Genomic DNA, 72089 nt, shown 5'->3' with positions numbered 1-72089 from the left:
CAAGGATTACACTATGGGCTTACTTAACGGGTGGAGTGACACCTAAATACAATCAGGTCAATTAGCACAAGGCTGACCTCAACCTTTACAACCAATCCTTCCGGGCTGGATTACCGCTCCCTCAGGCCACGCCTGGAATACAACAATATTTCAATACAAGATGCTTACAAATATAATGCTTCTTAATCAAGCAGGTTTGCATCACTAATAATCAGAACACACCAATAATGTAAGAACAATAAGCTTAATGGTGTATATATGCAATCAACACTCAGAATAGTGATTATCTCAAATCAAGCACAAGAGTGTATCTACGAGCAAATCTTTGAAACTAAGTAATGATAAAATCTTAATCTCAGTTTAGGGTTTCAAAGATTCAAACCAATAGAGATTTAGAATATCTCAAAAATAGTTTTCTCAATATCAAAGCATAAGGAGATATTTAGATCTGAGCTTGTAAAAATATTTTTGCACACAAAAATACAAGCCCTAATGAGTCTTGCAATAATAAACCAAAGACCAACAAAGCTATAAGATTTTTCCCAACCAAGATTTATTAAATAAAATCAAAGGGAAAAATCAAGCTAAATCTTCAATCCAAAAATCAAGTGAACAATGAATAAAACACTCACAATGCTAGATATCTCAAAGGAATGGGAGTATATGAGTGTATGGACTTTTTGTGAGAAAATAGGATTTGGAAATTTTCAGAAAGTTTTTTGCTGATCAAATGGCTAATCTCTTGCTAATCCAAGTAGATGAACCTTTATATATGGAATATGTTAAAATTATAACCGTTGGGGATATGTAGGGCATTATTAAATTTGTTTTAAAACCATTTAAGAAAAATAACCCTATTTAACTTAAAATAACCACAGTAAAAATTAAAACAACCTGAGAATTTCGGGCGCCTGACCCATGGTTTAGTTGCTCGAACAGACACAATAGAAAAAGTAGATTTTTGAAGTTTGGGTGCCTGAGTGTGGGTTCGGTTTACTAACTAAAGGTGATTTCTATTTTATCTAAGTTTCGGTCGCCTGGTCCAGAGTTTGGTCTACCAAACTCATGTGTTCGGTAGTCCGAGGCATTTTTGAACTTGAACTTCGGACTACCGAGTTGATGGGAAAAGTCAGAATTGTTGTTCGGTTGACCGAGGACTCTATGTTCCTTTTGGTTTGGTCGCCTAAAACCAAGTCAACACTTTGACTGGTCAATGGTTTGGTTGCCCGAAGTGTTTTGAACACAACTATTCGGTCACCCGAAACCTCACTGATTTTACCCTATAAGTCCAGTTTTACTTCAATTAATTCCTTTGATAATATATGTATTTTTGGGGACAACTTATGTGTATATGCAAGGACCTAAGGTCTTTCTAAGGTCTTTTGAACTTATTGCATTTACATGCATGATATGCAGTGATTATTATAGACCTTTTTATTATATTATAGACCCAAATGAGCATAAAATAAATACAACAAGAATAAATCTTCTGGGTCTTTAGACTTTAAGTCTTCTCATTGTCATCAAGTGATCGTACAAATATGAACCTGCACACAAACTTGATAGACATTAAATACTTGAGTATTTGTCATAATCAAAATCGAGTATGACCAATAAGGTCAACATTCTCCCCCTTTTTGATGATGACAAATACACCATGCAAAAGTGGGTACAGCCTTGAAAGGCTCCTCCTAACAATACGCACTATTGAGAATTTTTAAAGATTTAAAAGTTCAAATATTTCTAAAAAATATTCCCAATTTTGCCTTTTTTCCCCCCTTTTGGTACCAGCAAAAAGAGCTATAATAAACATAAAACACATAGGCATAGACATTGAGCTTGAATCATTTAAATACAAGACATGTTTGAGAAAGTTTTTAGAAATTTCGGTAGTATGCCATTTAAAAATAGAGCATTTTCCCAAAAAATACTTGTATAGAAATGACCTAATTGAAGTTTAGATTAACAGTTTATCCACAGCTACCAACTCAAATAGTCCAGTATGATCAAGTCATAAAACATAAATATAACTATCAACATACAAGAGATATAATAATCATGCATTTGCAAAACACATACAAACTCATAGAGTATAATGCAATGATAGATTTAAAGTTTAGAGTCATATGTATTATGATAAGAAGCTCCCCCTAAGTTTGTGCATTCTATTAAAAATCTAGGAGGCATCTTTACTATGCATTAGACCTAACTCACATCTAATTTGTATGAACCTATCTTCCAAAAGGGGTTTGGTGAAAATATCAGTCCACTGCTCATTGGTGCACACAAACTCAAGTATCACATCTCCTTTATGCACATGATCATGAAGGAAATGATGTCTAATTTCAATATGTTTAGTTTGTGAATGTGAGATAGGATTTTTAGAAATATTAATTGCACTAGTATTATGACATTTAATTAGAACCGTATCATAGTGCAATCCAAAATCCGTAAGTTGTTGTTTCATATAAAGTGTTTGAGCACAATAACTCCCAGCCGCAATATATTCTACTTCGGCTGTGGATAAGGCAACTGTGTTCTGTTTCTTGGAAAACCAAGAAACTAAAGATTGTCCTAAATAGTGACAAATACCGATAGTACTCTTCTTATCAACCTTACTACCGGCAAAGTCAACATCAGTATAACTAACAATCTCAAATGTCATATGCTTAGGGTACCATAAGCCTAATTCTATAGTCCCAGCTAGGTACCTAAGAATTCTTTTAACTGCTAATAGATGAGACTCCTTAGGAGTAGTTTGAAACCTAGCACACATGCACACACTAAACATGATATCAAGTCGACTAGCTGTGAGGTATAGGAGACTACCAATCATGCCACGATATAATTTTACATCTACAAGGATTTCTTGCTCATCTTTATCAAGTTTGATAGAAGAACTCATAGGAGTGCCAAGAATTTTACAATCTTCCATATTAAATCTCTTTAGCAAGTCCCTAACATATTTAGATTGTCAAATGAAAGTCTCATATTTAGCCTGTATAATTTGTAGTCCTAAGAAAAAACTCAGTTCACCCATCATGCTCATTTCGAATTCACTTTGCATGCATTTGGTAAACTCATTACACAAATCATCATTAGTTGGTCTAAAAATAATATCATCAAGATAAATTTGAACAAGGAGCATATCATCATTTTTAGATTTGATGAAAAGTGTAGTATCAATTTTGCCACGAGTAAACCCATTTTCTAATAGAAAACTACTAAGCCTCTCATACCAAACTCTAAGAGTTTGTTTCAATCTGTACAAGGCTTTGGACAAATGGTTTACATGATCAGGATATTTATGATTTTCAAAATCAGGTGGTTGTTCTACATACACTTCTTCATTAATGTAGCCATTAAGAAATGCGCTTTTAACATCCATTTGATACAATTTAAAGTTCTTAAAGCAAAATAAGCAAGTAACATACGAATGACTTCCATTCTAGCTACAAGAGCATAAGTTTCATCAAAATCTATCCTCTCTTCCTAATTATATCCCCGGGCAACTAGTCTAGCTTTTTTTATGGTTACTACCTCATTCTCATCCTTCTTATTTCTATATACCTACTTAGTTCCAATAATTGTATGATCATTAGGTCTAGGAACTAGGGTCCAGACTTTGCTTCTTTCAAATTGGTTAAGCTCTTTCTGCATAGACATCACCCAATACTCATCTTCTATGGCTTCCTTAATATTTTTGGGTTCTTCCTAAGATAAGAAAGCAAAATGGCTAATTAGGCTTCTTAAGGAAGACTGTGTGGCTACACCACATGAAGGTTCACCTATAATTTGATGTAAAGGATGGTTCCTAGTGTATTTCCAATACCTAGGTAGTTCTTGAACCTCACTTTCAACTTTATCGTTTTCAATTGATTTATCATTTGCTTCTGAATTGATGTCCACATTATTTTCAATAGATAGCTTATCTACACCTTTTCTAATATCAATATCATCTTCATCATTTCTTTTGAAAAATAGATTAGATTCATCCAACACAGCATGAATGGACTCAATTACAGTTAGTGTTTGTGTATTGAAAACTTTATATGCTTTACTATTAAGTGAATAGCATAGGAAAATACTTTCATCAGATTTAGAGTTAAATTTCCGTAGATGTTCATTATCTTTAAGTACAAAACATTTACAACCAAAAACATGAAAATAGGAAATATTAGGTCTATGGTTGTTCCACAATTCACATGGAGTCTTATTAAGTGAAGACATGATTATAATCTATTCATGACATAACATGCAGTACTTACAGCCTCAGCCCAAAAATATTTGGGTAATTTATGTTCATTGAGCATCGTCCTACCCATTTCCTGTAGTGACCTATTCTTTCTTTCTACAACACCATTTTGTTGTGGGGTCCTAGGAGTGATTGAGCGTGGGGTATTACTTGGAGAGGCATTGCTCTAGCCTATTGAAGGAGTGACTGAGCATGAGGTATCGCTTGGAGAGGCGTTACTCTAGCCTATTGAAGGAGTATTTGAGCATGGGGTATTGCTTGTAAACGATTTGTTCCGCTCGGAAAGGAACGGTATGGTGGAATCTTTAGGTGGTATTAGCCTAAGGCAAGGACATAGGCTGGGGATAAGCCGAACCTCGTAAAAAAACATGGTGTCACTCTCTTTCCTTACTCTCTTTAAATTCTAGCATATATTAATCGCGTGGTTGAATTTAATTTTTGATCATATACATTGCGTGGATTGGATATTAAATAAACTAAAAATTAATTTAATTTTGAGATTTGTGAAAACCAAAAGGAAGTACATTGGTTGATTAATAAAAATTGCAGAAACAGTAAGGGAGTACGTTGATTGGTTAACACCCAAGACTCATTAACTAAAATATTATTTAAAGTCCAAGTTCTTAGAAGGAGTGTTGGATTTCATATTGTGCATCATATTGAAAAATCAATTTCATTTAATATAGGGCTTGAAACAAACTCATATATTTACAAGGCTATAAAAGTTGAAACTTGTCAAAAAAAAAAATTGCTTACCATATCTTAATTGGGTATTGTATGGTTGATTACTTTAATTGAAGATTGGTTGGTTGAATGTTTAAGTTGTGTTTACTTGTGGTGTGTTAAGTGTTGGTTTGTGGATTGATTAAGTGATTAAAAAGCTTTTCTGTGTGTTTGTTAAAGTAACAAGTGGTTAAGAATTCATAAAAGGTATTAAAAGAAATTTTAATAACCCAATTTACCTCCCTTTTGGGACTACACCTCAACTTTCAAGGTATGATTTCTATTTTTTCATATAGAGCTATTATTTTATTTGATTCAGGGGCGACTCATTCTTTCATAGCCTAAAAGTTTATCAAGTTAAGTGGGATAGAAACTTAGTCATTAGATATCAGTTTGTCAGTAACTACGCCAACCGGGACCATAGTGTTATGTAGAAAGGTACTTAGAGACTGTCCGATTAGTATACTGGGGAGGTCTTTGCCAACTAACTTGGTAGTTTTAGACATGCATGACTTTGAGGTAATTATGGGGATGGATTGACTAACTGCCCACTATGCCAATATTGACTACTATCAGAAAGATGTAGTATTCATGTAACGACCTGAAGAATAATGGTATTTAAATAATAAAGAGGGAGAGAAATGGAAACAGTAATAAAAGGAGGCAGTCAACGACATTGCATTTTGAATATAATAATCCAAGGGATTTTCTCATGACCTCGTCGATTAACATAGGGGATTCGTCAACGAGGGTATAAAAGGGTCTCATCGATGAGGGTAAGTTTCGTTGATGAGAAGATGCCGAGAGAGGATTTTTGGAAGTCTAAAATTCATCAACGAGGGTGAAGGTTCATCGACGAACTTTCTACAGGACTCGTTGACGAGGTGAGGTGACTCGTCGATGAATCCCGCAGTATAAATAGCCCTAAACTGATTTTAATTGCAGAAATTTGGCCGCAGTCTCTCTCTCTCCTTTCCCCTACGGCTCCTTCCTCTTCTTTTTTTTTGGCTCTGTCAGTTGTCAGATCGACGATCTAAGGCCACCAAGACGCTCTTGACGGAGTTCTCGACAAGTCTGCCGGAGCGGATCGTTGGTGGGACGAAGTTGAAATTCATCCCAAATCTAGGGTAATGTCTTTTATTTCGGAATTTGACTTTCCAGCAACTATAGAAAATGCTGTATACGTAGAAATAGTGACGTTTTGTTCTAGGATATATGGTTTTCAGAGTATTGAGTGGAGAATCCTGCGGGTGTAGGATCCGTCTCAATAGGGGGATTTTTGCAAAAATCAAGTAAGAGAAATATGCTATGTTAGGTAGTTCTAAAATGATTTCCAGTATGAAATGTATATTTTTACTAGGTTATTATTCACGGCAGGACTTTATATAGTTTATTAATTATGAATATTATGTATTAAATTACTATGTGGCTTGAGAATATAAATATAGTGCAGAAGCATGTTTTATAGTATTTTTAGGGTATGTTTTACAAAATATACAGCCAGTGGATATGTTTTATAGTAATTACAGAATACCATGATTATACAGTTTTCAGTACCATAACTTACAGATGACAGTTCAGTTCAGAAATATAGTTGACACAGTTACAGTTTATTTCAGTGTCATGGTTAATACAGTTATTACAGTATCATGGTAAATCAGATAGTTGTATATAGAAATATATTATATAGTATCAGACCCTGTTGGACCATACAGCAAAGCACGGTACCGTAACTACAGATATTTAGTTCAGAGTGCAACCACCTATTCAGATAATACGTGATAGTAGGTTGATCGTGCCCAGACGTGAATAGGCTCCCCATCAGATATGGGTTAAGGAGTGGCCGATCTGATTGAGGGAGAATAGTGGTTTACCCTGGTCGGCTAGCTAGGGTAGATCCCGCCTACGGGCCACACAACCCTGTCATGAGGGGTTAAATCATGACACACAGTTATCCACAGGAAAATTTTCAGTTATTATAATGTATATACAGATTTACAGAGATAGAGAATATACTTATGTACATTAGAAGTATTTTGAATAGTAATCTAAAATACAGATATGTTAAGTAATATGGAAATGGTGGTGGTTTCTATATTATATAGAAACAAATTTTCATAATATTGTAACTCATTTGCCACACACTAGCAATAGCATATTTCGTCTTACTGAGCATTGGCTCATCCCATTACTTTAACATTTTTCAGGTGATCCAGGTAAGCGAGCAGACCTAGCTCGCAAATAGAGGGACCTCAGTACTGCCCAGTCAGTAGAGAGTGAGTTGTTTTTGGAGTATTTCTGTATAGCCCTAGCCTAGTTGAGGGTATTTTGGGGAACAGTCGTACATGTATATTTTGGGAACATTTTAACACTCTGGTATTGTATATTATGGATATGGTTATATGAATTCAGCTGCTTGCTGCTTAGGTTGATAGTTTGGTATCAGAGCATTGTAAATTTCATAGTATAGAAAAAAAAAAAAAAAACCTCAGTTAATTTAGCAGGTTGTTACAATTCAGACCCCTAGGAGAGTAGGAGTACAAGTGTGGGGACATGTGTGTGCACCCCACTACAAATGTTATAAACCATACAGGCGAGGAGGTTGCTATTGGAGGGATGTCAGGGATACTTGTTCTGTGTAAAGGAAGCATCAGAAGGGGAGTTAAGGTTAGAGGATATCCCGATAGTGAGGAATTTTCCTGATGTGTTTTTGGAGAATTTGCTGGGACTGCCTCCTGATCGTGAGGTAGAATTTCCTATTGACTTAGCTTCAGGAATAGTGCCGATTTCTAAAGTGCCATACAGAATGGCACCGGCACAATTAAAATATTTGAAGGAACAACTATAGGGATTATTAGATAAGGAGTTTATCAGCCTCAGAGTGTCACCCTGGGGAGTGCCGGTATTGTTTGTGAAAAAGAAAGATTGGTCGATGAGAATGTGCATCCATTATAGGGAAATTAATAAAGTGACCATTAAAAATAAATACCCACTTCCCCGCATTGATGACTTGTTTGACCAACTTTAGGGGACACATATTTTCTCCAAAATTGATCTACGATCAGGGTACCATCAGGTAAGGGTCAGAGCGGAGGATATTCCAAAGACAGCATTCAAAACTCGGTATGACCATTATGAGTTTCTAGTTATGTCGTTTGGACTGACAAATGCTCCTACTATGTTTATGGACCTAATGAATAGGGTCTTCCATCAGTCTTTAGGCCAGTTCATGGTGGTATTTATTGATGACATACTGATGTATTCAAAAAGCCCAAAAAAGTACGAGGAACATTTGAAGATAGTGCTTCAAGTGCTAAGAGAAAGAAAGTTGCATGCAAAATTCAGAAAGTGTGATTTCTGGTTGAAGCAAGTCACTTTCCTTGGACACGTGGTATCCAGGGGTGGCATTTCAGTGGATCCGAGCATAATTGAGGCAGTAGTATACTAAGAAAGACTGAAAAATGTGCAAGAAATCAAAAGTTTCTTGGGATTGGCAGGATACTACTGCAGATTTGTAGAAGGCTTCTTCAAATTATTGGGTCCTTTGACAAAAATTGACTAGGAAAGGTGTGAAGTTTGAGTGGACCAATGAGTGCGAATAGAGCTTCCAGGAATTAAAACAACAACTCATCATTGCACCGGTTTTGACGACTCCTTCAGGAGAAGAAGGTTTTGTAATTTACAGTGATGCATCATACAAAGGGTTTGGGTGTGTTCTGATGTAGCAGGGGAGAGTTGTAGCGTATGCATCATGGTAGCTCAAAGAATATGAAAAGAATTACCCTACCTATGATTTGGAGTTAGCAGCGGTGGTTTACACGTTGAAAATTTGGAGACATTATTTATATGGGGTTAAGTGTGAGATTTTCACAGATCATAAGAGCTTGAAGTATTTCTTTACAAATAAGGAATTAAATATGAGGCAGAGGAGGTGGCTAGAATTGATTAAAGATTATAACTGCACCATTAATTACCACCTAGGAAAAGCTAATGTGGTAGCTAATGCTTTGAACCGGAAATCAATGGGTTCATCTGTAATAACCCGAAGAATAATGGTATTTAAATAATAAAGAGATATGGAAATGGAAATAGTAATAGAAGGAGGCAGTAGGACGTTGCACTTTCAGCTCGTCAAAGAGGGTGTGCTTCATCGACGAGTAGATACCAAGAGGATACTTGGGCGACTCTGAATTTCATTGACGAGGGGAGAAGTTCATTGATGAATTACCTTCTTGACCTCGTCGACGAGGTGACGTGGCTCATCGACGAAGGCCAGTGTATAAATAGTTTTAAACTCGGATTTTTAGCATAATTCTCAACAAAATCTTCCTTTTCTCTCTCCTCTACGGTTTCTCTCCCTTTTCTCTTCGATTCTGGCTCTGTTAGTTGCCGGATCGACGATTTGAGGCCACCACGACGCTCCTGGAAAAGTTCTCTACAAGTCTGCCAAAGTGGATTGTTGGTGGGACGAAGTTGAATTTCATCCCAAATTTAGGGTAAGGTCTTTTATGTAATATTTGGCTTTCCAGCAGTTGTAGGAAATGTAGTAGTAGAAGAAATAGTGATATTTTGTTCTCGTAAATATTGTTTTCAGGGTGTTGAGTGGAGAACCTTGCGGGTGTAGGACCCATGACAGTAGGGGATTTTAGCAGGAATTAGGTAAGGGAAATATGTTATGTTAAACAATTTTTATTATGATTCAGTACAAATCATATGTTTTTAGCAGATTATTATTCAGACCATATATACAGTTTTCAAAGCCTGATAATATTGATATTTAGTTGTGTGGCATGAGTTTAATATTAGATCAGCACAGGGTTTATATAATTTTCAGAATACCATGATTTACAATATACGTATAGAAACTTGTATTTTATAGTATTTTCAGAATACTATGATATACTAACCTTAGAACCATAACATTCAGCTACTACATTTAATCAGATATTTCAGTTATTCAGTTATGCAGATATCTCAAATATTCAGTTATTACAGTTTGTTCATATCAATTTATATAATGTTATGGTTATTTCAGTTGTTACAAAATTATGGTAAAAACAGTATTTTAAAAATATCAGTTATTTATATATAGTATCTATAACATCCTCAAAATTCTCACCATTTTTTTTTATATATATAATCATATCTACGCAACGGATATACAAGTCATACAACCATATATATACTAAACAATATCATAATTCAGTACATTCAGACCATAGTCATATACAATAACTCTCTCCAGTATCATCTACCCCAAAAATACAAAACCCTGTCACAAACTTACCTTACAACCAGGGTAACCAAGTCAACTCTCTATCCGCGAGCCTGATCTGCTCGCCTAGCTGGCTCACCTGAAAAGTGGTACAGTAATGGGGTTAGACGACGCTCAGTAAGTGGAAATATGTTATTACTAGTGTGTGGTGACCGAGTCATAAAACTATAATAATAGTATTTAAAACTACATGATCTAGAAAATCTGTAAAAACACATGTATTGTAGCTTAAAACATTTGTATCATCTGAACTTTCTATCATTCATATTGCTATATCATACTATATACAATAAAAGTTGTAAAACTGTATACATATACATATACATAACTGTGCTCTTTTCCTAAGACTTTGTATGTCATGAGTTGACCCCTCATTACAAGGTTGTGCAGCCCATAGGCGAGACTTTACTTTGGTCGGCCCTCCAGGTAAGTCATCATACTCTACATTACCTCAGCCCGACCAAACTGCATTCACTCTTAAGCTCGGGACTAGTTGCTACCTCGTCAAACTGGCCCCCTCAACCTAGTGAATTGGGGAGCTGCATCATCTCTGAGCACAATTTGATGGTACCCACACACTATCTAAGATATGTGGTTACATTTTATTCTGTATATAGAAACGGTACCGTGCTTTGTATCTGTCTATAATCTTTCCACAGGGATCTGATACTATATACATATATACTATACTTTTTTTACTATTTTCATTATGTTTCTAAAATAACCATAACACAATTAATCTGAACTGTAAATAATGTAATATCTGCAGCATCTTAATGTTATAACTGTATAATCTGTCTGTACTTTCTATCTGTGTAATATGTTTGTATATTTTGAGTGTTATGGCATTTAAGAAAACATAACATTCTGTAAATACTATGTATACTAATCTGACTAAATATCTGTGTACATATATATATATATATATATATATCTCTGTGAAGCTATCTGAATAAAAAATGTATATATACTTATATTTGTTTGTATAATATTGATGAATATCCGGCTATATCTGTATATTCTGTATAACATCATATTCTAGAAAAACTGTATAAAATTCGACATTAAATAATATTTACTCAGGCCACACATACCTTAGAATCTCATATTCTGTAAAAGCTACATAATAACTGGCATACATGCACATATGTAAAATTTCTGTTAATATAATCGAATCTCCTAGTATAACATATTTCCCTTACCTAGTTTATGAAAAGCCCTCATTAAACTCTGGCCCTACACTTGCAGGATTCTCCACCCAACACCCTGAAAACGACATCCCCCAGAACAAAATATCAGTATTTTCCTACATACAACATTTCTTATAACTGTAGGGAAAACATATTTTGAATAAAACACCTTACCTTGAATTTAGGATGAATTTCAAACCACTTTCACCAATGATCAGCTCTAGCAGTCTTGCAGAGAACTTCACCAGGAGTGTCTTGGTGGCCTCGGATTTTTGATCCGGTGAGAATCGAGGCCAAAATCAAAGAGGGAAGGAGAGAGAGGTGTTTAGAGAGAGAGAGACAGAGAAGAAGATTTACGCCATTTTTTTGCAAATTAACCCGAGTTTTTACTATTTATAGGCTTCGTTGACGAGTTCTTAAGTGATTTCGTCAATGAACCTTACTTCCTCGTCGACGAATTTCAGATTGCCCAAAACCCCTCTCGATATCTTCTCATCAACAAGACATGGTTTTGTCGACAAGGCCTTGTGTAAATCTTCTGGGTTATTACATCCAAAGTGCAACGTCGTCGACGAAACCTGCTGCCTCCTTTTGTTTCTGTTTCCATATTTCTCCCTCTTTATTATTTAAATACCATTATTCTGCGGGTCATTACAGTATCACACCATGATGGACCATATTTAGCTAGCAAAGCACGGTACCGTAGCTATATTCAGTTCAAAGTGCAACCACTACTCAGATAATATGTGGTATTCAGAAGTCGATTGTGCTTATGTTGTGGACAGGCTCCCCATCAGATATGGGTTAAGGGGGCCGATCTGATTGTTAGAGTTCAGTTGACTTACCCTAATTGGCCAACCAGGTTAGGTCCTGCCTTCGGACCGTACAACCTTGTCATGAGGGGTTAAATCATGACTTTCAGTTATCCATCCAGGGAATCTTTTTAGTTATTATTTATGTGTATGATCAAATTTTCAAAAAATAGTCATACCTATAGATATTAGCAGTATCATGAATAAATATTCAGGAAAATCAGTTTATGTTAAGCAACATAGGTATGCTTTATATTGCAACAAGTTCACAGGTTTGACTCAGCTTTGTTATTTATGGTATTTTCTAAGTCATATTGTATTAGCATGCAACTCACTTGCCACACACTAGCAATAGCATATTTCGTCTTACTAAGCGTCATCTCATCCCATTAAATTGACATTTTTCAGGTGATCCAACTAGGCGAGCAGATCAAGCTCACAGATAGAGGGGGTTACAGTGCAGGCCTGTCAGTAGGGTGAGTCTTTTTAAAGAAGGGAGTACTTTGGTATAGTCCTAGTTTAGTTGTATATGTATATTTTGAGAGCATTTTAGCACTCTAGTATTGTGTATTTGTGATTATGATTATATGAACTCAGCTTCTCGCTGCTTAGGTTGAAGGTTAGATTTAAACTACAAGGTATCAGAGTAGTGTAAATTACAGTATAGTATATATGTAATTTTTTTAAAAAAATTTCTAGCAGGTCGTTACATCTTCAGTATTAGCAATGGTGATTCAGCATCCGATTAGAATGGATTTGGAAAGGCTTAGTGTGGAGCTAGTAGAGGAAAATCACCAGACACTCATTGCTAATTTGGTACTTTAGCCCACTTTACAGGAAAGAATTAAAGCTACCCAGATAAAATATGTGGAATTATTAAAGATTATGGATACAATACAGAATGGTCAGGGAGTAGATTTTAATATTTCAGAGGATGGAACTTTGAGGTTCCGTACCAGACTGTGTGTACCTATTGACACTGAGGTCAAGAGAATTATCTTGGAGAAAGTGCATAGATCCCTTTATACAGTGCACCCTAGAAAACTAAGATGTACAGGGATCTTTGGGAGTCTTTTTGGTGGAGTAATATGAAGAGAGAAGTTACTAACTTTGTAGAGCAGTGTTTAACATGCTAGTAAGTGAAAGCTGAGCATCAGAGACCGGTGGGATCATTGCAGCCACTTTACATTCCCAAATGGAAGTGGAAACATATATTGATGGATTTCATCGCAGGGTTACTGCCGGCGTTGCATGGACAGGACACCATTTGGGTAGTTGTTGATCGATTGACTAAGACTGCCCACTTCCTTCCCATCAGAGTTAACTACTCCATGAGTAGACTGGAAAAGTTGTACATACAAGAGATAGTTAGATTGCATGGCATGCTAGTGTCCATAGTATCATATCGAGACCCACGGTTCACATCTCATTTCTGGAGGAGTTTGCAAGGAGCCATGGGTTCTTAATTGACGTTCAGAACAACATTTCATCCTCAGACCGATGGATAGACAAAGAGAACCATACAAATACTGGAGGATATGATGCAAGCTTATGTGTTGGACTTCGGAGGTAGTTGGATAAAGTTTTTGTCATTAGTTGAATTTGCATATAATAACAGCTACCAGACCAGCATTAAGATGACACCATATGAAGTATTGTATGGCAGGAGGTGCCGATCTCTATTATATTGGGATGAAATTGGGGAAAGACATATTTTGGGACTGGAGTTGATACAACAGACTGATGATAAAGTCAAACTCATCAGAGATAGAATCAGAGCGGCTTAGAGTCGGCATAAAAGTTATGCAGATACTCACCGGCTAGAGTTTCTTTGGGGTGGTGAAAATTCGCCTCTTCCCTTCTCTTTTCTGAAGAAAGCCCTTCTCTTTCGAGTTTGGTGTGGGGGATCATGTATTTTTGAAAGTTGCACTGATGAAAGGAATTATGAGATTTGGGAAGAAGGGTAAGTTGAGCCTTAGGTTTATTGGACCATTTGAAATATTAGATAAAGTGGCTACAGATGCCTACAGGTTAGCTTTACCAACGATTCTGTCCAAAATCTATGACGTATTCCATGTGTCCATGTTGAGGAAATATGCCACAGATCTCTCCCATGTGATCAGTTATGAGACACTAGAAGTAGTGTCAGTGTAGATTCTAGATCGAAAGGAACAGGAACTACGTACAAAAAGGATTCCATAAGTAAAAGTGTTATGGTGTAATTATGCAGTTGAGGAGGTTTCATGAGAATTGAAGGATAAGATGCACCAGAAATATCCACACCTGTTCAATGGAGCCCAGAGTTGAGCTAGTAAGAATAAAAGTAAATGACAATGTATGTATATTGACTTGTACAATATAGAGTAGTTAGTGTTTTGGTTTTGGTTATGAATGATTTTAGGAGAGTTTTCTTTTTATGTGAATGATTGTAATCTCCCAAGATCCTCCCTTATAACCACGGTATTCCTCCACCATAAGTGAGGATAATTAATAAAATTGCATTGAGTTTTTCCTCGGATATTGATACATGTGATAGATAGCAAATTTTGAGGGCGAAATTTTTGTAAGGAGGAAAGAATGTAGAGACCTAAAAAATTTAAATAATAAGAAAAATAAAGAAAAGAGGACTTTTGGTTTGGTGTAGACCAAACCATCGATAGTTTCATACAGCTCAAAAAAATCGTCAACGGTTTTGTGTTACCGCAGCCAGGTAAATGGGTAAAGCAGTTAAAAATTGTTTGGTTAAAGACCAAACCATCGATAGCTTGGTGGGAAGCCAGAAAATCGTCGATGGTTTTGTATGATAGTGTATAGTTAAATAAATCTTGCGGCTCATTTCATTTAAACAAAACGTAAAACTCTCTCTCTCTCTCTAAAGAAACCCACGGACACCCTCTCCCTTCTCTCTTCGATTTCGCTCCGATTACAGCCTGATTCAACAATCAAACACCACCACGGGGTCTTAGGAGCAACCCTTCACAAGTTCATTGGAGCAGATGGTTGGTTTGGTGTCTCTAGGCACCACTCTAAATCTGAGGTAAGGGAGATAAATTATCAGTTGTTTTATAATTTAACTGGTTATTTGGAGTATATGGGCCTTGGAAAATGTGAATGTGATCATTATTCTAGGATTGAGTTGATTGAATGGGGGAAAAATGATTTTAGGGTTTTTGAGCTCTGAACACCACGGGCATGGATTTAGGATCTTCGCAGGAATTCTCTCAGTAAGCATATAAAAGGAATAAATTATAACAGATATTTTTGGGAAATAAATTGGCTGATTAAAGTATGTGAAATTGAGAACATGGATATTTTCCCTGTGATTAGTATATTATAATTATCAGACAAAATTGTGTGGTATAAGGAATATGAAATAATTGCTTTATACTGAGAATGTGATGAAATGAGATATATGCACATATATAGAAATGATGTTATGAGATATACGAATATGTTTTGTATTAATATGATAATATGAGATAAATTGACATGTTTTATACATATATGAAGATATGAGAAACCTAGATAGGTTTTACTGAGAAATGATAATATATGTGATATACGAATATGTTTTTCGGAGAAATGATGAAATACGATATACATATATATTTTTACAGAGATACGATAAAATATGAGATACAAATATGTTTTACTGAAATGATGATATACGTGATATGCACAGGGATATTTTATATAGAAATGTTGAATTGAGATATATATAGATATGAGATGAAATGAATACAAATATGATGGAAATGATACAGAAATGATGAGAATAATACCGATATGATGAGATATACAGACGTAATGAAATGTGAATACAGAAATGTGGAAATGAGAACCCTCATGGACCATAATATATAGAGCACAGTACCATTGCTAGATATTGTGTTATTGCAACCACACGTCTTGAATAAAGTGTGGCGAGACAGTCGATTGGTCCTGAGAAGGGTTGTTCTACCCTCTGGTGTCCGAACTAGGATTGGGTAGACCAATCATACTACAGACGCGTTCCCCATTTTGATCTAACCGGGTAGGCCAATCGCGGTTAAGTCCAGCCTTCAAGCTGCACAACCTAGTCATGTGGGATGAATACATGACAATGTGATGTTTATATCCTCAGGATGGTTACTCATTACATACATGATAATTATATGATAGATATGATAAACAACCATGAGCTACAGACGCGGCGTGTATTATATACTGGTGGATGCTTATAAGCTAAAAAATGTTTATGAAAAGTAAAAATTGAAATGAACAACCATGGGTTACAGACGCGTTGTGCTATATGTTGGTGGATACCCATGGGCTAGAATATGATTATGAATATGAGAAATGAAAGAGTACGTATATGATATAAGAAATGAATGAGTATGCATATGATATGAAAAATTAAAGAGTATGAATATGATATGAGATATGGAAGCTTATGTATATGATTATGAAAATGATATGAAAGTTTATGAAACTATGTTTATATATGTATATGATTATGAGTACAAATCTGTATGTTTTTCCTAGTGGATATAATTATTTAAATGAATGTGTTATGATATAACCCAACTCTTATTACCACATACTGTGAATAATTTATTCTGTCTTACTGATAAGTATCTCACCCAAAATGTAAATATTTCAGGAAACCAAGATAGACAAGTAGAGAGAGCTCCAAGGGAGAGGAGATCATAGTACCCTAGTAGCCAGGGTAAGCGTTTTTGAGCTGAGAATGTGTTTTGTATGATTCCCAGAGTATTTTGTGGATTGTTGGGATGTATATGTATATGTGTAGAGGTTATAGCACTCTAGTATTGTATTTTGGAACCCAGACACTTTATGTATTCCGTTGCACGGTTTGTGTGTATTGATGGTTAGATACCCGGTATCCCATTTCGGGTTGGGCTATATTGATATATGGTATCGGGGATATGTGATAAATGATGGAATGTTATTATTTATATTTGTATAGGAAAAAATGGTAGAAAAATCGGGTTGTCACAACTAAGCACTGTGCGGGAACTATCAAAGAGGCACGACCCAGGCGCGGATTCCTTGACTCCAGGCGATGCCAAGAATGCAGGAGATGTGGTAACAGGTAACATTTATGTGCTTTCAAATAGAGCTATTGTCTTGTTTGACTCACAAGTGACACACTCTTTCATATCTTGGGGGTTCATCAAATTATGTGGGAGGTAGAGACATAGTTGTTAGATGTCGAGTTAGATGTGGTCACACTGACAGTGTTAGTGGTAGTGTGTAGCAAAGTGATTAGAGACTACCCAGTGGAGATCCAAGGGAGAATGCTTCCTGCTAGTTTGATTGTTTTTGACATGCATGGTTTTGATGTCATTCTGGGGATGGATTAGTTAACATCTAGTTACGCGAGTATTGATTACCATAAGAAAGAGGTAGTGTTTAGACCTCTTGGGGAGCAGGAGTTTAAATTTTTTGGGTTGTGTGTGCGCTCTGCACCACATATTCTTTCAGCCATTCAGACAAAGAGGTTACTTCAGGAGGGATGCTAGGGGTACCTAGCGTTTATGAAAGAAGCATCAAGGGAAGAACTTAAGTTGGAGGATATCCTCGTGGTAAGGGATTTTATGGACGTTTTTTCTGAGGACTTACCTAGATTGCCTCCTAATCACGAGGTGGAGTTTTCCATTGATTTGCTTCCAGGGATGGCGCCCATTTCTAAAGCTCCATACAGAATGGCTCCAGCGTAACTAAAAGAGTTACAGGAGCAACTATAAGAACTACTTGACAAGAGATTTATTAGAGCGAGCGTATCACCCTAGGGAGTACAAGTGTTGTTTGTAAAGAAAAAGGATGGGTCAATGAGGATGTGCATCGACTATAGGGAAATCAACAAAGTGATAGTGAAGAACAAGTACTTGTTACCCCATATTGACGATCTATTCGACCAGTACAGGGCACACAAGTCTTCTCCAAGATTGATCTGCTATCCGGGTATCATCAGGTGAGGGTTAAATCAGAGGATGTACCAAAGACGGCTTTCCGCACTAGGTATGGCTATTACGAATTTCTGGTTATGCCTTTCGGATTGACCAATGCTCCTGCGGTATTTATGGACCTGATGAACAGGGTGTTCCATGAGTACTTAGATCGGTTCGTGGTTATGTTCATCGATGACATCTTGGTTTATTCGAGGAGACTTGAGGAGCATATAACTCATTTGAGGTAGGTACTTTAGGTACTTACGAAAAATAAGTTGTTTTCTAAATTCAAGAAATGCGAATTCTTGTTGGAACAAGTTGCATTTCTTGGACATGTAGTATCCAGGGAAGGTGTTTTAGTTGACCCGAGAAAAATAGAGGTAGTAGTTGTTTGGGTGAGATCGAAGAATATTCATGAGGTTAGAAGTTTCTTGGGTCTGACAGGATATTACCCCCAATTTGTAGAGGGATTTTCTAAACTATCAGGTCCTCTAACACGACTTACGAGAAAGAAAATGAAGTTCGAGTGGACTGATGAGTGCGAGCAGAGTTTTCAGGAACTGAAGCAGCGGCTAGTCACTGCCTTAGTTTTGACCATTCCATTAGGACATGGTGGATTCGTGATCTACAATGACGCATCTCAGAAAGGACTCAGGCGTTTTTTAATGTAGAAAGGAAAGGTTGTCGCGTACGCTTGTCGCCAACTCAAGGAGTACGAGAAGAACTATCCCACGCATAACATGGAATTGGCAGCTATAATTTATGCGTTAAAGATTTGGAGGCACTACCTATATGGTGAAATGTGTGCGATCTTTACTAATCATAAGAGTCTAAGTACTTTTTCACCTAGGAGGAGTTGAACATGAGGCAACAGAGATGACTTGAGTTAATAAAGGACTACGACTGTACCATCCATTACCACCCAGGAAAGACTAATGTGGTAGCCGATGCTTTGAGTAAGAAGTCAGTGGATGCGTTAGTCTCAGCAATGGTAGTTCAGCATCGGATCAGGATGGACATGGAAAGGTTAGGTGTGGAGTTAGTGGAAGGAAATCACTAGGCATTCATTGCTAGCCTGGTAGTTCATCCGACCTTACAAGCAAGGATCAAGGCAGCTCAGACGAAAAATGCAAATCTGGTAGAGATTGTGAATGGTGTATAGAGTGGTTTGAGGACACATTTCAATATCTCAGATGATGGGGTGTTGAGGTTATTCATTAGGATTTGTGTACCGAATGATGCTGAGATCAAACGAGTCATTTTGGATCAGGCACATCGCTCTCTCCTTACAATGCATCCAAGGAGCACAAAAATGTATAAAGATTTGGGGGAATCTTTTTGGTGGAATAACATGAAGAGGGAGATTGCCAGATTTGTAAAACAATGCCTGATATGTCAGTACGTGAAGGCCGAGCATCAGAGACCAGTAGGACCATTGCAACCACTTCTCATACCTGAGTGGAAGTGTGAGCACATTTCGATGGACTTTGTCACGGGATTGCCATCGACACTTCATGGACAGAATGCTATCTGGGTAGTTGTTGACCGACTGACGAAGAATGCCCATTTCGTTCTAATTAAAGTCAGTTACTCCACGAATAGGCTAACAGAGCTCTATGTTCAGGAGATAGTCAAATTGCACGGAGTACTGGTGTCTATAGTTTCAGATAGGGATCCGTGGTTCACTTCCCGATTTTGGAAGAGTCTACAAAAAGCATTGGGATCTCAACTCACTTTCAGTGCTGCATTTCACCCACAGACCGATGGACTGTTCGAGATGACCATTCAGATTCTAGAGGATATGCTACGGGCATGTGCACTGGATTTCGAGGGTAGTTGGATTCAATATCTACCGTTAGTTGAGTTCGCATACAATAATAATCACCAAGCCAGTATCGGAATGGCTTCGTATGATGCATTGTATGGTCAAAAGTGCCGATCTCCATTGTATTGGGATGAGGCTTGTGAGCGGCAAATTTTGGGGCCGAAATTTGTTCAGCATACCTCTAAGAAGGTCAAGCTCATTAGGGAAAGGATTGAAGCAGCACAGAGTCGGCAGAAGAGCTATGTGGATACACGCTAGCGAAAGCTGGAGTTCAAGATAGGAGATGTAATATTTTTTAGGATTACTCTGATGAAAGGAGTGATGAGATTCAGAAAGAGGGGTAAGTTAAGCCCTAGATACATCGGGCCATTCGAGATTCTAGAGAGGGTTGGTTCGGTGGCGTACAGGATAGAATTACCCCCAGCACTGTCTAGGATCCACGATGTATTCCACGTGTCCATTCTGAGGAAGTACGTCCCAGATTTTTTGCACGTGATCAGTTATGAGTCTTTGAAGCTTAGGGATACTTTGACATACAATGAAATACTGGTTCGGATTCTAGACCATAAGGAACATGAGTTACGTACTAAGAGAATTCCTTTTGTGAAGGTACTTTGGCGTAATTATGCAGTTAAGGAAGTTTCATAGGAACTAGAGACAGAAATATGTCAGAAGTATTCAAAACTATTCAGAGAGGCTCAACGTTAAACAGGTAAGTATGGTAGTAGCTAAGTGTTTGATTTTGTATATATAGAGTGTTTAGAGTAGGTTGCTTGGTTTATCTGTCATTTTTGGTTTTAATATATGGATGGTCTTTGAGAGAGTTTTGTATGGGTATTGTAATTTTCTAAGACATTGCGTGTAACCACGGTTTTCCTCTGCCATAAGTGAGGATAATTAATAAACTTGGGACGGGGCTGCTATGTGGGTGGCCACTAGCTCTTCCTAGAGTCGGATCAGTAGGTCAATGACAATCCAGTGGATGTGATGAAAGTCAGTTAGCAAATTGTGAGGGCGAAATTTTTGTAAAGAGGGGAGAATGTAGTAACTTGAACCACGGAAATAAAAAAATAAATAAAAGAAAAGATAAAGGGAAAGAAAAGAGGGAAATTGGTTTGGCACAAGACCAAACCGTCGACAGTTTCAGGGAGTCTTAGAAAAACCATTGATGGTTACAACTATAGAGAGCAGTTTAAGTGCCAAACTGTCGGCGGTTTTGTAAAGTCCAGAAAAATCATCCACGATTTTCCTGCGGACTGAGTTACTTAAGGGCTAAGTAACATAATTTTTCTTAATAACTCTCATTTGCTCTCTCTCTCTAATTAGGGTTTTGGAAGATTCTCTCTCTTTATGTGAATATTTTGAGAAACCACCACACCTTAACGTGGGTGTTAATACTATATTTATAATTACAAAGAATAATTACAGAATAATTACAATTAAATGATATCATATGTAAAATGGAAACCAATATCCTAGAATAAATGAAATATTTATAATCACGTGAATCAATGCATCTATATTTGGGAAGCCTCGATGGAATAAGTTGTGCAATCCTCAACACTCCCCCTCAAGTTGGAGTAAATAGTGATCATACTCAACTTGCTCAGTAAATGGTTGAATTGTGTGGGTATGAGTGCTTTTGTGAATAAATCCATAGGCTACTGACTTGTGGGTATGTGAATAGTTTGAATAACTTAGTTTTGGATCTTCTCCCATACAAGATGGCAATCGATCTCTATATGGTTTGTTTGCTCGTGGAATACTGGATTAGATGTGATATGAATAGCTGTTTTATTATCACAATACAGTTTGTTAGTTGTGGGTGAGTTATCTGGAGATTTGTCAAACGTTGCTTTAACTAAGTAATTTCACAACAGGTTGATGTCGTAGAGTGGTATTCTGCTTCAATTGAGAACCATAAAATTGTTGTTTGCTTCTTGGTTTTCCAAGAGATTGGTGATTTTCCTAGTAAAATACAGTACCTAGTAACAGATATCTCTGCATCGAGCCCAATCAACATCACAAAATGCATGCAATTGAATACCACTAGAAGCTAACGAAAGGATTCCTTACCCAGATGACTGTTTGAGATAGTGCAAAACCCGACGTGCAGCATCCAAGTGGGAAGTTTGTGGCTTACCCATGAATTGACTCAATGTGTGCAATGCATATGTGTTAGAATTGGTGTATTCCCAAAAGGGGGGGGGGGTGAATTGGAACTTTAAAATTTATTCACAGGTTTAGCTAATCTAATAGCAGTATATTCGCAACCTAGGGTCTGTCTATATAGTTCCAAATGTGCAGATAAATATAATGACTCACTTCTAAAAATGAGTAGCACTAGGGCTATCCCAAGTATAGGAGTTACGTCGTGTAATAATTAGACCAAATAGGCCAGATCGTCTCCACGGGGAATGTAGATTAGTTTTAAACTAGTGCAAAACAAAAAAAAAGAAAATAAGAAAACTAATTTTACTAAACATGGTTCAGATTCAAAATTTTTGGGGGTTTTGAAATTTCGTGATGAAATTGAAACAAATTAAAACCTAAAACAAGAACATAATGTGCATAAATAGGAGAATAACTAACATACAATTAAACAAATAAATTAACTAAGCTAACCTAGACAAAAGTCCTTCGATAATAAACTAGCCTAAGATACTACTTGCACAAATATTTAAATCTAACACTAATTTTAAATAAATGCTTCAAGCAAACTCAACACAAATCATCACTTAGACTAGATTTAATGACTTTAATTAAAAAAAAATAAAACTAACTAACTTTAATAATAAAACAACCCAAATAAAATTTAACAATAACTCAAACAAGTATTCAAATTCAAGAGAGAGAGAGAGAGCGAGTAAAAGAGGGAGTAAAGCAGAAATTAGTCTAATAAGAAAGAGTTTTCAACAATGGAATAAATTTACACTCTAATCAACTTAAACCAGAATTTAATCGCAACATTAACTTTAAATAAAAGTATATTAAAGACTTAACAATGAGAATAATCTTTAACAAATATTAAATTCAAAGAGAGAGAGGATGAGAGAGGAAAATGAAGGAGAGAGAGAGATCCATGAAGGGCTGGCCGTGAGGAGGTCTCCTTGTTGTCCAGCGGCGCGTAGACTCCCCAAAAGACTACAGCTGCTGCCCCCCTCCAAAAGAATTAAATTTCTTCAACCCTACCCTATCTCCTTTTCTTTTCCATTTTTTCTTTCCTTTCTTGCCACTTTATTTGAATTTTCAAAGCATAAAAAAAAAAAAAGAAACACAAACTCATCCACACACCCAGCACCCAGCGCACATCCGCATGACTGGGTCACATCAACACTTTAATTATTATTATTTTTTTTTGGTTCTCTGTTCACAGCCAAATTTGACCTTTTTGGAGCCTATTTCTTATAAAACTCAAAACACGGAAGTTGTAGATAATTCTTTCTCCATTGTCTAAAAATTTGAATCGTATCGATCGGAGCTTGGACAGAAAAGTTATGTGTGAATTACGAACAGGTACCGGTTTTGGTTCCCGGGGATTTTCCTGTGATAAAAAATTACCAAAAATTCATAAATTATGCAATAAAACTCAAAAATTATAAATTCGGCACTTTATTAAAATATTGGATGTAATTGGACATTTAATTAAAAATATAAGCCGTAATGTCCAGATTAAGATGCCTAATTACGCACTTTTGACGCGTAATCATATAACGTTAGAAAATTAAATCATGCACATCATTCACACCATAACATACACGTGCGGTAAAATATAAAGTGCGAAAATATAAACAAACACACGATATGTTATTGGAGTTTGGCCAACCGTGCCTACGTTCTCACCTCTAGCTCGCAAGTCTAAGGATTCCACTAATGCTCACTTAACGGGTGAAGCGGTATCGATTACAACTAGGTCAATTCAAGGGGCTGACCTTAATCAACACGCCTTACTAGGATGACGCACCTAACTTTCCTAACCGGGTCTTAGCCAATTCGGGACTATTAAATAGGGCTAGTCTCCCTCTTCAGACCCGTGCCTGGAGTACAACGAATGATATAAACTTTGCGAACAAGTAAAGTACTTCTTATACTAAGCAAATTTGTACCAATATGCTCAACCACTAAACAATGCACATCAACATGATAGGAACTATAAGCTCAGTGATGTGAATGTGTGCAATCAACACTCACTACAATGTGTGTTCTCAAATAAGCACAAGAGTGTATACTAGAACTATCTTTGAAATTATATATCAATATATTTCAATCATAAGTCTAGGGTTTCAAAGATGTCTACCAAGAGTATTCTAAATATCTCAAAACAATATTTTCTCAATATTCAAGCACAAGGAGATATTCAAAAAATAAGTTTGTGAAATATTTTTACACACAAAAATATAAGCCTAAATGAGTCTTGCAATAACAATGCAAAGACCCACTTAGCTAAAAGATTTTCCCTGCATAAAGATTTATCGAATTAAATCAGTGGAAAAATCTTTACTTAACTCTCAATATGAAAATCAAATATCAACAAATGTAATGAGAGTTATAGTTTTGTAGGATCTCTCAAAATATACTCACTCAAAAAGATTTGGCAAGGGAATGATAAAAGAATGAGTATATGAGATGTGTATAAAGAAATGACACTAAAAAATTTAGAGAAAATTCTTCTTAATCAAACTCCCTAATCTTGTCTTAATTTTTGCAAATGAGGGCCTATATATAGAGATAGGAAAAATTATAGTTGTTGGGGACATATAGGAAATTATTATAATAAAAGTTTTAATGCAATTTAACCAAATTAACCCCGTTTAAATATTTTAACCATGGTAAAAATAATGGGGCAACCCGAGAGCACCAATCGACTGAAGTAGGTTCAGTTGACCGAGCCGTGTTGAGTTCGGTTGACCGGGCATAAAATGAACTACAAGTTCGGTCGACTAGACATGAAAGTTCTAGGGCGATTTTTCTATTTAGCTCGGTTCGGTTGACCGGGAACCTTTTGAACTACCAAGTTCGATTGACCGAACCGTTGAATTCTCACACGTGGGAACTTGGTCGACCAGGACGTTGTTATACATTTTGGGCACAATCGACTAGATGGTCAATGTGTTGACTCCTAGGGAGTTTTGTTGATCGAGTGAAAATGAACTAGGCAAGTTCGGTCGACTGGGTAGTGGTCAAACTATTGACCCGGTCTCGGTTCGGTTGACCGAGGGGAATTGTATTAGAGAGTACAATCGACTGAACATGCATCTTTTGTGCATTTCGGTCCTATTTAATCATGCAATCACTTTATCCATTTAACCATATATACATGTGCATGTGTGAGTGTCCAAGGATCATTTCTAGGCCTTTTTGAGGACACCAAAAAAATTTGGCGTCGATCGACCGAAGGGTGTTCCCTAAGGCCTCACTAAGGTCATGAGTTTGTGTAGGGATCTAGAGTCGTTCTAAGGTCTTTGAACTTGCAGTTCCTACATGCATGATATGCATTAAATATTACAGACCTTTCCTACTTAAATATTACAGACCCAAATTAAATAATAATGAAATACAATAAAAATGATCTTTAGGGTCTTCAAGCTTTACTTCATGTGCCATTAGTATATCTACTAATATAAATCAGCACATGAACTAGATAACCATTAATACCTGAGTATTTGTCATTATCAAAAAAGGGATATGACCATAGGGTCAACAATATGCCAAATCCGGTCTAGTGATAGTCAAATATATCAGTTTCCCAACCAGTCTTCGATATGAAGATGGATCCGAGATAAGTTCTCCATCCGTCTCACTAAGTGCCAAATTTGGTTCCATTGGTAGACTACATGGTTTAGCCCCAAGGAAACTAGTCCCTTGAAGTATCTCTAAGGAAATGAAATGAGGTTGAAATGAAAGGAACACAAAGAACTTTTTTCAAAATAAGGGAAGGAGAAAAAACAATGGATCCAATATGTGTTACCACAACATGAGAACCATCAAGGAGTCGTACTGTGCGACCAGAAACAAGAATAGAATAGGTTAAGTTAGTGGGAGAGCGCACCATGTGATCAGTGGCTCCACTGTCAAGAATCCAAAGACTTTCAGAAGAATGATGGGAGAATATAGCCAATAAAGACTCAGTAGTACCTATGTGGTTTGCCATAGGCGATGACTGTAAGTGGAGCAGGGCTAAAAGCTGTTGGCATTGACCCGGAGTAAAAGGAAGACTGCTAGTGGACAGATTGTTGTTAGCGGAAGAGAGCTGGTGTGCACGTGGCTTGGAACCCGAGCTAGCTTTACGGGGTCCAGATGGGAATCTATGGATGAAATAGTAGTGATCCACCGTATGACCTTCTTTGTGACAGTGAGTACACTTTGGTTTGTGCTTGTGGAACGACTTACCATTTTTGGTGTGGGGAGAATACCTTTTGTAACTAATGCAACCCCATTAACAGGTTGTAGCTTGGATGTTCCATTGACAATCTTCTTGAAAGACTAAACTGTAGTTACGGTTAATCGTGGGAAAAAGATCCATCAAGAGAATCTGGCTGTGAATCGCACCATAGGAGTCATTAAGTCCCATAAGAAACTTCATGGTGTGCTAGTATTGTTTGTATGAAACTACATCTCCCTTAAAGAGATTAGATTGAAGAGACGACAGTTCATCCTATAACAATTTCAACCTTGTAAAATAGGTAGCCACAGATGTATTTCCTTGAACAAGATTGTGTATTTCTTGTTCAAGATGGTACATCCTAGGACCATTAACTTGAGAAAACCACTCCTTCAAATCTATCCAGATATTTTGAGCAAGATCACAAAAGAGAACACTAGCAGAAATTTCTTTTGAAAGGGAGTTAAGAAGCCATGCTTTTACCATGTTATTGCAACGATTCCATTGTCGATACTCGACAGAAAATGTCTTGGAGGGCTTGGATATGGTACCATCAATGAAGCCAACTTTGTTCTTTGTGCTAAGTGCAATGACCATGGATTGACTCCATGTACTGTAATTGGTTTTAGTGAAGAGATTGGAAACCAAAACAATATCAGGACTTTTGGAGTTACTGAGATAAAAAACATGACTTGGATCATCAAAATTGTCGGTGCTTGTAGTATTGGCAGCCATGGAGACAAAATAGAAAAGGTTTGATTTTGTTTTGCTTTGTTTTGTTTTTGTTTTGTTTTTTATTTTTTTATTTTTTTGTTTTGGTTTGTTTTTTGTTTTTTTTTTTTTGTTTTTTGTTTTTTTTGCTTCTTGTTGTTTTTTTTAAATCTCAACCGAGGAGGTGCTTCAGTACAATGGGAAAATTGGTGCACCCATGAGTGATCTTAGCATTTGTATAAGTAAAATATATAAAAATTTGTGAAATGTAAAATTGGTGGGAACAGTTCTGCGTGTTGCTAGATTGGAGACGCAAACTATTGAAAAATTTGTGCAAGGTAGGATGTGCACCTCTCAGAAGCGCTTTCCGTAGACGGCGCCAACTGTTGTTGAATAAAAGTGTCGATAGCCTCCGATAAAGTCTCCGATCTCGATCACTTGAAAAGGATGAAGAGAAGACTGGCTTGGAAGACCAGAGGTGTACTCTGAGGGATCTCTCCGATGCCTAAGTCAGAGATTGATTTTGAGAGGTATGAAGCAACAGTAAAGTATGGTTTAGAATGAGATACCTTAGTCTTTCCACAGTACTCGTTATATATGGCGAGGTTTGACCATAGTAGATCTGTCATTTATAGCGCTTGACGTGGATCACTCTGATAATTATAGTGTGGCGGGGATCGCTCTGATCATTATAGTGCGGACGTGGATCACTCCGGTCAATATATGGCCGACGTCAATGGCTCTGGCCGAGCGGTTGACTTGGTAGGTGATTTCCTCCATTAATGCTGGACACATGCCTTCTCTTTAGGGTATGTGATATATTTGGGGTATATATGTATATATCTTAGTTTTCTAACCCTGTTTTATTAAGTTCTCCTAGCACAATCTAAATGATAAGAATGTTATCTTAAATTCAAAAATTTAAAATTTACTATATCCTTAAAAATAAAAATATTATGAAAAATTAAAATTGAAAGTCCATTCATGACTCTGTATTATCCAAATTTCCCAAACGCACCTAGCTTCCCGCGGTTCGTGTTTTTATAATTTAAAATGTGAAAAAAAAAATTCTCACAACCTCACGTGTAAATTTAGTTATTAATAATTTGAGAGTGAGAAAGAAAAACCTCTAAAATTTTCCACGTTGTTGTTTTGGTTGGGTCAAAAGTTCAAAACCCTTTGCATACTTTCAGACGCTCTGCGGCCAAAGCACGCAAGAGACAAGAATTCCAGCACGCATGCGGAGCGAATCCAAAGGACAATACCCCAGGACTAAGTTTGAACCCGTGGAAACCCTGGGGCTGGTTTTGCCAGTTGCGGCCAATTCATAACTTCTCTAGGGTTTATGCTTGTTCTGCTAATTCCACGCTTGTATTTCTAAAATACTAGCCCTTGAGGTGGGGGCTTATGGTCGCAAACAATTCCATCCAAGGGTTAAAGCTCGATGTCCTAAATCCTGCGGACGGGGAGAGTATAGATTAGAGTGCAAGTGAATATGCAAATGGAGGCTCGAGTTGGGGTTGTTGAGGGAGGCCAGAGGGCTCTGAGTTCGTGCCATGGAGGCGTCGACGGGGGCGCGAGGAAGTTCCTGCAACAGCAGCAGTCTCGGCAACATCATCATCAGCCGGAGATGAGTACTGTGTATCAGCTTTTAGCCGGTGGCGTAGCAGGGGCTTTTAGCAAGACCTGTACGGCGCCTCTTGCTCGCCTCACCATCCTTTTTCAGGTCGGTGTTTCGCTTGTTCCTTTTTTTTTTTTCGGTGGTGAGACGGAGCATTGTTACTTTTCTCTTCCATTGTGCGTGCGTTTGTGTGTGTGTGTGTGTTTTTCCCCCTGTTTTGGTGCCTTGTGTTCTGCTTTCGTGGATTTTCTTAATTTGGGTCTTAGCAAATTGTGTTGTTTGGCGTCCCTGGAATTGGAAAATGTAATTTATTAGTGCGGAGCAAGAAGGGAAACATTTGGATGGAGTGTGGCTGTCAGTGGGTTCTGAGTTTGAGGTTAAATTGGGGATTAGATTGGCTTTTGTTGTGCTTGCAAACTTATGCATTCTTCAACCCAAAATGGAAGAAGCAGGAATGCATCTGTGTTCATTGAAGGGGTAGGAGCTGTTTTAAGTTCTATGCTTAGACATGGTGCATTGATGTGATGTTAATAACTGGTTGATGATGATTTTAGCCTTCCTATATAATGGAGTTTGGGAAGAAAAAGTGGAAAGTTGTTCTCTCTAGATAAGATAATTAATGCACTGACTTGCCTTAGATAAAAAGCATTTTTAATTGCTCATATGAATGGAAGATAACCACTAGGCAGATTCTTTAGGGAATGCATGTTGCTTAAATATTGCAGTGTACAGTGTGTACATACTTCATTTGCACAGAATCCTTTTTATGACCTTACTTATATTGGGAATTTTAACCTTGACTTGACGTTAGTCAAAAAAGCATAATAAATTTGTGCAATTTTAAAATCAAAACATCACTTTGTTTTATTCTTTCTATTTCTAAAGGTTTGACTGGTGTTAACGTTTGCCATTTGAACCAAAACTCAATTAGTTGAATCTATGGAACCATGGAAGTTTATGGAGTGTACAGTCCCGATTCCTGAACCATATATTAGTTAATGGAGCTGGTAAGTAAGATTTTGAGTCATATTAGTTCCAGAATTTCAGGTTAGACCCTTGGTTTCTTGCTTTGGCCTGTTGGCCTGGTTAGGCACTGAAGGCTGGTTGAACTGGGTGTTTGCTGAAATTGAATTTTCTCAAATTAGTCAAAAGTAATGTGCAGAAACCAAAAACAATTAAATCACCTGAAAAACACAAATATGCCCAATTTATAGTGATTTGGTCCCTTGACCTACATCAACTCCCCAAGCAACTCCTTGGTTTTCACTATACCAACCAAAACTTACAATTGTGCATTTGGCACACCGCACACAGTCCAACCCCACAATGGCTAAACAAGCCACAAGTCAGCTATCATAGGCACAACAAAAACTTGGGCAAAATTCAATGGATCCAATGATCCTATAACAAACATCAAGTTATCAACAAGATATACGATAAGAATTACACACTGTATCTCAAGTTTTTTGCACAACTGTGTCTCAAGTTTTTTGCCATTTCATCAATTTTTGTCTCACTTTTTGATTTAGAGTCACTTTCACCATTATTCCATGCGACAACCGTTGCTTTCTTCTCGTTCTTTGGTTTCCTCTTCTAATACAAAGGATAGTCTATTCTATAGTGTTTTTGTTTCTTACATGCATGTCATGTTAACCCTTTCCTATCGTACCAATTGTTGGTCTGGTTACTAAATCATTAAAAACTTTAACAGGCTTTGATACCAATTGTTGGCCTAGTAGGAATCCAAGAGGGGGCGAATTGGGTGTTTTATAAAAATTGAATTTTGTCAAATTAATCAGAAGTAAATTGTGGAAGCAAAAATAATTAAGTCATCAAGACACACAAATACTATATATAGTGGTTTGATCTTCTTAACCTATGTCCACTCAAGCAACTCCTTGGGTATTTCACTATATCAACCAAAACCTGCAGTTGCGCACTTGGCACATGGGCACACAATCCATTCTTATATTTGCTAAACAAGACACCAGTCAGCTATCAAGGCTACAACCAAAACTCAGAGAACAGTCCATGGATGCAATGATCCTCTAACAAGTATCACATGATATTAAAGTGACACTTCACAACCATATCTCAAGCTTTCTATGCAGCCAACTCAGAGGTATGAAATGGGATGACTAATGAAAAATTAAGTCTTTCATGCTTGTTGAGACTTAGGTAGAAGAAAGAGATAAAGATAAAAGTTATCTCAAGCTTGATATTCTTCTTCTGCATATCACCGGCGAGTCTTCTAAAAATTCACTCTCTTTTTTGCACTTTTTGAAAATAGGCAGGCTTTTTAACAATCACACACTATTTTTTTTAATCTTTTCTTGTAAGCTCTTGTGTAATATGATTAATACATTGCCTTTCCAGCATTATGGAATATATAGTCTTCTTCCAACATCTCTTTGTGGTACTTACAAAACAAAAGTTGGCAAGGAGATATGTCCTATATATCTTACATTCAATCAACAATTAATTTTGAAATTTTAGTTTCCAAACTATCACTTTGAGGGTCAACGTATTTAGGAGAGATTAATATCTGCACACATTGAAGAGAAAAGAGGACATATTTGGGTATTGAGGTTATCTTTAGGTTCAATTTTGAAGCTTTAAAACCACTTCCCTAAACAAAAGGGAAGATGGAGATTTTCAATTTAAAGCGATAAGGAAAGCTCAATTAATAGCATATATTCCCAGAAACTATATTTGAAACTCATCTAATAGGATTTAACATTATTTTAAATCTAAGTAAGGGAATTTTCAGAAAAACTTTCATTTGTTTGACTTTTAAAACAAGGATATTTCAATTTAAATAAAAGCAAGGATATTTAAATTAAAAACATTTGGGGTCCACAAGCAAACAATAGAGAATGACTTCAAGGAAATAGTGATAACTGGCTGTAGATGAAAAATATTGCTGAAATTTAACAAAAAACAGATAGATAAAATTGTATAACAATTCAAACAGCACATAGCATGCATCATGTTATGCATAAGAGACTCTCCACGAGCCATCTCATGATTATTACTGCATTTTCCCTACATCTATTTGGCACAATAGTCAGTATAATACAAGATGTGCCACACAAGTACATAGGCATGTGCGATATATTTCAAAATGCTCTATTCTGCAATGAGAGCTACTCTTATTCCTGTGATTGCAGAGTCTGTAGGCTTACCTGGTTGAAATCACGGCAGCCTTGGGATGGTACTAATTGGATACATTACTTTCTATCACGTGGAAAAGGAAAAGATAAAAGAAAGGATAAATAGGGGCTGGGGTAGGGGCAGTGTATCTACAAGACTAAATCTTGAAAGCCACACTACCATGAAAGAAAAAGTGATCAAATGATTTCCTTTCCATTTGCTTATTACCTAGCTATTTGGGAGAAAGTTTGCTTCTGCTTATTTAGGTTGTTCATTGGCAAGCATTTTTCCTTTGCCTCCATCCAAGTATGAAATCTGGCATTAGTTGGAACAGATGATATCCACACCTTTTGAATTGTGGACCATTTCCCTTCTTCAATGACCGGGCAATCAGATGAAGTTTTACTGAGTCAATAGTAACATTCTAGGGCTTTGGTTCCCCTTTCCAACAACCTACTATCCTATATATTTAACATAAAATTTACTTTTTTTTTTTGGTTGTTTTTTTGGGGGGGGGGGGGGGGGGTTGGGTGCCTTATTTAATGGGAAGTTATTGCTGAAGTCAATCTCTGATCACTTCTTAAATTGTGTGAGTGATTATCGAAGTCATCTTTTGACTTTATGCTGCCACAATTTGGAATAATATTGTGTGATTGCTGTCACTAGAATGCAACAATTAAATGTATTCTAACCTGTTTAGTCAAATACAGGCTAATTTGGGTAGTGAACTTCATAGAAAATGCAAGTTCTTTTCCTAGTTTTGGGTTGGACAAGAACTGATCCAGTTGACCCTTAACATTATTTTGTCACTCCTAATGATGAATTGCTGTATTCTTTAGGTCTATGATTATTAAAAATAAACTTGTATGCATGTTGAACAATGGTGGATTGTGGTTTTTGCTTTTCACCAAATATATACTTTTAGATAAACAATGAATTGTATTAGAAGATGGGAGAGTATACACCAAAAAGAGTAAAACAAAGGATTTATAAAACTAAAAAAAAGAAAAAATTGCTCCTTTTACAAGATGAAACCAGCTAGAAGATCACAGAGAAACAGAAAACAACTGAATGAAGCAGAGCCAACCTATTCTGCTCTAAGTCTTCCAAAGAAACAAGTAAAAAGAAACCACTTGCTGACACCCACAGTGACGCAGGATAAACAACTCACTGAAACAGAAAACCACTTGCTTTTCCCCATATAATTCAGAAAAAAATAGTAGGTTTTATTGTGGAGTCAAGGCATTGCTTTTAAAGAACTTGGAAGTAGTTTTGTATTGTTGTCTTGAATGTGTTATTCATTCTTAGTTGCCTTCCATATGGTCCCTTTGATGCTTTTGGCCTGGTGATGACTAAATAACCCCACTGTGGCATTTTTAAATTGCTGTCAACTTAGGTCTTTCTTCCATTGTTTGCCAAATATGGAGCCATTTGTTGGTTGCAGTAGATCTTTTTCAGTATACTACAGCAATTTGAGTGCTGATTTTCTAGATTTTCCATGATGTCAACGGTTTTCAATCATCACATTGGCAGGGAATATTTCAGAAATTCCTGGTAGAAATTATACCCCCTGTGTTCTTGTCTGGGTATGTCAGTTTTCCTTGCCCAAATTTTTTGTTTTTATTGCACACATCCATGGAGCCCATAAACACATCTGAAGCTTTGTACTTTCCGTCAATCCATATGATTTTGGTACATCTATGTTGCCAAACTCTCACCAGATTTCTTAATTATATCCTTGGTTTCAAATTACTTCTGTAGTGTGGATCCTCACACTTTATCATATATACCCATTTGGCTTTGTTATAGCTGCATTTCCTTTCATAAATTACTAGCCATTTTGCAAAATCTATGAGTAGGCTAAGTATAAGAAATTTTACTCTTCTTTTTGATGGGTAAGGTGGAGAGAAGGTGGAAAAAACTGTTGAGATGTTAGCATTTCCAGTTTGGATATCTTTGTTAGCTGGTTTTTTTCTGATTATGTTATTGTATATAAAATGTGGAGAACTGCATGGGTATGAATTAAAATTGAAAAATGGAACTCATTTTTACTAAAATAGATTTGGCTTATTTTTTGATATCATACTACTTTCAGGTGCAAGGTATGCATTCTGAAGTTGCAGTTTTGAGCAAGGCTAGCATATGGCAGGAAGCTTCACGTATTGCAAATGAAGAAGGGTTCAGAGCTTTTTGGAGAGGGAATCTGGTTACCATAGCACACCGTCTTCCTTATTCTTCAGTCAACTTCTATGCTTATGAAAACTACAAGAGTGTCAGTGCAAATTTTCTGTGAATCCTCACCTATATACTGATATTACGAGTCTAAATATAAAGAATACAACATTGTGTTGTCATTACAGTTTTATTCTTATTATTTATTTTTCCTTATCCTTTGCAGTGGTTACAATCTATTCCTGCTCTGAGAAGTTGCAATGGAAGTGTGAGGGATTTTTGTGTGCACTTTGTTGGTGGTGGGTTGGCCGGGATAACAGCTGCGTCTGTCACATACCCATTGGATCTTGTGAGGACACGCCTTGCAGCACAGGTAATATCTGCCTAGGCTTTATTGAATTAATAATTGTGTGAAGGCATTTGATTTTTATCAGTTTCTTGATCTGTTATAGCATCCTCATATGTTTTCTCGAAGGCATTTTTTAGCATTATTTGTAAGATTTTTACTTTCTATGCTTGGCTTTCTTGCCATATATTTTGTATATTTGGCAGTTTTCATCATAATTTTTAGATGAGTATGATCTGTTGTTTTCTTCAATTTTTTATTCTGTCTAAATCATTTATTATGTAAGCAGTAGCCAGACACTGCCAAGTGTTGAATTTCTCAATGAAAGACAGTATATATGGAGACAATTTATAGTATTATGCTCATTCCTGTTTACTTATCTACACTGTGATATGAAGTGACATGTCAGTTTTTCCTTATCCCTATGAGATCTCCAAAATTCCATGCTTGCATGGTGTCTGTTAAGACAGTGGTCAGAATGCTGGACACTTGTTCCCTTAAATGTTGTAGGAAATTTTTTTTCCTGGTTATTTGGTTTGCTAATGGTAATGATCAAGTTGCAGCATTGAAGTTTTATTTTTTTCCCTTGTTCTTTAATTCATTCCACTTTTTTCTAATCTGTTCAGTGCCGTTGGACCTCAGGATTGCACTATTTGTGAGTTTAATGTACTGTAATGGGCTGATGAGAATAGGGTAGTACTGAGTTATGCATGCTTTGGGAAACACAGCTTGTAAACACTAAGGGATTGTTCAGTTGTAGCAGTTTTCATATTCCATTCTCAGTTTTACCAATATACAAAACCGCGACCTTGTTTACTAGTTTAGTTGTTTTTCAACAATTATATAGCAGAGCTGGAGACCAATAGAAGGGTGTTTTCCATTTTTCTATAGAAATGCTGGAAACTGGAAAACAAGGTGGTCTTTTTTGTAATTATTTAGGACACTGATGGAAAATGAAAACTCTTTTCCACAACTAAACTGGTCAGCAGTTTGTCAGGCTAGGGCTAGATGCTTATTCCAGGCCATAAATTGGATGAAGGGGCTCACACACCAGAAGGGATTTTCACACTTGAAGCAGCCTATGATGATGCCCAAAGTCATATATGAACATTTATGCTTGACCTATGAAACACGAATATGGGTATGGGGATATGGAATATGGATCCAGGGTATGCAGATGAGGGAAATTCGTAATTTGAGATTTGCTATGGCAGTAAAATGTTTATAATTAAATATATATTTTTACATGTATATTATGTAAGCAGATATTTGGATACTTTGCCCCTGTTTTGAATTTCTTAAAAAAAAGTGCTTAAAATAAGTACTTGTACCAAAAAGTAGTGTTTGGCATGTGTTTATATAATTACTTATTATAAAAAGTACATTTTAAAATTACTCTTTTTGGGGGAAAAAAACGTGCTAGATAGATGATCTTCCTTTTTCAGATTTCTCCTCCTCCAAGCCTCTGCATAAAATGCTCTCTCTCTCTCTCTTGCTGGAGACAGAGTCTGGCCATCTCCTCTTTAACGCCTCAATCTGCTGCAATTCTTTCATCCTTGCTCCGATCGATATGTGTGTTGTGACAGCTCTTCGATTCCCTCCTCTGCTATGTGGACTTTGATGGAAAGCACCTCGATGGCTCCACCATTACCCCCAATTGCCCATCACTGCCTCTGATCTCTCTATCTCTACTGCTCCACCTGTGGATAAAACCACCTCCGATGCTTCCTCTTCCTCCTCCGCCACCCCTGCCGTCACCATGGCCTTTGCTTACTCCTTCTCTTCTGCTCCTCTATGCCCTAATTATGAAACCATTTTCTTTTTCCATGTACATGTATATAGAAAACATTTTTGCCTAGTTGTTTTGGTGTAAATAACAAATCTGTTGTAATTGTTGAGACTCATTTTATTGAAAATAACAAGTCTGTTGTTACTGTAAACTTGTGTAAACATAATCTGTTTTCAAAATGTTATCTGATTTGTTAATTAGACAATGTTTAAAATGCTAATTGACTTGTTAATTAAAAAAGTATTAAAATTAAGTAACATAAATATTAATTAAATTGTTAGTTAGAACCAATTAAATGTTAATTAATAATACTAATTATAAATATTAGTTTATTAACATAGTTTAACGATCATATATTATTTTTTGTTAGATAATTATACGTTAATATTAATATTATAATATTATTATAATAAATTCATAAAGCACTTATGAAAAATATTAATTAAAACTATTTTTGTAATTAATAATATTATTGTTAACATGTACCTTTCTCGACCTTTTAGCTAAGATCAAGTGTAATAATATTATTGTTAACATAACTAATAATTATATATTATTTTACTATGCATAATAACATATAAATTATAATGAGATTATAGAGCAGTTATAATAAAAAGAGTAACCAAGCGCCATTTATTTTGTTAGTAACGTACTTTTTCGTAAGTGGTTCCAAATAATCCATTTGGCCCAATATGGAAACCAAATTTCAAACAATAGAGTCAAGGGATGGTTGGTTCCTAAACCCAAATGCATTTAGCTGATTAGTAGTTATTATGTGTGTTTATTAGTTGTAGGCTTTTGTTTATTTGGGGTTTGTTTGTAATAGATGTGTCTTTTTGGGCATTTTGTAAATTTGTTCGTATCTTCAGAGATTAATTTCTAATTTTCTTGTATCTTTAGGCTTTTTATAAGTAGGATGTGAAAGACATGTAAGAGGTAGTTTTTGTGAATTTGAATGAGAAGTGTACTTGTGTTCCACTCCCTACCCCCTCTCCACCCCATCCTACAACTGCATCTCCTTCCTCCTCCTCTCTTCTACTTGTCTTCTTCCCATCTCCTGGGCTTCTCTTCTCTTCCCTCTGGGAGTGTCTTCTGCCGTTCTGGATCGTCCTTGCTCTGGTCGGCATCAATACATAATATTCTACCTTCTATTCATCTAAAACAGATATAACAACTATCAAAAGACTTAAATAGAATTCGAAGCAAGTAGAAGGATTTAAATGATATTATATCTATTCATTACTTGATTTTTTTAATTTATTTAGAAATTGCAATTAAAATAAATTTCACATATAGTCGATGCCATGTAAAATATTTGATATCTGGACATTATTTTGACAGGATGACTGCCCCAAATTACTGAAAGAATAGATTATGTTCTGCGCTCATTTCTAAGCGCAAAATTGCCTCATATTAGCAACTCAGGCTTTGTTTGGAAACATCTTTGCTTCCTACAATCCTGTTTTTCATGTAATAATGGAAAATATTTGGTAAAATTGTTTTCTGTTTTTTTTTTTCAAACCATGTTGTCAACTTGGGCAGATTTTGAAAGCAGTAAAGAGTTATATGTAATTAACTACAGTTGTGCAATGATTTTTATTTTATTTATTTATTTATTTCTCTTTCTGTAATTGAAATCAAAATGAAAAAAACGTTCCTGTTTTCATGAGAACAGGAAAGAAATAAAAAACTGCAGTTATAAAATGCTCCCTAGTCTAAAGTAGAATCCTTAACCATCACTGCCATCAGGTGTTGATCCTATTGTGTTTTGATATATTGGAATTTTTTTGATCTTTTTACTACATCGTAAGTCATTTGGTTGTGCCCAACCCCCTTATTAAAAAGCAGTTTTCTTGTCATTCACTGCTGGCTGCAAATGCTGAGCAAGAACGGCCTCTTAAAGACTCATCTAAGAGTGAGCAGGTCCAAGAGCGATGGACAAACTAATGTTCATCTTTAAGACACTTTGGGAGTTACTATTGGGTTATTGCATTCAACCTATTGAGAAGCATTGGATTTATTTGTGCCCAATTCCCTTTAAAAAGAAGTTTTGTTGTCATTCATAGCAGGCTTCAAATGATGAGCAAGAATTGCATCTCCATGCCTCTAAAACTCATCTAAGAGTTATTAGGGGCCAGAAAAGAGAAAGAAGTTAACAAAGGAATGTTGATCTCTTAAGACATTTTGGGAGCTACTACAGGGTGATAGCATTCAACTTGTTGAGAAGGATTGGATTTATCAAGAGCCAAAGAGGCTTTGATGTGATGGTCTTGGGCTCAACTCGGGTGAGGTATTGTCTGCTTTGACCCACTGGCCTCACGGATTTGTCTTATAAAAGGCGCCTCACATAGTTGGAGCCCAAACCCTTCTTATAAGCCCAAGATCTCCCCAATACACATCCGATGTGGGACTGTGACAGACTCTTTCGTCCGTTCTCTGATGTCCTTGCTAGAGTGATCTCCTTAATAAACATCCGATGTGGGACCACAACAAGCTCTCCCGTTCGATCTCTGTTACCCTCATCAAAGTGGCTTTCACTTTTGTGTAGGATTCATTCACATGATAGTACCTCCAGAGCGAATCCACTCACATGATAGTACTCCCAGGGTGGCTCTAATACCAAATGTAATGGTTTTGTGTCCAACGTCGGTGAGGTATTGTCCACTTTCATGCGTCCTGAGTCCTCCAAGGATAAGTTGAATCTCCCTGCCTCTACCTGTGAAAAAAAATTATGGGTAGCCCCGGTATCCACCATGGCATGGGTGATCTTCCCATTGATCTTCAAGTCCACAAACATCAACCTTTCGCCTGTGTAACTTTTGGTGCTTTCGCCTGCTTCTCCTATGCGTTCACTAGCTGCGTTGCACCCATCCTCGGTGTATCCTCCTCTTCCTCATCATTCTCTAATGCTCCTTTTGAGATGAAAGCTTGCAAGGCATTGCGTGATGACTTGTGAGGGCATTCAGCAAGTCTGTGAGGGCTTTGACATAAGAAGCATGAAATCTTAGCTTTACCATTGGGTGTGTTCGACCCTTGAGATGATGAAACTTACTGTCAGCTCCCCACTTTTGAGTTTGCCCTTCTTGAAAGACTTTCAGCTGTTTCCATCCATGCTACTCTCTTTGGATGAAGTAGAATTATCATTAGCATAGTCAATCAAGCATTCTGCAATAGCTTGTGCGGTAGAGTTGTCTATGAAGTTTTGTCCTTATGGTTTCAACCCCTCAAGAAAATAGAACAACTTGTCCTTCTCTGACATGTCCCGTATATCCAACATCAAAGCAGAAAATTGTTTTATATATTTCCTGATTGACCTAGTATGCTTGAGGCCTCTCAGCTTTCTTTTAGCATTGTACTCAACATTCTCAGGAAATAATTGGGCCTTGAATTCTTTCTTCAAGTCCGCCCAGCAAATAACTATACAATGTCCATTCTCAATTTCATTGTAGTTGGTATGCCACCATAGTTTAGCGTCACTAGCCAAGTACATGGTTGAAGTATTCACTTTTTCTTGTTTTGAATTCGTCCTCTTAGCACAAAAGTACTGTTCCATATCAAACAAGAAATGCTCCAATGCCTTGGCATCACGGGCCCCCCCATACGTCTTGGGTTCTAGTATCTTGATCTAGCCAAACTCCAGAGTGTTTTGAGTTTCCCATAGCACGGACCATCACATTCACATTTGCAATAAGATCAACTTTCTTAGCCTGCAAGGTCTTTACAACATGGTGGAGGTCCTTTGACAGACTCACCATGGAACTTTGTTTATGTCTTGGTGATTCCTCCTGCTCATCAACATGTTCCATAAATTGGGTCATCTTTATGGCCACATTGTTGGCTGCTGTCTCAGCTTGTGCTTCTAGCACTCCAATTCCAATTCTCTCGGCATTGGTTGGCATTGTCACTTATCAAAGCTTTCCCAATCCCATAACTAAGGCGGCTGAATTCATGTAGCAAATAACCAGGTTCTGATACCTAATGGGCCCAACTCCAGTGAGGTATTGTCCACTTTGGCCCATTGGCCTCATGGATTTGTCTTATAAAAGGCGCCTCAAATAGTTGGAGCGTAAACCCTCCTTATAAGCCCAAGATATCCCTAGTGACACTTCGGCATGTAACTAGGGCTGTCTGTGAAAGAATCGTAGTACTAAATGAGATGCTGCCTACAACCTGGCAATGATTAAGTTCACTGTTGGGAATAGGAATATCAATTGAAAAGTAAATGGTCTTTGATTGAAGACCCAAAGCAATATCTGAAAAACTGGCTAAGCATAACAATTATCATTTCTATTTATTGTGGAAGATTCTAAGATATTGTAGGAACCTTTTTTGAAAAGCATTGTATTTTGTGCTTTTACACAAAAAAAAATAAAAAATAAAAAAAAAATCACAGATTAATAATATTTTTGTGACTACCATATCAAAGGAAATGTGTTAAAAGAGTAGAAGAAGTTACTAGTTAGCACATTTATGTTTGGTAAGAAGAACAGTATGTGCATAACTGAAAAATAGGTGAGGGAAATATTTAGGTGTATGCCTGAAAACTGTTATGTTAGTACTAATACTAGATTTGACGAAAGAGTAACATGGAAGAATAGAATAATGAATTTCAAGAAATTCACTTTAGAATGTGTTTGGAACTAAATGAGATAACAGATGGATTAGGGTACTTGGCTTAACTTATGTACCTTTAAGGTATTGCCATGTGCTTGAGTAATTGTGCTTGTCGAGATCCTAAGATGATTAATTTCCATTACATAAATTTTGTTTGTGTTAAATTTTTTTTTTTTCTATTTCTATTTTCGTGGTTTTTTATTATATTTAGAGTTGTCCATGGTTGAAGAAATTAGATTGCAGGCATGATTTGTGGCTGCCTATTTTCTCTACTTTTTTTTTGTTTTTTATGTTTTTTTGTTTTTTTTTTTTTGTTTTTTGTTCTGTTATTGAACTCTTAACTCATTAGTTTAGAACTTTGCAGACAAATGCGATATATTATAGAGGTATTGGACATGCGCTGCGCACAATTTGCAAAGATGAAGGTTTTTTTGGTTTGTATAAAGGAGTTGGACCAACCTTGTTGGTATGCTTTTATTCTGGTTTTATTCATTTTTTGGTGCTCCAATTTCAATCTCTGAATGCTATTGAGATAATTTTTATGGTGCAGGGGGTTGGACCTGGCATAGCACTAAGCTTTTCTGTTTATGAGAGCTTGAGATATTCTTGGCAATCTCGAAGGTGAAAATGCTGTAATTGGATGGACTTAGCTTAGGCATGACATATGCCCTAATATGTCCTTTTTTTCTTCATTTCGTGTACTTAAGTTTGATATTTAGTTTTCAATTTTTTTGAACTTAGGCCCAATGATTCTTCTGCCATGGTTAGTCTTGTTTGCGGCAGTCTTTCAGGAATTGCATCATCAACTGGTGAGTGATCCATACTTGACAATTGTGCCTCATTTTTCTTGTATTTTTTGTGGGTCCCAATTGTTTTTGGGACAAAAACTGAAACTAAAAACTAGAAACAAAAACTAAAACTTGAATATCAGTGAAGCACTTGGTTCTTTTTCCAAATTTAAAACTAAAAACTTGATTCTTGCATGTTCATTTTTGCCCTTCAATCAATTAATAATTAATTATCTTACCATCCTTTAATCAACACAAAAAATTTTCATCATCAAGTGCTAGATCTAATGGTTTTTTCTTTCAGCCCAACTCCGGTGAGGTACTAGCCGCTTCAGCCCTGGTCATCATAATTTTATCCAATGAAAGGCATTTCATAAGGTTGAAGCCAAGACCATTATATGACCAACATTTCCCTAGTACATGCTTGATGTGGGATCCTGAGCTAATCAATATAATAGTACCTTTGTTAAATCTTAATAAATCGAAAACTAGAAAAAAATTAAAATCTGAATTAATTAAATGATCAGAATAATGAAAAATGAAAAAGAATTCAAATAAAAAAATATTGTAAAAAAAATAATTACCTTGATAATTATATTTTTTTAATTTGAATTTTTAGAACTCTAGCAATCCTATTGTATGTGAAGCTTGAAAAATGGTGAAAATATTTTTGTGGATGTTCTTAATTACCTTGATAATTATATTTTTTTAATTTGAATTTTTAGAACTCTAGCAATCCTATTGTATGTGAAGCTTGAAAAATGGTGAAAATATTTTTGTGGATGTTCTTTTCTTACTTTTCAAAATTTTAGAAATTTTAGGGAATGTGTTTTGATTTATTTTAAATTGTGTTTGTTTTTTAAGTAAAAAAAAATTATGCACTGTGACAACGATTTTAATCCACAAGTAATTTTTGGATATTAGGTGTTGTTCGGTTCATGGGATCTTTGATGGTTGTTGGGAATGTGGTGCCTGCAGCGTTCCACTCCCATGTTTGTTTTGCGTCTGAAAAATAGTCTACATCACTGTACAGCAATATCACATTTCCTATAAATGAAGCACTGCACAAAGCATGGGAGGTCCCATTTTCATGCTCATCCATTTGTAGAGATGTATGAAAATTACCAGCAATCTGAAAACCGGACTAAAACCAAGCTGTTTACATTTTGGTTCAGTTTTTTGACTAAATAAATATCGATTTTTGGTTTTGGTTTCAGTTGTGTGTGAAAACTGAACTGAAAAACTGAAATATAAATGTTATTTAATATTTTCACGCTAATAAATTTGTGTAATAATAATTTATTAATATTTTTACTTCAATATTGAATTTTAATTTATCGATTTTTCTCTCATAAATGTGGTAGAGATATTTTAAGAAATGAGGGGGAGGACTGAGGAGGGGTTTTTTATAGACGAGAAGGTTCCCTTACCTTGCATTTTATGTGAGACAAGGGAGGGTTGCATCTGCACTGCACAGTGCCCAGCCTGTGGAGTAGTGTTGCCTGCTGGTCCCTGCTGTGTTGCATGCTGCTGGTCCTTGCTGTGCAGCATACTGCTACCTGTGTAATTGTCCCACATCGGCTGGGAAGGAGAATGGAAGAGCCTTCTCCCTCTTATATATACCAACCCTCATCCTTTTAACTTACATGATCGTAGGCTTCAACAAATTTAATGTAAGTTATTTGGCTCCAACATCTCAATTACCCATTAATCGTTTTGAATAATTTAAAAAATTTTAAATCAATATTTAACCAAGCCAGCCGATTAAACCGATGGTTTGGTTTTTATTGAACCACTAATTTATTATTTGGTTTCAGTTTATATTAGAAAATCGATTAGCTTCGTTCAGTCATTGGTTTTTGCTAAGATCAGCAAAATTAACCAAACCACCCAGAGATACCGTGTGCATCCTGTTTTTTGGGACTAAAATGTCTCCACACTCCACTACTATTTCCTGCTGAACGTAAATTGTCCAATATTATTATAACTGTACGTGTTATGATGTTTATAATAATACATTGTTGTCACACTAAATAGAAATTAATTAAAATTGGAAGTAATATTGATCTTATTATTATGTTATAATAATATATTTTAAAATTATATTATAATATATTGTATTACTAGTTATATTTTTTGCTATTGTATTCATAAATAATGTACTTCACTGTTTATATATTATTACTGTGCTATTATGATATCTACAATAAAAGAATATTATAATATTAAAAACATAAAGTTATATTATGTTATGTAATAAGTAATAACTAAGTAAATTCTTATTCAAAAATATGGTAATGCAATTAAATTACAATATTATAGGTATCAGAGTAAAATATTACAACATTAGAATCTCTTATATTATGAAGATATGTCAGGCTTTTAGAAGTCAAGGGTGTTTTAGTACTCATTGAAATGCGTAAAAGAATTCCATGTTGAACTTAATACAAATATGGGTATCTTGTGTACATTCTCAGCAATCCTATAATGAAAATTAAGAAATAATATTCTAATGAGACAGTCATTCCATTCCTAGGAAAATAAGGATGTTTTTTAGAAAAACCCCGTGAAATAAATGGTGTCTTAAAGTATTTTGGCAACAGGTTTTGACAACATAGGGAAACCATTGAAGAAACTGTGGTTTTATATTGTTGCCATAACTATTGAAAACAGAATAGAAATTGGAACCAGCAATGCAGAAAAAAACACGTTTTTGCCACCTGTTTCTTAATTTTATTGTTACGAAAACAAAAATAGGAAAAAAAAGAAGTTACCAATGGCGCAGTTTCTACTGTGTTGAAGGGAGATTCTTAGTTGTAACGTTACTTCTATATGGCATCTAGTGATTCTTTTATAACTTTTCTCTTTCTGTCAATTGGTTGTAATTATATATAATTCTATCTGCTGCAAACATTGAAAATTTTGTTTAGCTCTGGATTTAAGCATAGTTTATGTATGCTAAAAAATAATCTGCTTCTCTGTTTGTAACATTATTGAAAATGCATTGTTTTTCACCTAACTTTTGAGGCATCAGAACTAAATTTGTGTTAAAAATGTTTTCTTTAGCTACTAGTTGGTGATTTTGTGTATTATTGTCCAAGGTTTTGGTATGTTCTCCCACAGAATTATTTTTAATGTAGTATAGTGATTGAGGACGGCTGATGGTTATTAAACTGGAATATATTTTTTGAATTTAGACAGAGATCCAATAACTTCACTGCCTATCTTCTTTCAATTCTTTTTATTAATTGACCGGCATAAGAACCTTTCAAGTGTAAAGACCGGCATAAGAACCTTTCAAGTGTTTGTTTTCTGCCTTTGTTTTGGCTGAATAACTTCTGTTCTTACTTCCTTTTAGCATATTTGCTTGGGGTCCTTAATTCGCATTTGTTTTGCATGTCATGGGAGATTGTGCCTTTGATGGTGGGTTCGCCATTGAATTACTGTTTCCAAGAACACAAGTCTAGCAGATTACTATTGTAATTAAAGTGTACTTGCATTCATTATTTCTTGATATTTCATTTGATTTTTGTAATGTGCTGATGAGTATGCTGCACTGTCCCTTCAAGGCCCTTAGAACTGTGCAAACGAAGAAGTTTAGTTTGATTTGATTCATTTGTACTATATGATAGGATTGAGGGTCTATTGCTTTGCGGTAGCATATGGTTCTTGCTGCTGGTTGGTTAGGACTCTTGGTATTCTTTGTCCTCATTCAGAACTGGGGTGTTCTTGCTGCTGGTTGGTTAGGACTCTTGGTATTCTTTGTCCTCATTCAGAACTGGGGTAAAGCTAGAAACAGTTAAAAGGCTTTAAACTCATTAGGAAAATATGGCCTGGTTTTTCTTTATTTTGTCCATATTTCTCTCACAAAGAACTCCATGGCATTCAACTTATCCCTTGCCTGGACTCTTGACTAAAAAATTCAGTTGCTGGGGTTGGTTGCACAAACTGGGGGTTTACAACTGTGTCTAGGTGTGGAGATTTGTCTGACCTCATGATAGTGTTGGCAACATGACATAGGATTGATCGAGGAAATGAGATAAAAGATGCTGTCGTAGATTAGGAGTATCAGTAACATTATATGCCATTAAATCCTGTAGACTGGAGGAACAAGCTTCCATGTTGGATGCTACTGAGCTTATCCCAAAACTGATTAGCTAAAGCTGTAGAATTTCTGAGCCAACTCACAAAGATCATTGTTAGAACCTTGTGAACTCCCAGAAAACTTGTATGAATATTCGTATTGCTGGCATGAACTAGATTATAATCACTGTAATTGTGTAAATTGATGATGGTAAATTTCACCCTGCACTTTATGCCCTGTTTTTGTGTTTGTTTCAACCTTTTTCTGAGTATTTATAATTTGCAGCAACATTCCCACTGGATCTTGTAAGGCGCAGAATGCAGCTGGAAGGGGCTGGTGGTCGAGCCCGTGTCTATCAAACTGGCCTGTTTGGGACAATTGGGCACATAATGCGGACCGAAGGCTTGTGCGGCTTGTATAGAGGGATACTGCCAGAATACTACAAGGTTGTACCTGGCATGGGAATAGTCTTCATGACATACGAGACACTAAAGATGCTTATTTCACGTTGGGGATACTGATAATTAGCAGTCATATTGCATCCTGGTGCCCCTTTTTCAACCATAAATTCTGCTGATCATGTTATCCATCCTACCTTTTGGATGGAAGCTTGGCAAGCACAAGTTTTAATTTACAGTATGATGTAGGTAGAAGAACACTTGTTTTGGCAATATTTTACTGAGCACTTCCATGGTGGTAAATTTTGTGGCTGCTGCCATGGTAAACATTTTTCCGTATATAAATCATATGCACCACCACTCAACAAATGTATTATGTTATAGGATGTAGGCATTCATTGATCGTATTATCACAGTTTTGTGCTCGCAGCAGTGATCTTTTGACCCTGTGTTGCTTCTTAGTAGTATTATTTTTTAATCCTTGAATTTGTAAAGAAATGGCTGGTGCTGAAATATGTATCTTGTTCTCTTGTATCAATGCCTGCAAAAAGAAGATACATTGCTGATAAATTTAGTCCGTTGCAAACTCTCTAGAGTCTGTCAGATGGTAAAATGAAGGTGGTATTAAAAAAATATTTTGGTTTACTTTTGAGGGAGTGGAAAATTTGATGAGGAACCTCTAATGTATATGAGGTACATAAAAAAAAACCCACAAAAGATCAATTTACAATTTGGTTACATTTTTTTTTTACTTGTTTAATATAAGTCTTGAAAATTTTTTAAAAAAGTTATCACTAAAAATGAAACTCTTAGGTTTCATTTGAAACTCAGATGGCACTTGGAAAAAGAAAAAAGAACATTGAGGAATCTATATTTTCACATTTTATGGGCACAGAAAGTAAAATATATAGTAAATTAATGAGTGAATATTGATTTTTTAACATTATTAACATTTCATTTTTCTTAGTTTTTAATTATATTCAAATAAATTTATATTTTCAATACTATTCGATATAGAGAAGAAATACAATAAATTATTTTTTTTTTCCTTTTTCATATAAAATTTTTGATTCAATTGAGACCCTAAATTGTTGAGATTCAGAAATGACTAACATGGTATATATGAATGGGCACAGGTTTCAAGAATTATTATTATTATTAGACTTACTGATGCACTTCTATGGCCTCTTCATTGGTTTTGATCAAGCCTTTTTCATCTTTAAAGACGAGAAAAAATTTAGGATCTAGAGCCGAAGAAGATGAAACTTCAACATAAATACGTAAATTAGTAATCCAAGATCCAGAGTTGCCTACCACACAATGTTATAATGGTTCATATTTTTCCTTGCAGAGAGTCGTGTGATCCGAGAATGCCCTTATATATATATATATATATATATATATATGGAACTGAGGGATGGAGCTTAGCCAACCCTAGCTTCAACCATACTGTGCTGCATGAATTCGAGTCCATGCACCATCCTAACAAAGACAGACGATTAATTGTGGATAGGAGAAGATAGATGAGCAAGTCAACTCCTCTCTAAGGCATTGGTCTTTTCGCAGTGGATCCTATAGACTTCATTTGGATATCATCACCTCTCCAATAGGGAGATTAATGCTTTTGTGAAGGCGAAAACCTTTATTTGTGCTATTTTTTGCTTGAAAACATAATCTAGCTACCATAGACCATAATAGAGAGTTGTACTTATTAAGGCTGCTTAACCCAATAATCTACCTTGGATCATAATAAGAAATATTAATGAATGAACTCACATCTGTGGCAACAATGCAAAAGATGAGGGTGCCCTTTTACGTCCATATATAGCTAGACATAAAACACATATCTAGTTTGAACAATGCATGCATAAATTTATACACTATGATATTTGATCTTGCTTTTACTAAACAAGTGGTGCACCTAATTCCCGTAAACACACAATTTGGGTCTATACCCTTTTGGCCTGTCCTTCCATCTCTCTTTCTATCTTGGTAAAAAAAAAAAAAAAAAGTTCTAAAGGTTTAAAAAGGAACTTACTTGGGCTTGAAAAGAGTCTCAAACAATAAATTCCTTTGTTATCTAGAAGAAATCTTAATAAGAGATTATCAACAAATCCTGAATTTTGGATAGGAGCATGTTTTGGGCCTTTAATTAAAGAGTGAATGTGGTGATAAGAATATCAACTTTTTCAACATCTTAATCCCATGAGTTCGACACCTCTTTGGTCAATCCTCTACAATATTGAGGCAAACAACTATAGCCCCTAATTAGTCAACTTTCCATTCGATAATGAGAAGAGATCCCCTATCCCACCCTGTTAAAGATTCTGTTGAAACTATCTCCAAGGATCCCGGAATTGATCACAACATCAACTTTAGTTCAAATAATGAAGATATCTCAACAACCTCTTAAATTCAAATAATGAAGATATTTCAACAATCTTTTGTATTTAAATATTCTGCTATAATCTAGTATATCTACTCATAATCTTTTGTAACAAACTCCCATGTTTACATTCTATATATAGCAATGTAAACTCTTGCAATATGTGAGGAGATAATATACCAGTATTTATATATTCAAACTTGGTATCAGAGCCACCAAGACTTACGTCTCTCTTCTGCTCCAATGGACATCCCCGTATCCTCACCACCATCTTCTACTGAAACCCACCCACAGCCATCCCCAAATTCCACCTCTGTTCCTATCGCTAGCCTCACCAATATTCATCATCTGCTCACAATCAAATTAACCCACGAAAATTTCCTCCTCTGGCGTGTCCAGGTCACTCCCTATCTACATGGCCAACATGTCTATGGCTTTGTTAATGACACCAATCCTCTTCCCCCTTCCACCATACCCAATCCAACATCTACCTCAACTTTCGCTGTCACCATTCCAAATCCAGCATTCCAGCTATGGAGACAGCAAGACCAGATCATTCTCAGTACCCTCATATCTTCCCTATCCGAAAATATTCTCTCACATCTCATGGGCTGCACCACTTCCCGTGATCTCTGGCTCTCTCCTGAAAGAATGTTTGTCTCTCAATCTCAAGCCAGTATCACTCGCACTTATTATCAACTTGCTAGCATGAAGAAATGATCCTCTACCATATCCGAGTACTTTCGAAAAATGAAAGTTCTCATTGATACTCTTGCTGCTGCCGGACAACCTCTAAATAATTATAAAATTGTCTCCTATGTGCTTGCAGGTTTAGGGACCGAATATGATCCCTTTGTCACATCCGTGACAACTTATGTGGATCCTTTGCCTCTTGATGAAATGTATGGACATCTTCTAGCGCATGAACAGTGCATTGAGCAACATCAGATTCCCATTGATCTTGCCATGTCCTCTGCCAATATGGCCTCTCGCAATCATCCAAATCAAGGCAAGAATCAACGGCCCATCCATAACAACTCTGGTGGCCAACATAACTATGGTGGACGTGGTCAACGTAGTCATGGTAGGGGTCGCCATTCCCTATAAATGGGTACCTTTTCCAATGGTCATCGCCCTACATGCCACATTTGTAACAAGATGGGTCACATTGCTCTTAACTGTCACTACAAGTTTGATCATACTGTTCAACAAGCCCTATCTCAGTCCCATCAAGCATATTATACTTCTCAACCAAATGCACCTATTGAAAATTGGTACCCCAATACTGGTGCAACCCATCATCTAACTAGTGATCTTTCCAATCTCAACCTGTCTGCAGAACCTTACAATGGCCTTAATTAGATGCATGGTGGTGATGGCTCAGTGTTGACCTCATAGGTCATATCCGATTTTGATAATGACAAATACTCAAGTATTTGATAGTTATCGAGTTTGTGTGCAAGTAAATATTAGCATATCAATTGATGGCACATAAAGACTCAAAGTATAAAAAGACCCTGAAGTTTTCTTTTGTTGTAATTTATATTATTGCTCAATTCCGGTCTGTAATAGTAAATATAGGAAAATGTCTGTAATAATCTCTGCATGTCATGCATTTAGGTAATTGTAAACTCATAGACCTTAGAAAATCCTTAGGTCCCCACACAAACACATAAAATAGTCCCCAAAATCAATTAACATATCAGGGGAATTAATTGAACTGAAAATGAACATAAAGGGCAAAACTGTGAGAGGTCAGGCGACCGAACATTGGGTGTTCAAAACACCTCGTCCGATTGAACAGTTGACGAGTCAAAATGTTGACTTTAGTTTCGGGTGACCGAACCATTTTGAACGCATTGTCCACGGGTGACCAAACCTTGACTTTCACTTTTCCCACCAACTCGGTAGCCCGAACTTATACGTTCAAAATAGCCTCGAGCGACCGACCACATAAGTTCGGTTAATCGAACTCCTGAACAGGCGATCGAAACGTGGACAAAATGGAAAGCACCTTGGTTCAACAAACCGAGCCCATATTCGGGCACCCGAACGTTCAAAAAAAACTTTTTCTACGGAGTCTGTTCGGGCGACCGAACCTTAGATCGGGCACCTGAAAACTCTCGAGTTGTTTTATTTTTATCGCTGTTAAGCACGGTTAAACAGGGTTAATTTTGTTAAATGATTTTAGAACAATTTTAATAATACCCTACATGTCCTTAATGACTATAATTTGCCCTACTTCTATATATGGGGGTTCATTTGTGAAAATTAAGATATGATTAGTAAGATCATTAGTGAAAAATTCTCTCAAATTCTGTTAGCTTTGGTATATTCCCAAGAGGGGGGGTGAATTGGGTATTTAAAAATTTGTCCTAGGTTCAACTAATCCAACAACCAGTATTACACAAACTTAGGGTCTGTCTATGCAGTTCTAATATGCGCAGATAAATATAACATGCGGAAATTAAATCATGCGCAGCATTCATAATATAACATACACGTGCGGAAATATAAATTACTGAAATATAGACCGTGCACACACGATATGTTATCGGGGGTGTAGACACCCTATTTTTACCCGAGCCAAATATAACAAAGGGGTTACTATATTATTATTATTATTATTATTATTATTTTTCTATTATTATTATTATTATTATTATTATTATTATTATTATTATTGTTGTTACTTTACTGTAATTATTTTTACTATTATTATTGTTATTAGTATTATCATTATTTTTAAATCTTATTATTATTTTTATTATTATTACATTACTATTATTATTAATAATATATTATTATTATTATTATTATTATTATTATTATTATTATTATTATCATTATTATTATTATTATCATAAAAATACAAAAAAAAAAAAAAAAGAAAAAAGAAGAAGGAAAAGAAAAAAGAAAAGGATTTTAGGGTTTATTATCTATAAATGCATTGCAAACACAGCAAAAAAGGGAGGCGGGGGCGGAGCCAAGCAAAATACAAAAAAAAAAAAACCTAGTTCACTTCCTCCTTCCTTTTCTCTCCCATTCCCTGCCTCTCCTCCGTCTGCATCACAAAGCCCCAGCCGAGCCCCCTGCAATACACCCACTCACCCAGCCTCTCTCACCCGTGACACCACGGCAAGCCACACCCATCTCTCCATCATCCCTCGTCTTCCACAGCCAGGCCCGAGCCTCTTTCTTCCTCCCCCTCCTGCATCACCCCCATCTCTCTCACTCTCACGCCAGCAGCCCTCCTGCATCACCCCCATATCCACATTGTTATGGATATCAGTATACTAGTTATATATTAGTATTAATAACATTATTATATTGCTTATATATTTTCCTTGATAACATTATTATATAATTTTTTTCTTTTACATTATTATTATCATCATTAGTGGTATACTATTGGTATCATTATCATGTGGGTTGTATTAGTATTGTATTATTTTTACACTATTACTAGTATTATTATCATACTATGGGAATGTTTATGTTAATATTATTATAATTTGTATGTTATTATTATTATCATCATCATTGTAATATTAGTATTTTATTATTAAAAGGGCAATGTTCATGTGGCATATTGAATATTTAGGGTTTTTTTGTATTTATTTAAATGGATGATGTTCAAAGAATAGGTTTCATATTTAGGGTTTTGTTTGTTTAAATAGACAGTGTTCACCTGGTATGTTTAATATTTAGGGTTTCATCGTATTCATTTAAATAGGCAATGTTTACGTGTTATAAAAAACTCATGATAAAATTCCAAAGAAAGAAACCTAAAAGTATTTTTACACCATTCGAGCTGCAAAAACCTTCCATACGAGTATTTTCCTATAAAAATTTTATACAATTTCAAAATTTGGGAGTTTATTTTCTTAAATATTATTTTTTTATCCCTATGATTGCAATTAAAAAAGGTACAAGCTTTTTAAGTTTCAAGTACCTTCGGTTCTGGGGGAATATATATATATATATATATATATTACGTATATTGTTGTATAATTTATTTATTTATTTGTTTTGCATGTGTATCTGTAAATTCATTAAAAGGGAGCAATTTTAAAGACTTTTTAAGTTTACCTAGGGATAATTTCATAATTTATTAGGTACCATTCATAAGAACGGGCGCATAGGGGGTGTTCGTACCTTCTCCTCGCATAACCGAACTTCCGATCCCAGCTTTGGTAACGTAAACCGAATCTACCCTTAATTTGGTAGTAATTAAGTGTTCTAACCACACTAAAAATTAGTGGCGACTCCATTCCTAATTTCCTGAAAATTTAAACCACATTTTTTATTTCGCCACCCTGGGGCACCCGCAACCCGGGACGTCACGACAGCGTGGCGACTCCGTTGGAGACCATAAAGAGCCGAGCGAGTAAATAATTAGAAATTATCCCGAATTCAAATTTAATAAATCTTTTAGTTGCTCATCATTTTGTGAATATTAATTGTAAATATTTTCTTTCCAATTTTTTTAGAGATAAGATTATTATTAGTTGTAAATATTTTCTTTCCAAATTTTTTAAAGCATATTGATGGAAAATATTTTATTTCCAATTTTTTTAATTGCAATTATTTTCTTTCCAAACTTTTAGATAAGAATATTAATTGTAAATATTTCTTTCCAAAATTTTAGATAAGAATATTAATTTAAATATTTTATTTCCAAATTTTTAATATTATTTGTAAATATTTTCTTTCCAAACTTTTAGATAAGAATATTAATTGTAAATATTTTCTTTCCAAATTTTTAGATAAGAATACTAATTGTAAATATCTTCTTTCCAAATTTTTTAGATAAGAATATTAATTGTAATTATTTTATTTCCAACTTTTTAGATTAAGTGTGTTAATTGTAAATATCTGGTTTTCATAAGCATGTAATTGATTGTAAACACTTTTCTTTTGTTGCTTGTATAAACATGTGATTAATTATGAATGAGCATATGATATGCATGTGGGGTAGCGGGATTAGACTAAACTTGGATTCACACATTTTCACGTTTTATACCCGGGCTTTCCCTATTAGGATTAGATAGAAGTGTAATAGCGTCAGTCCCTTCATGGCAGAACTTGATGGGACCCGCGAACCACTCCGCTGAGTATGGGTTTTATCTGGACCTCTATGGGGGAGGATGAATTTCCAAACTAGGGACCTTTTTGTCTATATGGATTATAGCCTACCCACACATACTTGCCTATAGTTTTCCCTAACTAAGATAGAGTCGTGAAAGAACCCTATAAAATAGGTGTATCTACCGTGGGTTGGGATGGGAGCCACATCATTCTCCACATATAGTCTTTTGTATATATGTTTTGAAATACTTTGTGTTATAACTTGCATTTTGCATCCATTCTAGGCGTCCATATCACTTAGCCAAAATTCTGAAAAAATCTGATAGTGAGATCGCAACCCATCCTTTCAAAAAAAATAAAGCACTTGGTTTAGGCATTTTAAAATATGGGTCGGTCCAACTCTTTTCAAATAACTCGGGCTCAATTTTTTTTTTAAAAAACAAACCTAGGCCCGACCTTTTTCTAAGCCAAAACTCGGCCTAGGCGTAATTTTCAAAAAGGGTCAAACCCAGATTCCAAAAGTGGGCCTCGACCCTATTACCAAAAAAATCCAGGCCAACATTTTCTAAATAATCAAAGCCCAACTTCTTTTAAAGTAGAACCTGATCCCATCATAAAATAGCTTGAAGCCTATATTTTAAAATACTCGAGGTCTAAGTGCACATTGAAGTCCACAAGCCTGCATTGAACAAATCCAATGGGTTGACTCGCCCGAGTTAACCCGGAACGCAGATCATAACCTGATCCTTTATAGGATCTAAGGTACATGGACCATCATCAAAGAAAGGAATGGTTGAGAGAGGAATTGAATTGAAATAGTGGTCCATCAATGGTCGTCTTAATTTTGAAACCTTTCATTAGTGGAATATTTTCCAGAATTTTGGCAAAATGGTTATTTAGGTTACATTGCATTTATACATTCATGCATAATTTCACGTATAGCCGTGCACGATAGGCTATATGCATGTCCATGTCCTTGTTTATATGTATGTTTGCACTAGTTACACCCATACATAAACACTTATTGCACAACATAGTCATGCATCACATGCTCAATTTTATAACCATGCATGCATAGTCATCTCCAATAAGTCGGTAATCACATCCCAATTTTCTGTAAAACCGGTGTGCCGAGGTGGCAAAGTTAAAGATTAGGGGTTCCATCATTGAGTAGAACAAAAAAGATTTCTCTATTCTATGCGAAAGGTTAGAATCATGGGAACATGTTGCCAGATCACAGTTGAAATGTCGCAAATGCCATCGGATTGAAGGATTGATTGGTATTCAACTTCAGAAGTGAGCTCACATGATACAGAAATGATGTGCTTGATCGCCTAAGGATGATAACAAGAGGAATGCATCCATGTTTTTTATTTAAATCATTTTGAAATTGAATGAAATAAGAATGTCTTTCAGTCTCATCCCATCTCACCCTCCTCGAATCATCACCATGTATATGCCAAATTTTGTCTATTTTTGCTTACATTTTGTGTAAGTGACGTAGGAAATGGTTTTGCTAGTGCAAAGGACTTGGATCCATTAGTTGGTTTTGGGAATCTATTCAATGTGGCAGCAAAAAAAAAAAAAAAAAAAAAAAAAATGAAGGAAAGAAAAAAAATGAAGGAAAAGCCTCAAAGTTGGAGTTTAGTAAGGACCTCACTTCAAGATGTTGTCAAGGAGTCTTATTGGGTGAGGATTTCAAAATGATGAAGAGTTGTAGGAGAAGTAGACGGAAACAACTTATCAAGCCTTATCATGCATTTGCTGAATGAAATCGACGGACAAGGTCTCCTATGTTTGTCTTTTAAATTATGATTGGTGTTTTAAGAGTATAATGATTATATTCTGATCAAATGAAGGGTGGCTATCTTTGGTTGACCAGTTTTCCCATAAAAAACCAAATAATGATTTACCATTTGTTAACCAAGTTGAACCTGAATGTTAAATCAGCTTTTTTTTAAAAGTTAGTTAACCAGAAATTTAACCTGAGTTTGGGTCTCCTAGTGTTTGACAAGTCATTTGAGGCAATGTTCACTACCAAAATGATGGCAGACCATTTTTCTGCTACCCAAAAGAAAATCAAAGAAGAAATCCCTTGCATGCCCTTTTTGAGCTTGAACAATTCAATTCTTAGTTAACCGTTAGAGGATCACACCCCACATTGGGGCAGTTTTAAAAACAGATTAGTTCCAAATGGAATTCAAATGAAAATGAAATTAAGATTCCTTCATAAAAGGAAAAAGCAAAATTTGCGGTAAAAGAAGAAGATGAAAAAACAAAAAAAAAAAAAAAAGAGAAAGAAGAAAAAGAGAAAAAAGAAAGCAAAATAAGGAAAAGAAGGGGACATGCTTCAAATGCGATCATTGATCAATGATTACCCTTTACAACAAAATTTGAGCCTTACTATACCTCTTTCTTCTTTAACCCATACCCCTAGCCTACATTACGGTTCAAATGAAAGCCTTGACCAGATTGATATATATTGTTGTCTCAAATGATTTGTCATACTCAATGTTGGATCTGAACTACGTAATGACCTGATCTTACAAAGGTACGAAGGCAACTTGTTCAAATAACAAGTTTGGTCAATACTTTGTGAATACTGCACCACAAACTGGGGCAGAAATTTTTATTATGGGATGAGATTTTTGAGCCTTAGTTTCCTTGTTCTTGGTGAAACCTAAATCCTAAGACTACATTTCGTCCCGTGTATTAAAGTCCACAATGAGATTGGAATATTGATCAAGACAGGGAGTTTGAAATAGGAAGCTTGAAATAAGTCATGGAACACTGTGCAAGAAAGAACCTCTGAATGGTGATACAGTGGGGGAGTTATAGTTAGGAGGCTGATGAAAAAAAAAATGAACAAAAAAAAAAAAAAAAAAAAGGGGTGGGAAGGTTTGCTTATTAATGTGATTTTATAAGCTAGCAAAGTTACGTTAGTATCAAAGTACTGGTAAAATTTGTCTCCTATTTAACAAACACAAAAATCAAGCAAAGATAAGCAAGTTTGAGCATTCCATCCATATTCCCATTAAGATTGAGTTATCTGATTGTATGCTTATTTATTTAAATTTCAAAGAGATTTTAAAACATCAAGGATGCAATCCAAAGAACGTCCTTGTGGAGAAATATATACGATGGATATGATTAGCTACAAATGCATTTACTGGGGCAGGTGCCATGCTGAGTTTCAGAGGAACACATTTAGGGACATCTATGTCAGATGGGAATTCAAAAATAGGGCCAAGATCAGTTATAGATCCATTCAACTGGGGTAGATCTTGTGATTAAGTTTCATTTGAGCCAAGTTGGACACCTCCATTAAGAAAACCGGGCCAAGATCAGTCATAGATCCATTCAGCTGGGGCAGGTTTCAGATCGAGTTTCAGGGGGACCAATTCAGAAACAAAACAGCCAAGTTTAAAATTGAGTTGTTGATTACAGGCGCATTGGAAAAAAAAGTTCATGCATCATTATGCATTTCATGCATTGCACAAAAAATAAAAATAAAAAATAAAAAATAAAAAATAAAAAATAAAAAATAAAAATAAAAAATGCATACATGTCATATCATGCAACATGCATACATATCCCCATATTCTAGTATCATATCAAACAACATGTATGCATCCCCGCATTCTAGCATCATAAGAAGCAACAGGCATACACCACATAGCATCATTCGTTCACACTTGTCTTGTCATCCTTGTCTAAGCAATCCACGTTTCGTTAAAAAATTGGGGCAACTGATCCAGGTACAAATTGATCCATTTAATCCAAGACTGGGCATCTGGCCCAGGTCTTAGCCAAGTCATTTACTCTAAAACTGGGGCAATTGACCTAGGTACAAATCGATCCAGCTACCCTGAGACTGGGGCAACTGGCCCAGGTCTTAGTAAAGTTTTTCACTTCAAAATTGGGGCAATCGACCCTAGTCCAAATTTTAGCCTCCACTTTGAAGTTGGGGTACCAGCCTTTAGGACCAAATTAGGTAGTTTGGCTCTTGGGATCCTATACCCGAGCATTCATCTTCAATTCAAAAATTCATTAGGCTTTCAAGATCCTATACCTAAGCATTCATATTCAATTCAACAATTCAACTGGCTCTTGGGATCCTATACCCGAGCATTCATCTTCAATTCGACAAATCATCTAACTCTTGGAATCCTATACCCGAGTATTCATCTTTAATTCGACAATTCATCTGACTCTCGGGATCCTATACCCAAGCATTCATTGTCAATTCGAAAATTCATCTGGCTCTCGAGATCCTATACCCGAACATTCATCTTCAATTCGACAATTCATCTAACTTTTGGGATCCTATACCCGAGCTTTCATCTTCAATTTGACAATTCATCAGGCTCTCGGGATCCTATACCCAAGCATTCATCGTCCATTCGACAATTCATCTGACTCTCGGGATCCTATACCCAAGCATTCATCTTCAGTTAGACAATTCATCAAACTCTTGAGATCCTACACTCGAGTAGTCATTAGACTCTCATGATCCTACACCTGAATAGTCACCTCCTAAGTCATTGAGATCCTACACTCGACACAAATCCTCCTAAAAAACCTTGCTAACCGGGATTCTACTCCTGAGCCATCATTAACCATTAGTCCAGAATTCCCATCGCATAATTAGCAGACTCTCAGAATCCTACATCTAAGAAATCCTCGAGATTCTACACTCGAACAATCAGCAGAATCTCAGAATCCTACATTTGAGAAATCCTCGAGATCCTACACTTGAGCAACCGGCAGAATCTCAGAATCCTACATCTAAGAAATCCTTGAAATCCTACACTCGAGCAACCAGCAAACTCTCAGAATCCTACATCTGAGAAATCCTTGAGATCTTATACTCGAGCAACTACCGGAATCTCAGAATCCTACATTTGAGAAATTCTCGAGATCCTACACTTGAGCAACCAGCAAACTCTCAGAATCCTACATCTGATAATTCCTTGAGGTACTACACTCGAGCAACTAGCAGACTCTTAGAATCCTACATCTGAGAAATCCTCGAGATCCTACACTCGAGCAACCAGCAAACTCTCAGAATCCAACATCTAAGAAATCCTCGAGATCCTACACTCGAGCAACCAGTAGAATCTCATAATCCTATATTTGAGAAATCCTCAAGATCCTACACTCAAGCAGCCAGCGGAATCTCAGAATCCTACATCTGAGAATTTTTGAAATCCTACACTTGAGCAACTACCAGAATCTCAGAATCCTACATTTGAGAAATCCTCGAGATCCTACACTCGAGCAACCAGCAGAATCTCGGAATCCTACATCTGAGAATTCCTCGAGATCCTACACTCGAGCAACCACCAGAATCTCAGAATCCTACATCTGAGAAATCCTTGAGATCCTACACTCGAGCAACCACTAGAATCTTAGAATCCTACATAAAAAAAAAAAAAAAAAATCCTCAAGATCCTACACTCGAGCAACCAGCAAAATCTTAGAATCCTACATCCGAGAAATCCTCGAGATCTTACACTCGAGCAATCATCAGACTCTAACAAATCCTCGGGATCCTACCTTCGATTGATCATCCCCAAAAAAGTGACTATTTGTTCAGAGACTTAGGATCTTACACCTAAGTAGTCAAACATTCAAAGGATCTTGGGACCCTACACTCAATTGATCATCCCCAGTAAAGTAACTATTTTTCAGAGATTCGAGATCTTACACCTGAGTACTCGAGTAGCTAAAGGATCTTAGGATCTTATACCTGATTGATCATTCCCAAAGGAGTAACCGTCTTTTAGATATTCTATTCATTAACTTCCTAGAGAATTGTGCCACATTCTCATTTTGCCCAATTTAAATTTTCTCATCCCTGGTTGGTAGAAGAAAATTGCATTTGATTGATCTGAAAGCTTTAGGTAGTATGACATGGCTAAAATATGTGTCTCTTATCTTTGCAGGCTTGTTGCTACAAAAACGTAGGAGAGTTCCTACCGTTACATTGAAGCAACAAAACCTACAAAGAGGGGTAGCTGTAGACACCCTATTTTTACTCGAACCAAATATAACAAAGGGGTTACTATATTATTATTATTATTATTATTATTATTATTAGTATTTATTATTATTATGATTATTATTAATATTATTATTTTACTATTATTATTATTATTATTATTTTTACTTTACAATAATTATTTTTACTATTATTATTGTTATTAGTATTATCATTATTTTTAAATCTTATTATTATTATTATTATTATTACATTACTATTATTATTAATATATTATTATTATTATTATTATTATGATTATTGTTATTATTATTAGCAATATTAGTATTATTATTATTACTATATTTATTATAACCATAAAAATACAAAGAAAAAGAAAAAAGAAGAAGAAAAGGGAAAAAGAAAAGGATTTTAGGGTTCATTTTCTATAAATGCATTGCAAACACAGCCAAAAAGGGAGGCGGGGGCGGAGCCAAGCAAAATACAAAAAAAAAAAACCTAGTTCTCTTCCTCCTTCCTTTTCTCTCTCGTTCCCTGCCTCTCCTCCGTCTTCATCACAAAGCCCCAGCCGAGCCCCTGCAACACACCCACTCGCCCAGCCTCTCTCACCCGTAACACCACGGCAAGCCACACCCATCTCTCCATCATCCCTCATCTTCCACAGCCAGACCCGAGCCTCTTTCTTCCTCCTCCTGCATCGCCCCCTATCTCTCTCACTCTCACGCCAGCAGCCCATGAGGAAGCACAAGGCAGCCCCAGCAAATCTTCTCCACCATCGTCGTCTCCAGCTCCGGCGGCCTCACCAACCTCTGCAGCTCCATAGCCATTCCACCACTACTCCAGTTTTAGACCACCTGGGGCCACCAGGTGTAGCCAGCAGCATCAGCCGAGCAACCACCATCCACCGCAGCAGCAGCAACAACTTCGGCGACCCTGATCCATCTCACCGACACCAGCAACCACGGCTCTGTTCCGGCCACCGTTCCTTGCTCCCTCTGTAACTCTCCAGCCGGCTGTCTAATAGTATATTAGTGTTAGTAATATTATTATTATATATATCAGTATACTATATATATCAGTGTACTAGTTGGTATATTATTATATCTATATATATATATATATATATATATATATATATATATATATCAGTATACTAGTTGTCTATTAGTATATTAGTGTTAGTAATATTATTATTATTAATATCTTGTTCTTAGTAATAATATAATATGATTAGTATATATATCAGTATACTAGTTGTATAGTAGTATTAGTAATATTATCATTATTAATATAGTGTTATTAGTCATAATATAATATGGTTGGTACATTGTTATGGATATCAGTATACTAGTTGTATATTAGTATTAATAACATTAATATATTGCTAATATATTATCCTTGATAACATTTTTATATAATTTTTTTTCTTTTACATTATTATTATCATCATTAGTAGTAATATTATTCCGTCGCCTGTATACTATTGGTATCATTATCATGTGGATTGTATTAGTATTGTATTATTTGTACACTATTACTAGTATTATTATCATACTATGGGAATGTTTATGTTAATATTATTATAATTTGTATGTTATTATTATTATTATTATTATTATTATCATCATTGTAATATTAGTATTTTATTATTAAAAGGGCAATGTTCATGTGGCATATTGAATATTTAGGGTTTTGTTGTATTTATTTAAACAGACAATGTTCACCTAGTATGTTTAATATCTAGGGTTTCATCATATTCATTTAAATAGACAATGTTTACGTGGTATAAAAAACTCATGATAAAATTCCAAAGAAAGAAACCTAAAAATATTTTTACACTATTCGAGCTGCAAAAACCTTCCATACTAGTATTTTCCTATAAAAATTCTATACAATTTCAAAATTTGGGAGTGTGTTTTCTTAAATATTATTATTTTTATCCCTATGATTGCAATTAAAAAAGGTACAAGTTTTTTAAACTTCACGTACCTTCAGTTCTGAGGGAATATATATATATATATATATATATATATTACGTATATTCTTGTATGATTTATTTATTTAATTATTTATTTGTTTCGCATGTGTATCTGTAAATTCATTAAAAAAGAGCAATTTTAAAGACTTTTTAAGTTTACTTAGGGATAATTTCATAATTAATTAGGTACCGCTCGTAAGAACGGACGCGTAGGGGGTGCTTATACCTTCTCCTCGCGTAATCGAATTCCCGATCCCAGCTTTGGTAACATAGACTAAATCTACCCTTAATTGGGTTGTAATTAAGTGTTTTAACCATACTAAAGGGTTAGTGGCGACTCCATTCCTAATTTCCTGAAAATTTAAACCACATTTTTTATTTCGCTTCCCTGGGGCACCGGCGACCCGGGACGTCGCGACACGAGGTTCGACCAACTGTGCCTACGTCCCCGCCTCTTGGTCGCAAGCTCGAGGATTCCACTAATGCTCACTTAATGGGTGGAACGACACCGATTACAATCAAGTCAATTCACGGGGCTGACCTCAACCTACAACCATACCTTACCAGGATGGTGCACCTACCTTTCCTAACCGGGTCTAACCCAATCCGGGACTATTCAATCGGGCTAGTCTCTCTCTTCAGGCCCACGCCTGGAATACAATAGATATAAAATTTGGCGTACAAATAAATGCTTCTTAACTAAGCAGCCTATGCATCGATTCAACACAAGCACTAATTAATGCACACCAATCATGTAGGAATTATAAGCTCAAGGGTTTATATATGTGCAATCAACACTCAAGATAATTTCTATGCTCAATCATGCACAAGCGTGTATTAACAAGATTTTCTTTGAAACTTTGTATAAACAATATATCTCAATATCAACTTAGGGCTTCAAAGATGTTAGTAAGAGTAATCAAACAATCTCACAAATATTTTCTCAAAATACTTAGCGCAAGAGATGTTTGAAAAAGTTTGTAAAAATATTTTTACACCACAAAATAAAAGCCTTAGGTGTCCTGCAATATGAATGCAAAGAACCACAAGCTCCTAAGTTTTCCCCACACGAGATTTATTAGATTAAATCAGTGGGAAAACTTATGCTTAAATCTCAATAATAAAATCAATTAACAAACAATACAAATGAGCGTATTAAGCAAAATGAAGGGGAGTATAGACACTCAAGGCACTCTCACAAAGTTTGGATAATCAAAAAATAGGTGTATGAGAGTGTATGGGAGTAGTATGAACAAAATAGGATTTGTAAATTTTAGAGAGTTTTGGCTTAATCCTATTTGCTAATCTATCCTAATTTGTGCAAATGAACTCATATATATAGGTGAGACACAAATTATGACCGTTGGGGGACACCAGGGGAATTATTAAATTGTTTTTATTATGTTTAAGAAATTAACCCCCTTTTTACCCCAACTTACCTCGGTTAAAAATTTGCCAACCTGAGAGTTTCGGGTGGCTGAACCACGGTTCGGTTGCCCTAACAGACTCAACAAAAAAAGGTTATTTTCAAAGTTCGGGTGCCCGAGTCAAGGTTCAGTTGGCTGAACCAGGATATTTTCCAATCTTTCGAGGTTCGATCACTTGTACATAATTTCGGTAGCCCGAACGGCAACCTTTGGTTGCTCGAGGGTATTTTACACGTGAAGGTTAGGGCGCTCAAGTTGGTGGGAAAGGTCCTGACACAGGTTCGGTCATTCGTGGAAGATATATTCATTTTGTTTTGGTTTGCTGAACTCAGGTCAACTTTTGACCCGTCCACGATTTGGTCTATCGAGGCAATTTGAACTGTCATGTTCGGTTGCCTGAATGCCTTTATATTTTAGCCTAAGGTCCTTTTCTTTATTTTAAAATTTTCCCTGATAATATGAGAACTATGTTAGGGCTTTGTGCACTTAAGTGTGGGAACTTAAGGTCTTTGAGTTAGTCCCAAAAACCCGGCGTCGGTCGACCTTCTTGTTTAAGGTCATTTGAGTTTTATAGTTCCTACATGCATGATATGCAGATTATTATAGACATTTTTCTATTTAACTATTACAGACCCAAATAAAATATAATATAAAATTACAACAAGTAAATATTCTGGGTCATCTTTTGCTTCAAGATGCTGCATGCTATCAATGTGATCCAGCTTAGTATGATCCTGCACAAAAACCTGAAAGTCATCAAATACAAAGAGTATTTGTCATAATCAAAACAGGATGTGACCCATAGGGTCAACAAATTCAACTAGCCCATTTTGCCTATACTACTCCAAATACTCTTATGCACTTCTTCCTTTGATCAATCCAAGTATTGTGAGAATTCTTATTGTGCTAGTCCTCTATTGTAAATTGCTTAATACTCTCATTTGTGCTATTGTTGATTGTTATTGATTTTGGAGAGTTAAAGCAAGAGTTTACCCACATATTTAACTTAATAAATCTTGCATTGGGAAAAAACTCATTAGCTTGAGGATCTTAGCATTGTTATTGTTAGATTTCTAGAGCAATAATTTTTGTACGCAAAATATTTTACAAGCTATATTTTTCAAACAACTCTTGTGCTTTTTTCATTGAGGAAAATATTTTTGGAGTTGGTTTGAATATTGTTGCCAGCATCTTTGAAACCCTAATCTATTATTGAGATTTTGAATATCTTGTTTCAAAGAATAGCTTGTTAGAACACTCTTGAGCATATTTGAGATTATACATTGCTGAGTGTTGCTTGCACAAAATCACATCACCGAGCTTACAATTCCTATATTGTTGATGTGTGGTTGATTGAGTATAGAATGCGTACTGTAGTACATACCTGCTTAGTGTAAGAAGCATTTCTGTGTACATAAATTTTTTTTTACATTTGTTGTATTCCAGGCGTGGGTCTGAAGAGGGAAACTAGTCCTGTTGAATAGTCCCGAATTGGTTTAGACCCGGTTAGGAAAGTTAGGTGCACCATCATGGTAAGGTGCGGTTTTATGTTAAGGTCATCCCCGTTGATTGACCTGGTTGTAACCTGTGCCGCTCCACCCGTTAGGTGAGCATTAGTGGAATCCTCAGGCTTGCAAGCTAGAGGCGGGGATGTAGGCATATTTGGCCGAACCCCGATAACATATCATGTGTGCTCTGTTTATATTTTTGCAATTTATATTCCTGCACGTGTATGTTATAGTGTGAATGCTACGTATGATTTAGTTTTCGTATCTTACATTTATCTGAGCATTTGGGTTTATGTGTATATAGAAAGATCCTATGTTGTGAAATACTGTTGTTGGATTAGCTAAACCTAGGAATAAATTTTAAATACCCAATTCACCCCCTCTTGGGAATACACCAAAGCTAACACTCAAGTTTGTCTATTGGTCACATCGGCTCCTCTCTTCTTTGCACTTCCGCTTGTTCCTTTGTTTTAAAACATCTCCTTCATGTTACTCACATTACAAAAAATCTTCTTTCAGTCAGTAAATTTGCTCGTGATAATTCCGTCTTTTTGAATTTCATGCGTCTCACTTTGTAATTAAGGATTGTAGCACAAAGAAAATAATCCTTCAAGGGCATCTTAAGAATGGTTTCTATCAGCTTCCTTCCAGTCCAATAAAACAAGCACTTTTTGGTGAACGCACAACAAATGTCAACTGGCATCGTCACTTGGGGCATCCCGCTTTTCAAACTATCTGGCGTGTCATCTCCAAGTTTCAGCTTTTGGTCTCTTCCGCCAATAAAACTATTGCTCCATGCTCTACGTGATTGCAAGCTAAAAGCCATCAGTTACCATTTTCTTCTTCTACGCATGTCTCTTCTTCTCCTTTAGAATTAATATTTAGTGATGTCTAGGGTCCATCACCAGTTGTTTCATATCTTGGAAATAAATATTATGTTTCTTTTGTTGATGCATTTTCTCGATTTACTTGGCTATATCCGATTCAATGCAAATTCGATGTTTATCTCACATTTCTAACTTTCCAATCACTTGTTGAAAGACAATTTGATACTTAAACAAAGTGCTTCCAAATCGACTGGGGTGGTGAGTATCGGTCCCTCCCTACTCATCTCCAAACTCAAGGCATTCATCATCATTTGTCATTGTAACGCCCCAATGTTTCATACCATTTTTTATATATATATATATGACAACATATATATCACATATCGGCCACGTCAATCACTAATACCATAATACATAACCCAACTTGAAAGTGGGTACCAGGTATACAATCATACTCAAATACATAATCCTAATAGCGGAAGTCATTTTATATATATATATATATATATACATACCACAACGAATACACATACCAGAGTACCAACCATCCATAAATATGTGTCAACCACAAAAACTCTAGGAGAATCAACCTTCCTAGCTCAAAATACTCACCTTGACTACTCAGGGTATCTGCTCCCCTCTATCTCGAAGCTCTATCACCAAGCCGTTTCCTAAAATATTTCAATGATTGGGTGAGACACATCTCAGTAATACGGAATAAATTATCTACTATGAGATTCATTATATCATAACATATATTTGTTCAGTAATAATATCTTCTGAGAAAATATACAATTTCCACAATCATAATTATGTAGATATACAATATAAGCTTTCATAAGCTTTTACTTTCATTTCCAAATCCATTCGTACACAACCCATGTTTACCAGCGAAGTTCCTGAGAATAGGGAAGCTTACCCACCCATACAAGTAGCTTCCCTCTGTCCTGATATCGTTTGCATCCTAGCTCGATTAACTCGGGTTTAGCTACAACTGATACTTATTAGAGCACTCACCTTACTTAGTAAGTCCTCAAGCAGTGTGTTTTACTTTAATTATTTATATTATTAACTCACGCTATTTCATTTCTCATTTTTTTTGCTCGTTTCCGTTCTCATTCCATTTCCATTTTCATTTCGTTTCCATTCTCATTTCATTTCCATTTTCATTTCCTTTTCATTTCCAATTCCATATCTAGCTCATGAGTGTCACTAGTTACCAATACATATGTTTCTGTACTCATGGCTGTCTCGAGGATATCTCTCCACGTCATGCTTCCTCCCATGAATAGGGTTGTGCGGCCCGAAGGCTGGACCTAACCTCGGTTAGACGACTCAGTTAGGTCAAATATCATTATATATCCCGTGTCTGTAGTATGACTGGCCGGTCAAAAGCCCTGATTCGGACTCAGGGGGCACAACAACTCTACTATACAGATTAGTCTACTGTCATGCCACACGCTCCATGAGCCTGTGTGGTTGTACTAACTCCACTAGCAACGGTACCGTACTCAGTATCCCAACCCATCATTAGGGTTTCCATATCCATCCATTAGGGTTATCACTGCCACATACCAGCAATCATTATGCGGTATTGGCATTTCATCAATCACATGTCTGTATTCCTATTTCAGAATTTCACATTTCAATTCTCACAATTTAATATTCATATTGTAGAATTAACAGTGCAGTATTCATATTTCTTATTTCCATATTTCAATATCTGTATTGTAGTATTCACATTACAATATATACATTCACATATTCTCAATTTCATATTCTCAAATCAGTATTCACACATCATTATTCTCATTGCAACATTATCCTTGCAATGTTCACATTTTCAGTATACTCATATCATATTCATATTGTAGTATTTGCGTTGCAATATTTCATTTCTCTTTTTCACATTTCAAAGTCTGCATTGCAGTATTAACATTGAAATATTCACATAATCAGTATTCTCAACTAAGTTTTTGCAATTCAGTATTCACAACTCATTTCATTTCATATTACCATATACATATCTCATATTCGTCATTTCTCAGAAGATATACATCTTTCAGTGCATTTCACTTTCATCATTCTTCCCTATTTCAAATCTCATATCTCATTTCACATTTCATAATCTCAAAATCTCAATTCACATTTTCAGGATAAATCATTTAACCCAATTTAAATATTTCTCAATATAAATCATATGCCACAAAAATTTCATCTGATATTTATATTATAATAAACTTCAGGTAAAATAACATAATACCATTTTCACATAATAACCTAATCAGTATTTCTCAAATCAACTGTAATAATTTATTCCCCTTACCTGGCTTACTGGGAGGTCCACTAACACCCTAAATTTGAAGCTCCTCGGCGTTCACAGTTCAAAAGCCTAAAATCACATTTTTACCAAATTAAACAACCCAACTCCCAAAACATTTATCATTCAGAAATCTCTAAACTCTATATACTCCAAGTTAATTTAAAAATCCTTAAAGTATCTTACTTACCTTGGTTTTGGGATGGTGCCCTAAAACTCTAATATGAAAATCTACTCTGCCTAAGATGCAGAGAATCTTCCCAGGAACCTCATGGCGGTTCTTGATCGTCAATCCAGGCTCTAACGAAGCCGAAAACGAAAAGAAAAGGGATAAAGAGTTGTGGGTCTAGAGAGAGAGAGGGAGGAGGGGAGATAGAGAGAGAGAGAGAGAGAGAGAGAGAGAGAGAGAGAGAGAGAGAGAGAGAGAGAGAGAGAGAGAGAGAGAAGACGGTGCTGAAAAATGAGGGTTTCACCCTTTATTGGCTGGAATTCGTTGACAAATTTAAGTGGTTCATTAACGAATCCATGAAGGAACTTCGTTGACGAGGAGACTATTTCGTCGATGAACCTGAAATTCTCTAAAATCTCTCTGTAATCTCTCATCGACGAGACATGTATACCTCGTCACCGAAATCTATAGGACATTCATCGACGAAGACCTTGTGTTCGTCAATGAAGCCCTGCTATTCTCTTTTTAAAATTTCCTTCCTTTCATTTCTTTTATTAATTTAATTTTCCTTGTCTCTATAGTCATGCCCATATACTCATGCCTAAAATGGATGTGCTGAGCGAAAACATAGACAAGTCATTGAAACATCACTTGCTCTTCTCATCGACATGCATCATAAGGGTTACAAATGTTTAAATCCTAACACCAATCGAATTTACATCTCTCGTGATGTTATCTTCAATGAATCCTCTTTTCCGTTTTCTTCTCCCATTTTCAGGTCCACGTCTCAACCTTCATCACTAACTCATGCCATTTTTCCATTACCATTACTTGCTTCACCGACGGGCTTAGATGTGATTAATTCACAAGCTGCTTCATCACCTACAATGGCATCACCCCAGTCACCTACAGCTTTGTCCCCTACTCCCCCTTGTCACTAAGATACCTCCAACACCAGCGCCTACACGAACTCACTCAATGACACCAGGAATTATGTGGTTTGCCAATTCCTGCATTCACGGGTGCAAATGACAAGGGTTCACTATCTTCTTATCCAAATTGCAAGAACAATATAAAAACCCTCTCAATAATACTCTCAACCACACTTGACTCTCTAGGCACACTATGTACAACGTATTCTATGTATATAAAAGCCTCCTCGGAGGTTTCCCCCCGAAACCTAACCGTATTAATGTCCTTTCTATTCAAAATTTAAAATCTACACTAGCTGTCCCGAGCCAAACCATCAATGGTTTTAGGCAATATATAAATTGCTTGCTGCACTGCACTGCTACACCTTGATTTCTTTTATGCTTTCCCTTAGAATGTGAGACACAATTCACAACAAACTCCACCTTGGTGAGCATATGCCCCTTAGGAGAAATCGAAAATATGAACCTGCTGCTCCACCTTGAACTTGGGACGTTAGGTTGGGATTGTCTCCCATCTAGCAATTGGATACAAACACCAAGTCCAAACAACGCCGGTTGAACTTGCGGATGGCAACTTCAGCTTCTTCTATCAACCTCGATACATTTGTAGATGCAACAATCTGGACTTCGCTCTAAGCCTTCAACAAGGCCTTCCCACAACAGTAAACACAAACACTGCTGCAAGCCTTTTATCACCAAAGCCCCCTGTATAGTTTTCAACAAATCTTAAAATTGACGGTCCACTCTGTTGCACGCCGAAACACCCCATTGCACAATCACGAGGGACCTTTGACATATCCCGAACATCACAGGCCGTCCTTGGGTAGTGAGTGGTAGACACTTCACAACGATTCTCCATAGGATCCCCTTGAGACGACAAATGATGTCTCCCTACTGTTCCGTCAACAAAGCCACCCCAAGATAACACTAATCTCCCTGCAACTCTGTCAATGTGAATTAGCAAACCAAGACCCTTCTTGGCCTTACCCAACACATTCATGTTAAAACCTTCCAACAGAGTTCCCAACTGATAATCCTTAGTCAAAGCCTTCTTAGCTAATACTATGTCATTCACACACAACAGATACATCACTCCATTGCATCCTATCACCCTCTTACACACTGGAAGCCTCGCCAACTCCCACACTTGGTTCTTATGCAATACTTCCACTTGTTCCATCATAACACTTATCCATCTATTTTTCCCTTTGCCATGCATTGCAACTTGAAAAATAGTAGGAACCTTGTTGTTGGTAGTAATGAATGCATAAAATACCACAATGCCAAATTTATACCTGAGTGGTGGTCTGATAGTACACCTGGGTCCACCATGATTTTTTCTGATCTCTCGAGCTGAAACTCCCTGCAACATAAACAATGTCACCTCTGCCCTGAGTTTGTAGCTCGACTTGAATCACAAGCCCATTCATACTGTGATACTGTTTACCCGAGATAGAACTCCCTTTATTTTTCCCTTGAATATTTAACTCCACCTTAATTACATGTTTGCTGCTGCTATAATTTTCTGACATTTGTTTCTCTTCCTTTACTTGAGTACGTTGGCCCATGGCTTTCTCACCAAAATTCATGTCCTTGATTACCCTTTTGTTTGCCACATGATCACCTAACTTGCATCCACCTTTCTTACCCTAAAAAGATCAATTGTACTAACATAACACCAAACCTAGATCCTCTATCACTAGAATAGTGCACCAGTGGACATCCACTCACAACTGAGTTATCTACTGCAAAACTTGCCCATAACTCACTTGCAACTCTCCCATCTAGTGATACCTTTGGCGATCGGTCACACGAGAAACACCCCATACTCACTGACTTCACCAAAAAGTACCTTGCAAGCCTTGCAAATAATTTCTTGAAACGAAACTAGTGTACTTAGTCTCAATGATTGACTTTAGGATTTCTCTTCCAGTCTGGTTCTCCACCTCAACCACAAGTTAAACTTGGGAAACACATCAGACTTGTGCCACATGAGATGAACCAAGACCTTTAGTGATAAACCCACAAAAAACATATGTCTGCCCCGTGATGCTATCCTCATCGGTTCCCAAACATCTGAATACATGTAGTCATCCATATGCCCTAACCGCATATGACACAGAATATCTGATTCAGATTCTACAGTTGCAGCATCACCTAAAATCGTATTACCCTGCAGTGCATAGATATTTCCCACTATCTTTTCTCCTTTCATCACTATCGAGTCGCCTTCACATATTTTCATTTCCCCACTTTGAGACTTGTAACTATATGCGTTACAATCTAAAGTGCCTAATGAAATAACATTCTTCCTTGGACCCGGTACATGCCTTACATCACATATGATTCTCACAACACCATCGTATATTTTGATTTTTACATTTCTAATACCAAATATTTTGCATGAAATATTATTTCCCATCAAAACACAACCGATATTAACTGATCTGTAGGTGTCAAATCATTTTCTATTTGCTGTCATGTGATAAAAGCATCCGGTATCTAGGATCCAAGAATCATTCATGAGGCACTCCGAACCCAATAAAACACAAAGTGTATCCCTATCACTGCATTATGAATCTTCCTCCACTACACTTGCATATTTTAATGGACACTTAGACATATATCGACTTTCCAATTTTTTCCAAATTGATATTGGAGAATCCTCATCCATGACATGATACAACACGTCATCAGTCAAACAAAGTCAGATGGTTGATATTGTTGTTGCCCCCAATTCATTCCAAGTTGCTTCATCCATGCTATCCGGTTAAATTCTATATAAGATGTTCACCATGCCTTGTTGCACCAAAAGATCGTTCACCCTTTTCTGCCACAAACCAAAATTCCCGATTCTATTGAACTTGACAACGTCAAATTTCGTAGATGAAGATGTAGAGGCCATTACACCAATGCTTTGATATCAATTATTGTGTAAAAATCCCCAAATATGCACAACAATATATATATATATATATATATGTATATATATATGTGTGTGCGTGCGCGCGTGTGTGTGTGTGATGCCCCGATTTTCGTATAATTTTTTTTCCAATAATAATAAATAATTACACGTCATCCACAACACCCACAAATTGGTCATGTCAACAATCCTACTATTATTCATACGACTCGATCCGCATTGGGTACCGGGTAAAAAATTATTTTATTATACAACCTAATAGCGGAAGACAGTATAAACATATCAGTCAGAATACAATACCCAGAGTATCAATACACACATATACACAATACTATCTCATACACAAAAATAATACAACCATAGTCCAAACTCACCCTGTATATCAGGGTTCTAGCTCCCTACTGTCACGGAGCTTTATCACCTGGTCAGTCT

At 36.2% G+C, this 72089-nt stretch overlaps 1 protein-coding gene across 1 annotated transcript; it reads left to right on the top strand.

Annotated features, from left to right (window-relative positions):
• The first annotated feature begins 28276 nt into the window (after nt 1-28276).
• LOC131159868 (uncharacterized) lies at nt 28277-46461 on the top strand. The gene is made up of 7 exons (XM_058115064.1): nt 28277-28853; nt 33997-34173; nt 34300-34446; nt 41187-41288; nt 41373-41443; nt 41564-41631; nt 45980-46461. Exons 1-7 carry the CDS (start codon nt 28623-28625, stop codon nt 46213-46215), a joined length of 1032 nt encoding a protein of 343 aa, XP_057971047.1. The 5' UTR covers nt 28277-28622; the 3' UTR covers nt 46216-46461.
• The last annotated feature ends 25628 nt before the right edge of the window (nt 46462-72089 follow it).

The sequence above is a fragment of the Malania oleifera genome, chromosome 7 (genome assembly GCF_029873635.1).
Source record: "Malania oleifera isolate guangnan ecotype guangnan chromosome 7, ASM2987363v1, whole genome shotgun sequence".
In the NCBI taxonomy this organism is placed as follows: domain Eukaryota; kingdom Viridiplantae; phylum Streptophyta; class Magnoliopsida; order Santalales; family Ximeniaceae; genus Malania; species Malania oleifera.
This window is presented reverse-complemented; position numbering and strand designations above follow the sequence as displayed.

Excerpts from the sequence above, each read along its gene's own strand:
- LOC131159868 (XM_058115064.1), top strand. The coding sequence starts at position 28,623 with ATGCAAATGGAGGCTCGAGTTGGGGTTGTTGAGGGAGGCCAGAGGGCT. Across the intron at positions 34,174-34,299 it reads CTTATGAAAACTACAAGAGT|TGGTTACAATCTATTCCTGC; the intron begins GTCAGTGCAAAT and ends TATCCTTTGCAG. Across the intron at positions 34,447-41,186 it reads GGACACGCCTTGCAGCACAG|ACAAATGCGATATATTATAG; the intron begins GTAATATCTGCC and ends AGAACTTTGCAG.